Source organism: Euprymna scolopes, chromosome 25 (genome assembly GCF_053919585.1).
Source record: "Euprymna scolopes isolate OS-2025 chromosome 25, ASM5391958v1, whole genome shotgun sequence".
In the NCBI taxonomy this organism is placed as follows: Eukaryota; Metazoa; Mollusca; class Cephalopoda; order Sepiida; family Sepiolidae; genus Euprymna; species Euprymna scolopes.
The window spans coordinates 90,341,796-90,402,743 of record NC_136506.1 but is presented as its reverse complement, the minus strand read 5'-3'; the positions used below and the strand labels follow the sequence as shown (position 1 = coordinate 90,402,743).

Here is a 60,948-nt window from a genome sequence, read left to right as displayed (position 1 = left end):
GTGGTTCTCGGTTGATTAACTGTGTCTAACTGTGTCGGATATATACTCGAGAGTCAAACAATGATAAGAATATGCTGTTGTCATAACCCTAGTCATAAGTAACAGCTCCTAGATCAACGGACATTTGAGCCAGGATAATCATCACCAATATCATATGGTAACGACCTATCATCTTTCCAGTCGACTCACTTAATCATCAAACCCTTCTTAATGGTCACATGTTTATTTGTTACTAGCGAAGGGGGAGGGGAGGCGGCCGGTCTTGCTCGGTAGTAACATATGCTTAAATATACTACAAAATACGCTTTCCAAATGATCGCTACATAGGAACGTTGTTTTATGGCGTCGATAATGTAAACACAACTTTAATCTCACATTTCCATTATTTTTGTACGCTGAAAAAAAATTAAAAACATCTTACTAGATTGAATAAAATAAAATATGCATTAAGTTCGCTTGAAAGCCAAATCACAACGTAATATTAGGAAAATAAACAAATATTTTACTTGTTTGAAATTTATAATATAAATATATTTCAGAGCCAAACTCCATCGCCATTCTCCTACTTTACAACATGGAAAGAAAGAAAAAGAGAAAAAAAAGAAAGAAAACAAAATACTGAGGATGGAGTTTGGCTCTGAAATATATTTATGTTATAAATTTCAAACAATTAAAATATTTGTTTATTTTCCTAATATTACATTGTGATTTGGCTTTCAAGCGAACTTAATGCATATTTTATTTTATTCAAATTAAAACAACGTTTCTATAATGGAACTCGCACCTTTGATATTGCTATATTATTTGAAGCTTCTTCTTTTAAATGCCACAAATGTTATGATGATAATATTACAGGTCATCCTCGACCCAGGACTGTACCCTAACCAACCAACACTCTGACAGTATAGATAGTGGTCTCCCTTGATACTAGCGTGCAAGTACATATATTTGGTGACGGTAATGTCCACTACAATAATTGGCTTGGTTTCTCTACTTACATAGACACAGCTGGGAGCATAACACATAACTTCTATATATCTAATTTCCTGTCGCATTTCCGACCCGTCTTCCAGATCAATAGGATCAATAAGCCTTACTTATAGATCTATTTCTGACAACAATTCTCAGACAGACATATGCACGGACTTGGAGTCTAAATTTGTAACACTCTCCCCTTGACTAGAAAAATAAAACTAGAATCAGAAAACCAGGCCTTTATGTGTTTTAGCTACCTATATTTTCTCTACCACTCTCCCTCGACCCAAGACTGTACCCCAATCAACCAAGTCTCTGACAGCATATACAGCACTTTCCCTTGATACTAGCGCACATACATGTATTTGGTGACTTTAATGTCCACCACAGTAATTAGCTTGGATTTTCTACTTACGGTCCTGGATATGACCTTAAACTATATCCAATGGTGAGGCCCCAGCTTGTGGGCTTTGGGGAGTGTGGAGCCACCCTTTAATTGCCATTGCTCCCAGGTCCATTCTGACCCGGAGTGGTAGTACCTGTTAGGGTCTCAACTATGAGTTAAATAGAAACAGACTTGCGAAAAACAAATATATTCTATTTAAAAATTTTTCTTAAATCACCAGATTCGGCATTAAATAATCTGGAAAGGGTTGATATGGCGCCAAACAAAAACAACCAACCAACATTCTCTACTTACACAGACATAGCTGGTAGCATAAAACATAGTTACTCTACATCTCATTTCCTATCACAGACAGTTATATTTCTGACCCATCTTCCAGATCGCCAAGATCAACAAGCTTTACTTCTAGATCTATTTCTGACCACAATTCCCAAATGATTGTGTAACAAATGCCCATAGCCCACAAATACTGATCACACTGTGATAATGGTAGAAATCACCCTAAACTCTCGACCCAAAGTTGAAGAGCCATTACTCAAATCAACAATAGTACTATAAGAAGGCTGACTTGGAAGCCATTAGGGATCTCATCAGAGATGCCCCATGGGGAAATATCTTTTCTCTTCCTGTAGAACAGTGAGTAAATGAGATCACAGAATGGTTCAAAGCAGCAATGTGGTTCCCACACGTAAGTTCTATAGCAAACCCCACTCTCCCCTTCTACTTGCGCAGCTGCCATTGCTCAAAGGTGGCACGCATACCGAAGATTTATCCAACATAAGTTCAGTAAAACCAGGCAAAAGTTTATTGAAGCTAGAAGTAAGTAACTGCAAGAAAAAAATAGCGACAGTTAAGAGAGAATACACTGAAACCATCAGAAAACGCATTGAAGCACAGAAATTAGGAATTTATAAAAAAAATTTACAACAGTGTAGTAAATAATCGGCACACTAGATGATCTGAAAATCACCTCTTCTCAAATGCATGAAATCATAAAAAACCTAGACACCTCAAAAAACCTGATCTCATCCCGATTGTACTATTAAAAAAATGCTCCGTTGAGGTTTCTCCAGTTCTCTCAAAACTTTTCAAAAAATGCCTTAACGAATCATGCTTTCCTGATTGCTGGAAAATTACTTCAGTTTACAAGAATTCTGGCAAAAGAACCAACCCATTAAGTTATCGCCCCATTATTCTCCCTCTTTTCGCCAAAATATTTGAGTCCATAATTAATCAAGCTCTAGTCCACCACCTTATATTTTTCTAAACTTCTGTCCGACCAACAATATGGATTTAGGCAAGCCCGTTCTACTGCAGATATCCTAACTGTAATCTCTGAATGTATATACCATACACTGGATAACGCAAGGGAATGTAAGGCAGTAGCCTTACATATATCTAAGGCTTTTAATGGTGGTATGGCACCAGAGTCTCTTCATGAAAATCAGATTATATAGTATTACTGAACAAATACTTAACATAATTATATCTTCCTTAGATACAGAAGAATCCAGGTTGTCCTCGATGGTCGTATATCAAAACAATATAATATAAATGCAGGTGTACCTCAGGGATCGATCCTTGGACCTTTATTATTCCTGATATTCATAAATGACTGGTCTGATAAGATTGTCTTTGAGATGGGTATATTTGCTGATGACACCACGCTCTATGGCAGGCATGAGGGGAAAACAAATGAACACGTATCTAAGGCAGTAGCGGAAACCCTAGAGGAGCCCTCTAGTCTGTAGTGGAATTGGGACAAAAGTGGATGGTAACATTCAATGCTACTAAGACTAAGCTTGTTTCCTTTAATAATTACAAGAAATCTTCTCAACCACTAATAGCTATGGCTAATGATACATTACCTGAAAGTACTTCAAACACCTTGGCTTAACGTTCACAGGGAACATGAGTTGGAACAGATACATTGAGGGTATTACCAAGGCTGCTGCAAGGAAGGTGGGCTCTCTCTACTGTGCTAGAAAATTACTTATGTCCAAAAGTATCCTACCCCTCTACAAGGCCACCATTCGCCCATGTATGAAGTATTGTTGTCACATTTGGACTGGTGCATCTGCTGCTAGTCTCTCACTCCTGGACAGGGTTCAAAAGAGAGTCACCAACCTGATAGGTGAGCTAGGCTTCAGTCTCTTTCCTCTCGATAAAATGTTAATTCTCTCTGCCTGTTCTACAAGTATTTTAATGGTATGTGCTCTGACGAACTACAAGCCCTTGTATCCCCTCAACGTAAATACCTCCGACAAACCTGAAAAGCAGCAAAATTCCACCCCTATACCGTAGAGATTCCCAGATGCCAGAAAGCCTTCTACTTTAATAGTTTCTTCCCTAGAACTGTTAGATTTAGAATTCCCTTACAGGTTCATGCTTCCCCGACTGTACTGACATGCAGAAGTTCAAGTATAATGTAAACAGACATCTTGCTGCTCAACTCCCTACGTAGTTTCCCTGCAATTTATGTCCCAGAAAGTAGCCTCCTACATCAAAGTGGCAATGTGCCATGTAATTAAAAAAAAAAATTAAATTAAATTACAATTACATCATAACGAATTTAAGTCTGTCCTGTGCATTGACGGTACCTAAAAATCTGTATGTTGCATATACCCGTGACGGAAAGAAAATATTATGCACCAAAAATTGTATAAATTGATCAAGTAGTTTTATTTTCAAAAAAGAAAATCTAATTTTTTTTTTTTGCAAAACTACAAGAAATGATAGCGCGGCGTCATCTTGAAAACAATGAAAGAAGAAGGGAGATAACTCCAAATAATTCAAATTTCCGATATTTAAAGATAAAGCGATTCTGAACATGAGGAGGTGGGGTTAATTCAAGTAGATTTCGTATTTATTATTACAGAGACAATTTCTATTGTATATTACATTGAACCTTATATATAGTCGTGATTTTCCAAAGTTAAATAATTTCATTGATAAAATATATATGTGTGTGCATATATATAATTTCAGCCCGGCATTGCCCGAGTGTCTGGAGGTGTATGTTGACCAAAAAAGAAAAAAAAAAGTGGTCAACTTTTTTTTTAACTTTGACCCCTATTATGACCTCTTAAAATTTATTGTTTTGGGCTCAAATCAAGTTAAAAAGTTTGATCCATGTCCAAGGAACCTATATTCAAAATTTCAAGTGTTTAAACCCAAAATTGCCGGAGGAGTTTGGTAGAGTTCTCAAAGGTCAAATCGTTGAACTTTGACCCCTTAACAGCCAAATTTCTGGCCGAAAACCGATCGCAAAGATTTTACCAAATCTCAGTACCCTGCATATAAAATTTCGAGTCTGTAGTCTGAAAATTGACAGAGTTATTGCATAGGGAAATGTACACAGACAGACAGACACACACACAGAGGCACACAGACAGACATACAGACACGTTCACTTATATATATATATATATATATATATATATATATATATATATATATATATACACACACACACATATATATATATATTTTATTAATGAAAGGTGAATCTGCATAGTTTATTACACTGTTATATATGCTTAATTTGCTACAGTTTGTGTCTATCTGTTACACCTCTGCATTTTATTACCTTTTATAAACTTAAATTCCCTTTATACACACAAACAATGTTTCAAGCAAACTACATTAACTTCTTGAGTTGTTTGAATTTTTGATAAATCAAGAAGTTTGAATTTTTGATAAATCAAGAAGTCCAACTATCTTTCTAAACCTATAAGATGATTGAGAAGACATTGCCCAATGCATCTCAAATACTTTTGCTATTGTAACGTTTTCAATACAAAATAAATGTCTTAATAGTCCTTCTCATTTATGAATCAATGACCAGTGGTATTAGATCATCCACAAAAAAATACAGAGACGTTCGCTGGTAGTTTCTAAGGTTTTAGTACTGGAGAGAATTGACTCACACAGGAGAGAGAGAGAGAGAGATAGAGAGAGAGAGAGAGAGAGAGAGAGAGTAAAGTAAATAATTATTTAGTTAACTCATCTACTTAGATTATAACACGGTCAGCCGGTCACTGGCATATGACCGGCCACACGTGTTACACTAAATATCTTAGAAACGTGAGGCTGGGCCAGTCATTAGGGTCGGTGTATCGAGAAGAAAAGCATACCTGAGATGTCGGATTCTTTTCTTCTTATTTTTTCTTTCGCTTTTTTTTTTTTTTTGTTAAATGGAGAGTAGATAATACACTGTGGTTGTGTTATCGGCAGCTTCAGTAACTCTCGCTTCATTCTCTCAAGTTGACCTCTTCACCCTGGTGGTAATCTGGCTGGAATCTTCTTCCTTCATCCTCCAGACCGCTTCGTTGTTTAATGGAGACATTTATGGTAGACACAAGAAAACACACAACACAACACAATCATAACATATACGATACATAACTATTTAATTTTACATTATGTATACAATATTTATTACAAAAACTTTTACAATTTACATATCTTCAAAATTAAACTAACTAACCTAACTAATGATGAGAGGAGGGGGGGTCCCTCTCCTCTCATTTACAGATGGACAGAAAATATGTGCTCACCTCATGCTGCCCGGATGAAAAAAAGAGGCCGATAGAGGATAGGGGATTCTGCTAAAGTATATATATATATATATATATATATATATATATATATATATATATATATATATATATATATATAGTTCTTGAAACTACTAGATAAACATTTTCCAAAAAAGCACAAGCTACATAAAATATTCAATAGAAATACAATTAAAATAAGCTACTCAACAACACCGTCAATAAAATCCATCATCTCTAGAGAACCAATAGAGAGGAAAAATGCAACATGCTCTTGCAGAGCCAAAAATGAGTGCTCGCTTGAAGGGATTGTAAAGCAGAGTCACTTGTATATGAAGCAACTGTAACGAATACATCCACAAACGTAACTAATAAATACATTGGAATGACGAAGGGGCCGTTTAAACAGAGATATTACATGCACAGAGCAAAAGAGAGAAGTAATACGGCTTTAGCAAACAAGATCTGGTAGTTAAAAGAAGAAGGTGCACCTTTTATAGTGAAATGGGAAAAAATCGAGCAAAAACCTTCATACTCCCCAGAACTAAAACAATGCTCGCTCTGCAATGCTGAAAAATATTATATTTTAAAAGCAACCCAAGAAGATGGATGCTTAAATGTAAGGAACGAATGCTTGAAGGACTGTATACATAGAAGAGGATCGCTTCTTATAAATTGGGATAGAAAAAAAGATAAAACGTGAAGATAAAAAAAGGGGGGGGTTTAGTTATAGATACATGCCAAAATATTTTACTTTATATTGTAGATCTTATCACCCATTTTAAACGAGATATAGAGAGTATTTTTAAGTTTAAAATTTTAAATGTTTTCAAACGTATTTTTAAATAGAGCGAGATCATGTTATACTTAATATACTTAAATATAAAAACGCCAATTTTTGACACCGTTTAGACCTATTTCAATTTAAGATTTATTACCGTTTTTAAAACGAAATTACATATAATTTTAAAATAACGTTTTAAATAATTTTAAACGTGAAACGATACTTAAATATAAACATATGCCATATTCTTACACATTTTAAGTCTATTTTAACTAAATATTATTACCGTAATTAAAACGAAACTAGAGATTATTTTAAATAAATCTTAAACGTTTTTAAACGCAAAGCGATACTTAAATATTAGTACATACCATCCCCTGGGCACTTCCTAGGTCTAATTCAATCTAAATTTTATTACCCTATTTTTAAACGAGATTAGACATAACTTCAAAATGAACTTTTAAAACGCTTTTAAACGAGACTTAAACTGATTGATGGGGGGGGGGATGCTTAAAGAAAAATAATAATATAGAAGGCATCATCCCATACTTTTTAATTTATTGCTTCAAATTTATTACCTTATTAAAGTAGCATAAAAAAAAGATAAAATAAATAAATAAATAAAAATTATGGTGTGCATATATAGAGTTCCGGTTCCGGTTAAAGACAGATGAGAGTCGGCTGAAGAGAGCCTGAGGCGGACATTAAGAGCAGTCTTCAACTACCGGGCTTGAAACCACCGGTACCGACTACCGATGTAAATTCCTGTATAATAATATACAAAAAATATATTGCTCTTATTTCGAGAAAGGTTTTTTTTCCCTAATAATAGAGCACTGTATGGGATTTCTTTTTCTACAAAAAAATACAAGTATATATATATATATATATATATATATATATATATATATATATATATATGTGTGTGTGTGTGTGTGTGTGTGTGTGTATGTGTGTGTGTGTATGTGTGTGTGTGTGTGTGTATATATATGTATATAAGCATGTCATCTATGCTGCCCGATCGTAACATATGCTTAAATATTATATTTTGATTCATACAGATTTCGTATCTATTATCATAGAGCCAAATCTCTATCGATTATTATATTGTACCTAATATATAGTCGTGATTTAAAAAATAAATGACTTGTATGCTATCAGCTAGAATCGAAACCAAAACATGGTTTTCAAGCGTTAGCATACATACAACAAGGTCATTTATATATAGTCTGTGTGCTAGAATGATTTCATACTAAATTCTACACAATTATGCAGACTGTAAAAACCATACATAAATAGAATTTAGCATAATAGTTAAATAAGACCAATTATCTAACTAGACATGATAAAAATGAATAAGTAATTAACTAATTAATAAGTAGTTAAACTTCATGTTTCTGCTTGCATATCTACGACTGAGTATATTAAGTTCATTTTAATAATTTTTAATTAAAACAGTAGGCTTTTAATATCACTGCAAGAGCAAAAAAAAAAAAAAAAATATTCACGCATAATTATGTGAGGGAAGATTATTATTAAAGGTCTTATATAAGCTAAAATGCTTGAACATTCTCTATCGGGATAGTTAAAGTCAACAAAAACAAAATAGAACAAAAGCATGGTTGAATTAAAAAATAAATAAATAAATAAATAAAAATACAGAACCCAAGATGCCCCCCCCCAACACTTCCCCTTAAGTACCCGGCATAAACCAGTTAGGACGACTAGTTCTTCCGTCTTCCTCGATATGAACTCGAGATCGCACGGTCAGACTCTTCCAAACCTAAGTTATGCCATTTTCTATCTATAATTTTGAAACCAACCTGTCTTGATATCGCAAAAACTTATGTATTGCAGACATTATTTTCGATTCATTTTTTTTCCCCCAGGTTTGACTAAATTTCTGAGCATTTCAACTGCACATATCTTTCTTTTACTCTTTTTTTCTGTTTTTTTTTTACCAAATTGTATCTGCACTATTAACTAAACACTGAAAAATGCCTTTTCTCAGCAGTATGCATTATTTCTTAACCAGTCTAAACTTAGTACCTAAGCCAAATTGTTCTACTCTTAACCAGCTTTTAAACGAGTTCGTCCAAACTAAATTAATACACCCCCCCCCCCAAAAAAAAATAAAACCCGACCTATATATTGAAAGTTCCATTACGGTATCTGATGAAAGTAAAGCTTGAATGCTCAAATCATTCTCTATCGAGGTTAGATAAAGCCGAAAAAAAAATATCCACGCATAATTATGTGAGGGAAGATTATTTCCAAATATTCTCCTAAACTGGGAATGGAGTAACGGACTTATATTAAGTAGATATTAATAAGTCCTTACATTCTTTTCTTCTTTTTTTCTTTCGTTTTTTTTTTTGTTAAATGGAGAGTAGATAATACACTGTGGTTGTGTTATTGGCAGCTTCAGTAATTCTCGCTTCTCCTTTTTTGTCCCTCAGTCCTCATTTCCAATGAGTGATTTTTCTGACAAAGGGTGAAGAAAAAGCTGCTTTCCAGGTCGGTAATACTTCGTGAACAGTAGCCTGAGATGTCAGAAAATTTTCTGTTTCCATGTCTATCCTTGTAGCCACGTCACTAGTAAGGGTGCTGGAGGTAAACATTTCATCTGGGCTGATGTTACCCGCCTGATAGTCAGGGACCCGAACCTTGGTTAACCACTAAGGAGGCTGTCCTATCAGCAGGTGTAAAGTACTGGGGCTGCTGTATTGCCATTTGGTGAATGGATTCTGGACCATGCAGTAGTTTCTGGTGGGGCCTCTCGATGCCATATTAGTGGGCAATTGTTACGGCTTTATCTTATCATGTGCTACAAAAAAATTTTTTTTCCTCTCTTCTCTCTCTTACTTTCCCTCTCTGTCCTACCCTAACCATATCTGTCGACCTGTTCCACAAACCCCAAAACCTCAACATGAAATATCTAAAAAAAAAAAAAAACACGAATAAACCTAGAACCCCATCTTCCAAAGTAGACCCCTACTACCATGTCTCCTTCTCCAACATCAGGGGTCTACGTTCCAACCTTCCAGAGCTTGAAACTCAATTATAGGAGACGAAACCGGACTTACTCTTCCTAAGCGAAACTGGCATAGGGCCGACCACTTCCCTAGATGAGTTCATAATTAAAGGATACTTTAACTTAACATCTAAATCTGACCCCCAAGATCGTTATGGACATGGAATATGCACCTACATTAAAGATGGCTTCCCGTGTGGTAGAGATATCTCCAGAGAAGACCCTAATTTACCTTATATGTGCTTCAGGGTTGCACTTGCTTACACTACCACATTCATATTTGCCCTCTATCGCCCCCACGACAGCGGGGTTACTGTCCTTAAGAGTATATATGAGAAAATTGACCATATCCTGTCTGCTCATACCATTCACATTTGCGGTGACTTCAATGTCCATAATGTGGAATGGCTGACCCACTCAAATAAGACAGATGATGAGGGAAGGTTCTGTCATGATTTTGCCATTGCCTATGACCGCACTCAGATTGTTCATGAACCCACCCGTGTACCTGATACTACTGGTCAGTATGCAAGCTTTCTAGACCTTTTTCTCACAACTTCCCCTGAGCTATGTTCATGTTCCGTTCTACCTCCCCTGGGATCCTCCGATCACACAGTTGTATCAGTTAAGAAAGAAATGAAATACAATAAGTCTTCAGATGTACCTCTCCACCGTACTGTATATCGATACTCTATAGCTAACTGGGATAGCTTCCGTACATTCATATCTGATCTACCTCTGCATTCCATGTTTAAAAAGGATGTATCCTCTATAGTATCAGACCTGACCGAATGGTTAATTGTAGGCATAGACCGATTCATACCTTTCAAAAAATTCCAACAAAAACCTAACAGCCAGCCATGGTTCTCCCCAGAATGTGCTGCTGCCATTGTGCACAGAAATCACTTTTTCCATAGCTACCAACATAATAGATGTACTGAGACTAAAGCTGCCTTCAGGACTCCCAGCAACCACTGTAAAAGAGTAATAAAAATGCAAGAGAGCTATATGCCCAGTCCATCGAATCCAAAGTAGCTGATCAGCGGCTTGGTTCCCACCAGTTTTGGCAAATAGCAAACAGGATCCTGAATAGATGCGTGCGTTCTATCCCAACCATCATCAATAGACTTAAGGTCATCTCGTCAGCATCAGACAAGGCCAAACTATTTGCCAAGAACTTTGCAGCTAACTCTACTCTCTGCGACGAAGGTCATCAACTCCCTGTATTTCCTCCTACAACAGACAACACACTATCCAACATACAAATATCTGTGCACGAGGTCGCCAAACTAATCAAGAACCTTGATTCCAGTAAAGCAACTGGCCCAGACGGCATTCTAATTAGAGTTTTGAAAAAGCTTCGACCAGAACGTGCCCCCATACTTACAAAACTGTTTAAGCGTTTCCTTAAGGAGAAATGCTTTCTAACATCCTGGGAAATCTCGTCAGTTTGCCCTGAATTTAAGAACTCAGGTGATAAGTCATCTCTCTCTCAGTACAGACCAATAAGTCTCTTGTGTGTCATGAGTAAGTTACTGGAATCCATATTAAATAAAAAAGTAGTCAACCACCTCACCAGAAATAACCTCCTTAGTAACATGCAATATGGTTTCCGTTCTGCTAGATCTACAGCTGATGTGCTAACGGTTATATCTAATAGGATTAGTGAATCTCTTGACAAAGGCTTCCTTTCTAGGTCAATTGCTCTTGACATATCAAAGGCCTTCGATAAGGTTTGGCATAAGGGCCTACTTCACAAGATTTCTAGCTACTGGAAATGTTTTCTCAATAATTAAATCATTTCTCTCTGATAGGTTCATAAGAGTAGTGGTTGATAGGCAGCAATCAGAGGCCCACAGTGTTAATGCTGGAGTCCCCCAGGGGTCCATCCTGGGCCCAACTCTCTTCCTGATCTACATCAATGATATCCCAAAACACATATTTAAATCATTCGTTGACATCTATGCTGATGACACAACCATCTACGGCAACACATCAAAGGCCATAAATGACAAAGCTCTCTCTGATTCCCTCTCCTCTGATCTTGCGTGTGTGGTTCAGTGGGGGAAGAAATGGCTGGTTACTTTTAATGCATCTAAAACCAAGCTCCTAACTTTACATCATCAATGCTCTGTTCCTCATCTAGCATCAATTGAAATGGATGGCTCTCGTCTTGGGGAGGCTTCATGTTTTGACAAGCTCCTGGGTTTGACCTTTACTCCTGACCTGAAATGGAACTAGTATATCAAATCTGTTGCCCGGGCCGCTGGGAAAATGGTGGGATACTTCTACCGCTCCAGAAGATATCTCACTACTGATGCAATTTTCTATCTCTATAAAAGCAAAGTACGCCCAAAGATGGAGTACTGCTGCCACATCTGGGCTGGAGCTTCAAAAAACAGCCTATCCTACCTTGACAAAGTACAAAATAGATTTTGTGGCTTAGTGGGGGATGCTCTCTTCTCTTCCCTACAACCTCTCTCCCACAAAAGAGACGTTGCGAGCCTGTCTTTGTTTTATCGTTATTTCCATGGCAAATGCTCGTCCGAGCGCCAATCTCTTGTCCCCCCTCGCCAATCCTTCATGATAAACACCCGTCTAGCTAAAACCACTGTCAGTAATTTCCCCCACTCTTTATCTGTGCCTAAATCAAAATGTAGATTCTATGAACATAGCTTTTTTCTGAGAAGTGTACGACTGTGGAATTCTCTTCCGTTTGCCTGTTTCCCACCTGACTACAACTTGGACGTCTTCAAGTCCAACATAAACAAATTCTTGATTAATCGCCCCCTTAAGTAAGACACTTTATCAAATCTCCAATACCAACTATTACTACAATATTATCCCATTGATTATTGTACACAAAATAACCCTTATCCCCGAATGGCTTCAAGGCCTTGATAAGTGGTGATCCCCATGCAAAAAAAAAAGAAAAACTCAACTTATGCATACATGATTATTGCAACGTCTTGTCAGACGAGTGCCACTCCCTCAGACACTGAAAGTTCATGAGCCCGAAAATGACATTTAGTCCTGCCGGCGAATTCACATGCTCAAGCAGACATGACACTGAAGACGGTCATTGGTATACATACATATATATACACGCACGCACACCTACATATGTACACATACATACACATACACACATACATATCACATACACATACACACATACATACATACATATATACACAATACATAATACGCACACATACTTATACATACATACATACGTGCAAACATACACAAGACAGTCATTGGCATACATACATACATACATATCTATAGACATACACTCATATATACCTATATACATACACATACATACATATACATACCCACATGCATACATACACATATACATACATATACATCCACATATACACACACATATACAAATACATACATACTTACACATACACATACATATACGTACACATATGCACATATATATACATACACTTACCTACATATACATACACATACACATATACATACACATATACACATACATATACATACATACACATATACACATGCATACATACACATACACACATATGTGCATACATACACATAAACACATATATGCATATAAACACATACATGCATACAAACATATATAAATGTTTATATATACACACACAAACATATATACACATATACATACATATACACACATGTACATATATAAATATACATACACATATACATACATATATACATATAATGATGGCAGATCAATTGTTACATGCATCCAGCATTTCAGGCCTACACACGTCACAGCTTTTTTATCGCCACAGGACTTTTTTTTTATAGACAAATGCCTGAGGGAGTATCTATACAAAGATGATGTTACAGAGTTTTAGCTTTGTACGACAGCTAAATCTCTCTCTTGGTTCAAAATGTTGACATCCAGCAACAAGCAAGAGCAAGATAGCCAGCAACAGGTCAAATTGCAAACCAGATTAATGCGGGTACTGGTATCCCGCTTTGTGTTTTTTTTTTTGAATCAGAGACTTGCTTCTCCTAGAGGGGCCTTCACCACGGCTTACGGGAGCCCTCTCCACCCCACACACACATGAAAATAAACACATGCATACATACAGATGTATGCCAACATACATATGCATGTGCACAGACATGCAAATATGCACACGTATATGTATACATACACATGCATATACATACATACACATAATACACACGAAGGAACATTCCAAAAGTCTTAAATACTCAATGATCAGGACGACGATGATGGTGATGGGCACGATTAAATGAGATTGACAAAAAAAAAAAAAAGGCACGGATTTACACCTTGTTCTTATTTTTACAAAAAAGTTTGTCTATAAGACTAACACTTCTGCAGTAGAAAATGATGATGATGTGGACAATTTAACACATTATTTCACACATAAAATCGACAACCGAATCAAACGTAAACACAATCCAACCGTCATGTATTAAAGACGCTTACACTTAAAAAAAAAAATAAATAAATAAAAAGTTTGGTTGAGACTAACACTTTTGCAGTAGAAAATGATGATGTGGACAATTTCACACGTTATTTCTCAAATAAAATACATACATACATACATACATACATACATACATACATACATACATACATACATACATACATACATACATAATTATTTACTATAATAATTATTAAATACCTACAGACACTAGTGTTTAATCCTTTCGGGAATCATCAGTGCAGGGTGTCACGATTAACACCAGTCGATAGATTCAAACCTGGTAAATGAAACCATCTCTGGCTTCATTTAATCCATTCGGCTACTGTTAACCGTGAGGGATACTCTGAATAACTTGACTTGTTAAGGGGTCATAATAGGGTTCAAAGTTTAAAAAATTGACCGCTTTTTTTTCTTTTTTTTTTTTTTTTTTTTTTTCTGACATACACCTCCAAACACCAGGGCAACGCCGGGCTGAAATGCTTGTTTATGATATATTTGTTTTTGGACAACTTTTTCGAACTTTTGTCGATTGGAATACAAACCCAAAACTTGGATAAAGCTGTTTTACTTCGTGAGAAATTTTTATACCTTGTAGCATAACTTATCTTTGCCTGTTTGCCATTAAAAATAAAAATAAAATACGACAAGTACATATCATAAAATATATTGACTTTATTAACGTTAAGAGACGACGAATCTATTAGGATCATGATGAGCTTAAACAAGTACAATATATTGGTATTTCAAACTGGTCGAATTCCAGTGGAAGAAATTCGTTTTTGCCATTCTTAAATTTAACGACTAGAATAGACATTGTCCGGTTTACCAATTCACAGGCTCGACATTTTCCCCTAAAAAGAAAGAAAGAAAAAATTAGACATCTCTCGTATTTTGAGAGTGAGGTAATCGATATGTGCTAAATATCGGTTATTACCGTGATGGGACAACCAGATGGGTTTTATTTAAAAAGGAACAGAGAAATGATCAAACGTTTCGTTTGATAAGATTTTCTGAGCTAATAGCCCTGATGTCCTGGTGGTGGTGGTGGTGGGGGGGGGGTAACTCTTGCAACGCCCACGGTTATCCCCCTTTTATTGTTTCAAAATATTACAATATCCTAACATAATTAATCCTAATGAACGATGGGTCTGATACCGGAAGTAATACAACAGATCTAAACAGAATTTTAATTACCAAAATACGGTACTTGTACAGTTAATCAAGACATTAAAAAATTGAAAATATCGAAAAAAGGTTATATTGTACGTATCCCTTATGGAATGAATTCTCCGAAAAAAAAAATCACTTAATTTCATCAAGTAGTTTGTTTTTACAGTGAAAAAACAATTTGTTATGATATCGAGCAAAAGGTTCGATTTTTAGGAAGAAAAGCTCGTATTAAAGATGGGAAGGGAGTGTCGGCGCTTTATATGGAGTTATCTCCCCGTGGCGTGTTAAAAATTTCTATAATGGCTGATTTCAACACGCTCTCATAAAAACGTGTTTTTCTGCTGTAAAAAAAAAAAAAAAAAAAATACTCGATCAAATTAAATGAAAATTTTTTTCAGAGATCTTCAGTCCAAAAGGATACGTACAATATAACCTTTTTTCGATATTTTTATTTTTTAATGTCTTGATTAAACTGTACAAGTACCCAAAATATTTTAATTATCAACACGACAAAAATGCATGAAAAGTAAATATGTATTAACTTTTATTAAAATACACAGTACTTGAATTTAATTATTATAAACAATTGACGGGTTTAAGTGTTTACATGGAATAGGGAAAACTTTTTCGCCATACTGCTATTCACTGTCGAATAGCAATAATAAACCGGAAGTTTATAATTAAAAAAAAAATATACACGGTGTTCCAAAAGTCTTGGCCACATTTCAACTGCTCATATCTGCTTAACTATGAATAGTAGTAAGATGAAATGGGTACCATTTTAAAGCATTTTAAAACTAATTTAAAGTTAAGTTTTTTGGTAAAGCTATTGATTTTTAAAAAAATTGCTTTTCAGATCCAGTAATGGCGTTCACTCAACCAGAAAACGCATTTTGTGTGCGTGAATTTAAAAAAACTGAATCATGGACACTTGTTCAACGTGCATTTTGCAAAAAATTCAGAAAACAGCCACCAGAAAGGAAGTCCATAGTGAAATGACATGGTAAATTCATGACAGATGGGTGCTTATGCTCAGCTAACAGAACGGGACGCTCCTCAACTAGAAAAGGTCATGGATATGACCTTAAACTATATCCAATGGTGAAGCCCCAACTTGTGGACTTTGGGGAGTGTGGAGCTACCCTTTAATTGCCATTGCTCGCAGATTCATTCTGACCCACAGTGGTAGTACCTGTTAGGGTCCAAACTATGGGTTGAATAGAAACCGACTTGAAAACAAAAATATATTCTATTAAAAATTTTTTCTTAAAAATAACAGGATTTGGCATTAAATAACCTGAAAAGGGTTGATATACCGTAAAACAAAAACAACCAACCAATCAACTTGAAAAGATGTGGTTGAACAAGTTCGAACTGCCTTGCAGCTGGGACACATTTAGCAAGAATTTGACTATCGGTTTGATGTGTGGTGTGTGACTAATGGTGCTCATGTTGAACATCTTTGAATATCCATGAAAAATTTGAGATTAAAAACTTTCTGAATATACCAGATGCGTTTTTATCTCCTTAATAGTTCTTGAGATATTCAATGCCAAAATGTGGCCAAGGCTTTTGGAGCACCCTGTACTATGTGGACGAACAACAGAAAACCCCAAAATAATTTTATACCTGTATAAAGGAAGAAATTTGCCAGAAATATGATCAGCTAATGTTATTGCATTTATTAAAATAATTGTACTTGAAAACTTATAAAACCATTTATATATGATTCTAGATTATATATGTAAGTACATAATGCAAGGCTGTAAAGGAAAAAAATTGTGAATATATTGGACTCTTAGCAAAGAGAAGTATTTGTAGCTCGATGTTATTTGTTTTTATGTATATTTTTAGCGCTAGCGAGTGCCCTACTGATATAAGAATAAAAAACATATGCAGAGAATTATGAGAGGCGTTCCGAAAGTAATGCCTCCTATTTTTTTTTACCTCTCTGAATGGATCAGAGGGAATCGCAAATTGTATTGTTATGATAACTCAACCTATGCATTATTACCTGAAAGTTTCATCTCTATTGCAGATATTGACGGTGTGAGACTAAGAAAGCAACCCCCATCATAGACGTGCACCAGAAGCAGAAGTACATCATTGAATTCCTGGCAAAAGTGCATTCTGAATGGTGGTAACCATATATAAAAATAAATTCTGGAACACTAAAGGTCGCCCGTTTTAAGTGTACCACTTCCATCTTCGTAGCTCTTCAACTTTTTGAGTTAAAAGAAATAGTAGGCTTTACTTCTTGAACGACCCTTGTATACATAAAAATATTTCCTTTTTTTTTTTTTAAATTTTCTTCCTTTGAAGATTGTAACGCTGGGTATGGGGCAGCCAAACCAGCTGCCAACATTGCCTTGCTTTTTATTGAAACCAGCCGAGAGCTCTTTTTATTATCCTCGTTGTTCCCTTAAGTGCAATTGTTCTTTTACACTTGATTCATCAGGAATATTAGTTAGGTAGGACTTCAGGTTCTTCTTCATAAGCCCTGTAGCACCTATAATAACTGGTATGATTGATATCTCTCTAAGATTCCAGTTTCTTTTCATAGCATACATGAGACCTTGATATTTAGTCTGTTTCTCCCTTTTGAGCTCTGTTCAGACCCCCATCATTAGGGACACTCACTTCAACCAAGGTTACTACTCTCTCTGACTTAAAACATATCAGTATGGGCTGAAACAATTATAGGCTTGATTAATAAATAAACTGAACCTTTTTGTTTTTTTTAGATAGGCATAAAAATAAATGCCTGTTCCCAATGAAACGGTACAATATGAACAGTATACACATGGTATATATTTTGATGATAGACTTGTTCAAGAGTTTTAAACGATTCTTTGGTTCTAACATGTGTTTATTTGAACTACTTGTAGTTGTTATATTTACCGGGCTTCGGACGATGTCACCTCCGTACAGGGTGGAGCGATAAATATGTCGCCCTAAAGAAAACAACACTACAGCTTTATTTTAAAACTTTTAGTGAAAAAATCAATTCAGGAAACTTGATTATATAGTAGAGCTGACATCTATTCAATGTAGCAGCCTTCAGCCTCAATCACTGCCTTGATACAGGTTTGGAACATGGAGCATGTCTTTTCTACAAGCGCCGGCTGGAGTTCGGCGAATACTCGACATATATCAGTGATCAGGCTGGCTTTGGTGTTGTTGGAGGTCATGTTGGTGATGTTTTCGACGTACGACCAAAGCGAAGTAGCTCAGTGGGTTCAGGTCGAGGGAAGAGGGAAACCAGTCACAGAAAGGTACAAAGTCGTAGCACTCCTTCTGAATCCAAGCCTGGATCTTTTTGGACTTGTGAACCATCTTTTCTAGAGTGAACATTTTACCGTTCCATCCTATAATTTCAGAGAATTATAAGTCTTTCCAACAAAAAAGTCTCATTTCGTGTCTAGCAAATTAGAGTTTTATTCAAAATACAAAGGTCCTTCAATAAGTTTCCAGACTTTTTATACAGACATTTAAAATTGTCATATACTGTTGAAAATTCAGTATGTTATTGCTATACATCTTATGAGATGACTGACCAATTTTTATGATTCAAATGAACAGCTACAGCAGGATTTGAAATACACCCTAATAAAGCCTGATTGTCACAACTGGTGAATTTCAAAAATGCAATCTGCACGTAAAGACGTTCTAGAAGAAGGATACATGGAAAAAATGCCACAGAAACGTATGGAATGCTTCAGCCTGCTTTTCGACCATCTTGCATTAGCTGAGCATCAGTTTTTGAGTGGCATAAGAGATTCAAGGAAAGCAGGAAGTCTGTGAAGGATGATGAGGTGAGGGAGGAGTAAAGAAGTCAGAATACCAGAATTGATTGGCCAAATAAAGAATTTCATGGATAAAGACCGTCGTGCATGAATAGAGATAATAAGTGCACAGTTTGATGTCAGTGTGGGAATTGTACACATAATTATTCATGAGGAACTGACGATGCAGAGGATTTGCGCAAAGTTTGTCCCAAACATGCTCAGAAAACTCCATCCTTGTCACAGACTATTTAACCAAGATGAGAATCAAGACAGTTCCTCATCCTCCCTAAAGTCCAAACCTTGCTCTGTGAATTTTGGTTATTCCCTAAGCTCGAGGAAAACATTAGAGACTGTCGTTGTGAGACAACTGAGGATATGAAAGAGGCTGTGGCAAAGGTGATTGACACACTCACACAAGAGGTGTTCCATGGGGCCTTTTAGAAATTGCTGGAACGGTACAACAAGTGCATTGCAGCCGGAGGAGATTACTTTGAAGGGAACTAGAGTTTCATATGTGTACTATCAATAAAAGTGCCGGTATAAAAAAAGTCTGGAGACTTATTGAAGTTACCTCGCGACTGAATATGATCCCTGGTGTGATGCAACATTGATATACCCTTATAATTGAGGAAGTAACTGGGGTGAACCAATCGTTTCACCTGTCTTTGTGACAATAGATGTGTATATGAATATGTCTGTACCTGTAGCGGCATTTACCTGGGATGGGTTGAACCAGCCCCAGTGGTGTAAACGCATCTCATGTCAAAGCCATCTATCCCTGTTGGTCGGTAGCAGAGTCGACGGCATCATTCAGCCATTCATGGTTCCAGTGATGGACACCAAAAACGCAACGACCCGACATGATCTCCATATCTGCTTTTACTGTCACAAACTAAGTCTTGGTGTGACTTTACTTTCTTCGTTCTTTAGTGAAATGTTGTACATTTTCTCAGAAAATATTGGAAAATTATCATTTACATCATTCACTGAAATGTGAACATTTAATGAGTTTTAGACACAACTTGTATAATATAAGAATTTTTTGCTTTCTCTGTCTAATTTTTCCTCTAGTTTTATGGCTATAATTGATCTTCCTTCAACACCAGGATGGCGCCATTAATTAACGGACAAACTCATTCCCTGGCCTGCGCAACACGTAACCGAACCACCAGAGTTTCCTTGTCAGCAGAGTTTCCCCCAGGCCAAGAATGTTACATCTAACACATATGGCCGAGTTAGAGATTCGAGGCAGTTTGCAAAGAGAGGCGAATGTGCAGGATACAGCGAAGGCAGTAGTGATCGAATACTTCAAGTTTATAAAGATCCTCTCTGCGCACTGACCAGGTCTCACATCCATAGAGAAGAATTTTTCTAACAATGGCCTCATAAATCCGCAGCTTCGTGGTATGTTTTATCTCCTGACGAGACCACAATCGTTTTTGAAGATGGACGTAGGCTGCTCTGATACACATGATGATTTTATCTTTCATTTGTCTAGTGGCTGTAAAATTGGCACCAAGGTATTTGATGTTTTCGACCTCCTCCACAGCTTGACCATCAAGGGTTACAGTCACTCGGTCAGGTTGGGGGATGTTACCAGAGAGGATTTTCTGTCTTAGAAGCATTGATTCTCATTCCAACCATTTTGACCATGCGACTCCTCTCGTCGAGTGTGTGCTAGCCCTCTATGTAAGACTTCCCAAGAATTGCAAAGTTGTCAGCAAAGTCGAGATCGGTGATGGAACAGTCGTGACCTACTCTGACACCGGTGAAGCCCATAAAGCCCTTCTTCTCTAGGATCCAGTCGATGATGTAGTTGAACAGGCTATGAATATATCAAGAACCCAGCATAGTTTGATTACTTGCGACTCTACAGATGTTGAAACAATTTCAATTATGATCAAACAATCAAAATCGACAAGGGGAATAACTCAAATATTTTAATTGAAGAATGTGAAAACAGTAGTTCCCCTTACAATTAACTTACAATTAATTATGAATTTGCAACCAATACTTACGGTAGACATCTTCCGGTAGGAATCAACTGCCGGAATAATGAACATCTAACAATCACACGTTCCTGTCCATGGATGTTTGTCCGAACTGGTAAATTATCGAACTGGAATTCCCTGAAATTAGTGAACAACAATAAATAATCAATATCAAATATATCTTTCTATATATAAAGTTAGATATTTTTTGTATATTTGTATGTAGAGCATTCAATTAATTAATCGATGATTTTGAATATTTTTAAGAGGCTGTTGAGCGTAAGGGGCTGTTAGGTGTAATGTGAGCTATATTTAATTTAATTTTATGCAATGGGGGACAAAACAGTTTTTTTTTTTAAATTGAGATAACTCAGATTTTTGTGATGTTTTAATAGATATTTTTTGTATATTTGTATGTACAGCATTCAATTAATTAATCGATGATTTTGAATATTTTTAAGAGGCTGTTGAGCGTAAGGGGCTGTTAGGTGTAATGTGAGCTATATTTAATTAGGCATCAATTATTAAATATTCTCCAGATTTTAATTACTTTAAATTATTTTAAAATTATTTAATAATTTCTTGAAATTAGTAAGAATGAATAAGCAATATCAAATATATTTCTCTATATATAAAGTAACATATGTTTATATATTTGCATGTTCAGCTGCTATATATTGGGAGCCTATGTCCGTAAGTAGAAATTATGTAAACTCGTATGAATTCCAGTGAGGATTATACAAGTACGTACCAAGATACCCTGACAGCAAATGAAAATAGACCCAACAGCGGCTGGTGAGATTTAAACAGAGGGTAAAGGGTTGGTTACCTAGACAAAACATGCTAGAAATGAAGGTGTCGAATAATCTATCTATATGTCTATAAAAGTGAGTATGTGTGTGTGCATGTGTGCATGTGTGCGTGAGGACACTTCTGAACCTATATACTCAACGAATTTTTGAATTACTGACTTGAAATTTAGTATATAGGATATTCAGACGCATGAAAAACTTTTTAATCCATTTTCATCCAGAAAAAAAGGGCTGATAAGGGATTAAAATTGAAAATTGTTACGTGCGAGTCATTGGAATTTTATGTTTGCGGTTTCATGAATACGCATGCGTGAATAATTCACATTACAGATTACTTATGTTAAGAATAAGTAGTTTGAAAACATTTTTTAAAAGAACGTGTCAAGCTGGTCTAATGGCTAGCGTACTTGACTCATTACCTTTACGTTTTGCACATGTCTCAGTTTCTTTACCATTTTTTTTTACTTCATTTTTTAATCTATAAAAGTGAGAATGTATGTGTGTGTTTGATGCCACTTCTCAACCCATATACTCAATAAATCTTGATCTACAGACATAAAATTTGGCATATATATCTATATAGAGTATTCAGACACGTGGAAAACTTTATAATCGGTTTTCATCCGGAAAAAGGGCTGCTAATTGAAAAATTGGTACTTGGGTTCATCGGATTTTTTTGTAAACTGTTTCACGAGGTTTGAGAACAAATGATTACTTGACTACTCTTTAGGTTTTGGTTTCAATCTCAGCTCAAGTATCTTTTTATTTACTCACAAGAAGTGAACTATTTAGAAAAAAAAAACATAATACTTGCAATACTCAGTTTCTTTCCGTTTTTTTTTTAATATTTATTTTTTTAAGGAATTTGACATTATGTTTAATACTGGGCAACGCCGGGTACAACTTCTAGTATTACATTGAAATGCCATCACGTGTTTGAGGGATAGAACCATGTGTCTAGTCAGTGGGATTCAGGAAGCGAGAGAGATGACATGCATTTGACAATGTAGAAAAAATCTAAGAAGATGTTGCCTTGAGACTTTGCCTGTATGTTAACCCATCTAGATAAGAAAGAAAGAAACAGGCATTGTCTCCATATGTTAACTACACATGCATCAATATATATATATATATATAAATATATATATATATATATATATATATATATATATATATATATATATATATATATATATACTAGCAAAAGTACCCGTCGTTGACTGGGTTCAAAAACAGCGTACAGAAAATGAACTCTGATTTATGAAAGTATGACAGGTTATGAAAAGGAAGGGTTGTAATGAGGTAGCTTCGAATTTGGGGGTATCAAAACCAAAGCAAAATATCGTGAAAGTAAAAATAAAATAGATAAACCCCATAATTTATTATACCATACCTGTTCACACTGAAACATTTATCACAATATTCTGTGGATCTATATTAAAAAACCTTGTTAAACTTTGTGACATATTTCCATTCTATGGAGGTCAGGCGCGAACGAACACCCCATAATTTTATTATACCATATTTCTTCAAACAGAAACATGATTATCAAAGTATACTTATGCAGATAGATATGAAAAAGTCTTTATTAAAGTTTGTGCCTATTTCCATTCTATGGAGGCCAGGCGCGAACGCAGACCCCACAATTTTATTACACCATCCCTATTTAAGTTAAAGCATACTTATCAAAGTATTCTTATGTACATCTATATCAAAAACACTTGTAAACGTTTTTTTTTAATTTTTAAATTTTTTATTTCCATACTTTGTGGACCAGGCGTGAATGCAGACCCCACAATTTTAATGAACCACTGTTCTGCCAGATCAAACATACCCATTCCTGTGTCTCGATACATCTTCTATCATTATATGTGATCAGTGCCACACACACACACACACACACACACACACACACACACACACACATTCAGCTTTATATTATATATATATATATAAAGAGAGAGAGAGAGAGAGAGAGAGAGAGAGAGAGAGAGAGAGAGAGAGAGAGTGGATAGAGATTGTACTATATGAATATTGGTGAGGGTTACATAGTACATGTCAGGATAACCTGGCATCAACAGAGATAGTTCTGGCTACAGGTTACGTCATTGAAGTGGGGGTTGGTATAAGGTTGGCCCCCCTTGATGAAATGCACTAGAAATACAGATGTCAAGATGTAGGAGGTGATCACTACATGCCTTCCAGGAGAAAAAAAACAAAAGGATTTTTAAAAGTCAGTTCGATTCATGAAGCAGGACAGACAAGATGTGTCAGACAATGTAGAAAAATAAGTGAATTTTTGTCGTCACCTTAAGACTAAGAAAAACAAGTTCAGAAGTAATTAAAATTAGATGTTGGTCTCTCCTACAATCAATCTTTCTCTAAATAAAACCTTTGAAATCCAGTGTGTTTTCTGTTTCCATGCTGGAGTAGATCCGTTTTTAGTTAAACATAAACTGAACAACCACACATGGAAAAGCAACGATCAAAGTAATTAGAAGTAGATGTTGGCCTCTCCTCCCATAAAAATCTTTCTCTAAATAAAACCTTACATACTAGAAATGCTGGTTTCAAAATGACATCACGTGTTCTGATGACAGAACAAAATTTCTACGGTTAGAATCGGAAAGATTGATTGTAGGAGGAGAGACTAACATCTGATTTTAATTATTTCTGAACTTGTTTTTCTAACCTAGCTGTGAGATGAGCAGAGTCTCAAGGCAACATCCACATAGATTCTTTCTACACTGTCAGAGTCTACCACAGCATTTTGAGTTGTTTCAAACGCACTTTGTACATATTAGTTCAGTGCCTAGGAAGATGGTATGCACCTCCAGATTGAAACTGTTCATTGCTTACATTGAGTATGCCAACATCTCAGAGAGGGGAGGATTTCATTTAAAAAATTTTTTTTATTACATTTTAACCCCAAACAAGGCACGTTGCCACTTTGATGTAAGGGGATACTATCAGGGACATAGGCTACAGGGGTACTATGTAGGGAGTTGGGTAGCAAGATGTCTGTTCACGTTACACTTGAACTTCTACATGTCAGTACAGTTGGGGAATCAGTAACCCGGAAGGGAATTCCAAAGTCTAGCGGTTCTGGGGAAGAAACTGGGGAATTCCAAAGTCTAGCGGTTCTGGGAAAGAAGACTCTCTTACATCTAGGAATCTCTACTGTGAAGGGGTGGGATTTAGCTGCTTGTCAGGTTTGTTGGAGGTATTTACGTCGAGGGGGTACAAGTGTCTACAGTTCGTCAGAGCATTCACCATTAAAATACTTGTAGAACAGGCAGAGGGATGCAACGTTTCGTCGATGGGACAGAGACTGAAGCTTAGATGCCAGTTCAGGGCCTATCAGATTGGCGACTCTCTTTTGAACCTTGTCTAGGAGCGAGAGACTAGTAGCAGATTCACCGGCCCAAATGTGACAACAATACTCCATACATGGGTGAATGGTGGCCTTATACAGGTACAGGATACTTTCAGGTGTCAGCAGTTTTCTAGCACGGTAGAGAGAGCCTACCTTTTTCGCAGTGGCCTTGGCAATGTTTTCAATATAATTGTTCGAACTCATGTTTCCTGTGAACGTTAGGCCAAGCAGTTTGAAAGATGTACTCTCAGACAGGGAGTCATTGGCTATTGCTATTGGTGGCAGAGAAGGTTTCTTGTAATTATTGAAGGAAACGAGTTTAGTCTTGGCAGCACTGAATGTGACCATCCATTTATGTCCCCATTCCAGTACAGATTGGAGGTCATCCTCTGGTGTTTTTGCCATTTCTTTAGATATGTGTTCGTTTGTTTTCCTGCCATGCCTGTTATAGAGTGTAGTGTCATCAGCATATATACCCATCTCAGAGGCAGTTTTGTCGGGGAGGTCATTAATAAATATTAGGAACAATAGAGGTCCAAGGATAGACTCCTCAGGCACTCCCGCATTTATATCACACTGTTTAGACGTACGACCATCGAGGACAACCTGGATTTTTCTCTTATCTAAGAAGGATTTAATTATGTTAAGTATTCTTCCAGTGATACCGTATGATTTGATTTCCCTGAGAAGACCTTCATGCCATACCCTGTCAAAAGCCTTAGATATATCTAGAGCTACCGCTCTACCCTCCCCTACTTTGTCCACTTTTTCCCAAACACTACGGATAATAATCAAAGTAAGTTTATGAAATGCAAAAAATCTCAATGGTAGTTTAACTATTGAACTTCATAATTTTTCTAGTTTGAAGACAATCATAGTATCATTACCCTTTTAAACTAACTAAAATTAACAATAAGTAGTTTTTAATCATCTACATCATAATTCAGGTTCTAAAGGGTTAATTTGTGATAGGTGTGCCACGAAAATAAAATAAAAACTCAATAGTGTGCCGCCATGTAGAAAAGGTTGGGAACCACTGGTTTAATGTTTTAAAACAGCATTCACGCCTAAAGAAAATTAATAGATAGTTTTAACTTTTTTGCTGCAACTACACTATAGTGGTAAAATTCGAAGTTTTTTAATATTGAATTTCAAGGGAAACCCATGGTTCATACTTAATTGTCATGTTACAGTAATAAGAACATCCAAAAATTACGAAAAACGATAAGGTAGAAAAAAATTATTAAAGAAAAAACATTTTTGACGAAAATTAGTGAAAATAATGTTTGGCTAAAAAAAAAAAAAACACACTGGAGAATTCCAAGGGGAGATAAATAGGGTGCAAGTATTGCCAATCTTAAAAAAATAAATCATAAATATGAGTTACTTCCCTTGTTATTATGTCACGTGCTCCCCAAAATATGGTGACGGTTTAAAGATCGAAAACTCATGTTTTTTTGTTTTTTGTTTTTAAATAATGCGGTAATATTTAAGTAGTTCTGACATGCCAATTAAGTAGGTGTCATTGGTTTTAGATGTAATTGACACAAAAAGTAAGTACTATTGCCTTTTCTTTAAATCGACTTTTTCGTTTTTCTAAATTTCGCTGTAGTTGTATCAATTTTTTTTTTTTGAGAGTTGTTAGGCGTACAGGATTGTAATGCGAGCCATATTTAGTTTAATTTAATGATGCAAAAGAAGTAATAGTGTGTGGAACCCATTTCATTAAAATTGAGAGAGAGAGAGAGAGAGAGAGAGTAAGAGTTGAAGGAAGGAGGAAAGAAAGAGAGAGAGAGAGAGAGTAAGAGTGTGAGGAAGGAGGAAAGAAAGAGAGAGAGAGTAAGAGTGTGAGGAAGGAGGAAAGAAAGAGAGAGAGAGAGAAAGAGTGGGAGGAAGGAGGAAAGAAAGAGAGAAAGAGATTAAGAGTGGGAGGAAGGAGGAAAGAAAGAGAGAGAGAGTAAGAGTGTGAGGAAGGAGGAAAGAAAGAGAGAGAGAGAGCGAGAGCAGGAGGAGGAGAGAGAGAGCAGCAACAAGAGGAAGGAGGAGAGAGAGAGAAAACTGTAAGGAAAAACAAATACTGAGAAGTACTTACGTTGGGCAACAGGTATCACTATCGGTATTATATGTAGTCCGCGTGGCGTGAATACGTTTATGAGGATAATTCAAGGTAAATTTTTGTTCCAACTGATGTGGCTTTTTAGTCACTGGTACGAACAGGTTTGGGTAAAACCTCAGCACTTTCCTCATGTTCACTTTAACACACGTTTTATTTTGACAAAATGTGGTAAACAATGAAGATTCTCGATACTTTTTAGTCGCTGAATTAGGCGTGCTTATGTCGTGGATGATTGCCAATGCAAGTGTTGCAAGTAATGCGCAGCCAATAACCTGTGTTGGATTATAAAAAAAAAATACATAGCAAATAATATTACTGGATAAGAGACACATGTTATAACATAAATCCATAGTAAATATTAGATTTGTTGCCTGAGGTGCCTTTACTGGGGAATGCTGATGGGGATGCTCAGGCAATTTATGTTAGGCCAGAGTGCCCCTCCTTTTTTTTTTTTTTGCTAGGCCAGAGTGCCCCGTCCTTTATGGGTGCTGTCTGGACATCCTCAGTTTCTGACCTTGTGTCACATCTTGCTGAGGTGGGCAGCAGATAAATATCTACAATGCGAGATTATAGGCATCAGTTGAATTGAAAGAAATTCTGGTTAAGAGACGAGATAGCAGACACAGTGACAATATGTAATTTAATAATTTTCTTTTATTTTCTACTTAAATCCATCAATCGGGTGTTATACAATGTCCAAGTTTTTTTTTTTTTTTAATATTTCGAACTAATACCTCCCTTTCAAAGTAATATTATTCAAAAATTAATAAGAGGCGCATTCAATAAGTTTCTAGACTCTTTGTACGGGCATTTAAAATTATTATAAACTCTTGAAAATTTAGTATGTTATTGCTATACATCTTATAAAATGACTGACCAATTTGTATGATTTCAGGTTCAAATGAACAGCTACAGCAGGAATTGGAATACATCCTACTAAACCCTGATTGTCACAACTGGTGAATTTCAAAAATGCAATCTGCACGTGAGGACACCTTAGAAGAATAATATGCAATAAAATTATGTTTAAAATTTGAAAAAAATGCCACAGAAACGTATGGAATGCTTCAGACTGCTTTTGGATCATCTCACATTAATCGAGTATCAGGTTTTGAGTGATATAAGATATTCAAGGAAGGGAGTGAATCTGTGAGAGATAATGAGAGGTGTGGGAGGAGTAAGGAAGTCAGAACACGAGAGTTGATTAGACAAATAAGGAGTTTCATGGATAAGGACCGTCGTGTGTCTATAGGGACAATAAGTGCACAATCTGATGTCAGTGTGGGAACTGTACACACAATTATTCGCGAGGAACAAAAGATGCAGAAGATTTGCACAAAGTTTTTCGTGAGGGTGTTCAGAGAAGATAACAGACTATTTGACCAAGATGGCCATCAAGACAGTTTCTTTCCCTCCCTATAGTCCAGACCTTGCTCCCTGTAACTTTTGGTTATTCCCTAAGCTCAAGGAAAATCTTAGAAGCTGCAGTTATAAGACAATTGAGGAGATGAAAGAGGCTGTGACGAGGGTCATTGACATGTTCACACCAGAGGACTTCCATGGGACCTTCCAGAAGTTATTGGAACGGTACAACAAGTGCATTGCAGCCGGAGGAGATTACTTCGAAGGGTGACTAAAGTTCCATGTGTTTACTATCAATAAAAGTGTCCATACGAAAAAAGTCTGAAATGTTATTGAAGGCACCTTGTACCACTTTTATGCTGCTACTTTTCGTCAATATCCCTCAGAGCAGTTGATTTGGAAGTTAACATGGGTTCGGTTGTGAATTGGAGTGTGAAATGGCTGGTTACGTTTAGTCATGTTTAGACTCAGCTCGTGTCTTTCAATCGTAGGTGTGTCTCTTCTTTTACCCGAGATTCGCATTGATGGTCATGCTCTTAAGAAATCGACTTAACCTTTTTTTTTTCTAATCCAAAATTCTTTTTTTATCGAAGTTCATATATATTTGATCCACTTCTTTTTTTGTACCGCTTGTAAAGTCTGTTTTCTTCATCGCTCCAAACAAATTCTCACACATGAAGCTATTTTCTATCTCTACAACTTGGCCTTTTTGGTCAAGATCAAAGTGTAATATCTGTTTCGGCAGATACTGCAAGCAAAGACCATATGTGGGGGCAACCCCACATATAAGACCTTGGTCAATGTAGGGGAAACCGTTCATACCAATTGTCACTATCCAGCTCCCCTACTCCCCGGGGAGTTGGTCCCCATTTCCCCTTCACTCCTCACTTTAAAAATCGGCCTTGTGCCTAATTTTCTCAGTGGGGGAGCAAATAAATACCTCAAAGTGTAGTATCTGTTCTTCAGATGCTGCACTTCCATTTCTTGTTCTCTTTCGGTGGAGGACCAGTCCTTCACGACTGAGACAATTTTTTATTTTTGTACCTTTTCTCCACGTTAAAAAACGACCCTGGTGTCTAACTCTGTCCCGTGGGGAGGCATAGTAAATAGGTACAACGCTGTTATCGAACATCGGATGAAGTACTGCTGTCATAATTTGGGCTTATTTGAGGGTTCTTGGTAAGGTTCAGAAACCTATCTGTAATTTGATTGGCGGCAACCTTTCTTCTTATACACCTATCATACGTGATATTGCGATTCTTGAGCTTTTTTTAAAAATAAATTCTCTTATGGCATGTGTTTTCAGAATTGTCCGATCTATTCTCAGCTTCCGTTGTTCCAGTTCATGCTACTTGTTGGTCTAGTGGTTTCTATTGATTCATTGTTTTGGTATATCACTGTAACATAGCTTCCTATCCCATTTACACACACACACACACACACACACACACACACACACACACACACACACACACACACACACACACACACACACACACACATGCATATATATACATACATATATATATATACACACATATATATATACGCATATATACACATATATATACATATATATACACATATATATCGATACACATATGTATATATATACGCATATATATTGGCATGTATATATGCATACATATACGCATATATTTACACACACATATATAAACATATATATATACACACACACATATATACACACATATATACACACATATATGCATACACATATCCATACATGTACACACATATACATATATACATACACACATATACACACATATGTACATATATACATATACATAATTATCAAAACATGTTCAATTACAAGCAGAGCATAATCGTAGTGTATTTATTTATGAAAATATTAGCTACATATGTGCATACACATTTCTGCTGTAATTCCTTTAGAAAAATAGCGTCTTTAGGCCAGATTTTATTCCTATGAAATTAGCTTTTTCAAATTTAAAATCTTGTTACATAAGAAAAATCTGTCCTGAGCATTCTTCTTTTCTAAAGCAGTTGCAACAGAAACATGTATGCACATATGTAGCCAATAATGTTTTCACAAATAGATAAACTATATATGTAGTTTTCGGGTTTGTATTACTGTACACATAGATTCGAAAAAGTTGTCAAAAAACAAATATATAACAAATAAATGTTATCAAAGGTAAGATAAGTTACTTTTCTACCTAACTGGATATATTTTTTGTGTTTTTATTCAATGTAACATGTTTATTCAGCTCGAAAAACATGCAGTGTTTACTGATGTATTGGAAAATTCAAAATGGCGCCCGACTGTCTCTTTAACACGGTAAGTTTGGGAAAAGATGTTATAAATAATAAACTAGACAAAATACTATTAAAAAACAACCGAATATATGTCAACTTATGTCACGGTAACATATATTGAGCGAATTTCTAACAGTATTTTGTCTAGTTTATTATTTATAATACCTTTTCCCAAACTTTCCCTCTCCGAGAGAGAGTCGGCCGCCATTTTGAATTTTCCAATATATCGGTAAACACTGCATGTTTTTCGAGCTGAATAAACATGTTACACTGAATAAAAACACAAAAAATATATCCAGTTAGGTAGAAAAGTAACTTATCTTGCCTTTGATAACATTTATTTGTCATATATTTGTTTTTTGACAACTTTTTCGAATCTGTGTGTACAGTAATACAAACCCGTAGTTTTCATATCCGATTTGGAAATGTGATGCATAATCACTTACTGTTGACTTGACGCACATATTTGACCGTACGGTTTCTTGGTGTAGCGAACTTGTTTCCACTGCGAGCTATTCACCAGTTGTATTCTGTACAATATACGATAGTCGCCCTGAAAGAGGAGGATAAAAGAAACAGTAATGAGGAATAAAAAAACAAAGCAAAAAAATAAATTTTTACTGGTGAATGACAAAAAACAAAACAACAAAAAACAACAAAAACAAAAAAATCAACCATTATTATGTTCTGTAGCAGGTGTGCGTATCAGGTTAACACAGTTCTTGCGGTTTTTATCTTTTAAATTCAGATGAAAATATCTCGGCTCAAACAAAAATTTATTCATCGAAATAAGCACCATCAGATCTAACACACTTTTGCCAACGCAAAACGAGTGTATTTATGACAGTCACTAAAAATCTTACGTTCTGGTGGCGATGGAGTCGCTGAAAACGTTTTAATATCGCTTACGTTTTTAAAACATTTCTCATGTAGAAAGTTGTCGAGATGCTTGAAAAAGTGGTAGTTGGTATGTGAGAGGCTTGGAGAGTACGGCAGATAAGGCAGAGGTTCATAGTCCAATTCGTTTAACTTCTGCAGGGTCGGGTTAGCAACATGCGTCGGGCGTTATCGTCAAGGAGAATTAGGTATTTTCTGTTAATTAATGGTGGGTGTTCTTGGCGAAGTTTCAGATGCATTTCATCCAATTGTTGATAATATTTGGTTTCGCCTGCATTAAGAAAAAAACTGTAATGGACGAGATCGGTCGCACAAACAGTCAGCATTACATTCTTTTGATGCATCTCTGGCTTCACAAAGTGTTGTGGAACTTCATTGATCTTTAGCCACTGACCTGAGTGTTGCCGGTTGTCGTAAAAAACCCACTTTTTATCGCAAGTCACAACCCGGTCGAGAAATGGGTCGTTCTTGTTGCATTTTTTTTTAAAAAGGGAAGATGACACTTTTGGTTGTTACTCAATCCGTGAGGCACCCATTTATTAAGTTTCTTTTTGTCTTTCCAATCTCTCAAATGGTTGGAAATCGTCGTATACATTATGTCTAATTCAGAAACAAGTTCTCGAACAGTTGTGTGTAGATTGGCTTCGACTAAATCTCTTAATTGATCGTCGTGAACATTCGAAGGCCGACCACTACATTCATCATCTTCAAGGTGGGTGGAGAACATAGAAGGTTATGGCTTTCTCTTTCTTTTCCATCGCTTTAAGAGCCATCTCTTTTTTATTTATAGTAAGGTAGTAGTAGTAGTAGTAGTAGTAGTAGAAAACAACAACAACAACAACAACAACAACAACAACAACAACAACAACAACAACAACTAGCGGGACCTGTGGAAATTCCACAGCGGACTCTTTCATGAATAAAATATTGATTTTGGCATCCTGTAAATATTCAGCGTAAAATGCAGACGTTCTGATATTATTGTTTGTTAAAACTGCAAAAGTATTGTCTAAGCTAGCAGGATCGCCTGGAGTAGCCCGGAGTAGACCGGTCATAAAATACGCTAAAATATGGTATTTTAATTCTTGCAGGTTTCGTATATATTATTATAGAGTCAATTTTCGATCGATTCTTATATATTATAAAGTTTTGATTTAAAAAAAAAAATAAATATCCATATGACTTGGGTGCATCAGCTTGAATTGAAACCGAAACTAAAACTTATAAAGAATATATATATATATAAAGCTGAACGTCTGTGTGTGTGTCTGGTCACGAATATTGGTTGACTATTATAGAAAACTAATCACATATAATGATAGAAGATGTATCGAGACACAGGAATGGGTATGTTTGATCTGGCATAATGATGATTCATTAAAATTGTGGGGTCTGCGTTCGCGCCTGGTCCACAAAGTATGGAAATAAAAAATTTATAAAAAAAAAACCGCTTACAAGTGTTTTTGATATAGATGTACATAAGAATACTTTGATAAGTATGTTTTAACTTAAATAGGGATGATATAATAAAATTGTGGGGTCTGCGTTCGCGCCTGGCCTCCATAGAATGGAAATAGGCACAAACTTTAATAAAGACTTTTCATATCTATCTGCGTAAGTATACTTTGATAATTATGTTTCAGTTTGAAGAAATATGGTATAATATAATTATGAGGTGTTCGTTCGCGCCTGACCTCCATAGAATGAAAATATGTCACAAAGTTTAACAAGTTTTTTTTTTAATATAGATCCACAGAATATTGTGATAAGTGTTTCAGTGTGAACAGGTATGGCATAATAAATTATGGGGTTCATCTATTTTATTTTTACTTTCATGATATTTTGCTTTGGTTTTGATACCCCCAAATTCGAAGCTATCTCTTTACAACCCTTCCTTTTCATAACCTTTCATACTTTCATAACTCAGAGTTCAATTTCTGTAGGCTGTTTTTGAATCCAGTCAACGACGGGTACTTTATATATATATATATATATATATATATATATATATATATGCATAATTTGAGTTCCTTTAAGTATAATCGAAACCGAAACCAAAACTTATGAAGAATTCTTGTTAAGATTATTACAAGAAATGGAAATTCGTGACAATTAAACGACAGTCACTCGGAAGAAAAAAGATGTAAGCGTGAGACACAAAGTAAGACACGCTATCGTATTAATAATAGATTTATAATAATAATAATAATAATAATAATAATAATAATAATAATAATAAAAACCTATTACAATGACGTCATGTTTTGTTGCTTTATTTATTTATTTTTATTTTTGTTTAAAACACGGTAAAGTTGCATATAGCGTAAACCCTAACTCATCGCCCGCTACATGAGTTGGCGGTTGTATTAAGACAGAGGTTCGAAGAAAAAAAAAATCACAAATACGAGGCGCCTTCAATAAAGTATCAGACATTTTTTTGTATAGGCATTTAAAATTGTCATAGACGTTTGAAAATTCAGTAAGTTATTGCTATACATATTATGAGATGACTGACCAATTTTTATGATTTCAGGTCCAAATGAACAGCTACAGCAGGAATTAGAATATACTCTAGTAAAGCCTGATTGTCACAGTTGGTGAATTTAAAAAATGCAATTTGCGCGTGAAGACAATATAGAAGGACGATATGCAATAAAATTTTGTTTTAAACTTGAAAAAAAAAAAAAAAAAGATACCACAGAAACGTATGGAATGCTTCAAACTGCTTTTGAACCATCTTGCATGAATCGAGCATCAGTTTTTTGAGTGGTATAAGAGATTCAAGGAAGGCAGGGAGTCTGTGAAGGATGATGAAAGGTGTGGGAGGAGTAAGGAAGTCAAAATGCGAGACTTGATTGGCCAAATAAAGAATTTCATAGATAAGGATTGTCGTGTGTCTATAGAGACAATAAGTGTTCAGTTTGATGTCAGTGTGGGAACTGTGAACAATTGCTCGTGAGGAATTGAAGATGCAGAAGATTTGTACGATGTTTTTTTCCAAGGATGCTCAGTGAAGATCAAACAGAAAAACGTTATCATAGGCATCAAGACAGTCTCTCTACCTCCTTACAGGCCAGACCGACAATAAACGCGATGTCATCCTACATCTCGCGGCTAATCTCATCACATTATCCCTTTATAAACATGGTCCCCAACGCAGTAGCATCTTAAGATTAAACAAAAATTGCGAAGTTACTTCTGTAGTCAACTAAACGTAGGCCACTCAGACTTAGGGTTAATAGTAGGATAAGTACATTTTTGACTATTTGTTTGGCATGGTTTTAATAAAAGTCACGCGACCATTTTAGTCGCTATCTTAGTTTTGACATGGTTTTTAATCATGTCAAAACGTACTTTATCTCCTTTTGATGGACTGAGTGTTGCTATTTGTTCTGATGAGTTAAGGGCAAAATAGATTCACTGAGTGATATAATAATTAAGTGATTAATCTTGCGCTACGAAACAGATACTGTCAAGAATTGTAAGTGTCAACTGAATTAAAGGAATAAATTGTAAGATGGTTAACATCATGAACATTGGAATATAGACTTTAGCCATTCGTTTATTATATTGCTCTGTAATCACATTGAGCTTCTTAAATAAGAATTGGTATATATTATAAGGAAAAAAATTATTTATATATTATAAGGAAATATATTTCCACTGTATATACACACACACACACACACACACACACACACATATATATATATATATATATATATATATATATATATATATATATATATATATATCTCAAGCATCCCGGCATTGCCGGGTCGTAAAATACACACACACACACACACACACACACACACACACACACACACACACACACACACACGCACGCACGCACGCACGCGCTCGCGCGCGGCGCGTGTGTGTATCAGGGCGCCCAGCATTGCCCGGCCGTAAAATACGCTTAAATATGATACTTTGATTAAAGCACGTTTCGTATTTATTACCATATTATATTGGGACCCAATATATAATAATTAAAAAAAAAAAAAACTCATGCGCCACCACCGAGAATCGAAACCAAAACGTTTAGCTTACGATTTACTTTTTCCGTTTACGTTAATGCCTGAGCTAAGGAAATATATTTGCTGCAAGGCTAAAAATTAAAACATGAACCAATACCTATTACGTTACGCATGCATATTCGTAATGATTTAACAATAATGGTTCTGTTGCCGGGTTCGAATCTATCGAGACACCCTGCACTGATGATTCCCTGATTCCCGAAAGGATGAAACACTAATGTCTGTAGGTATTTAATAATTATTGCAGTAAATAATATATATATATATATATATATATATATATATATATATATATATATATATATATATATATATATATATATATATATATCGTTTTGCTTTTATTCACCTCAGACAAAACATGAACTCCTGAGGCATAAGTGGCCATTGTGATTAGGGGCAATCTAAGTAGGGAATTGGGCAGCAACATGTTTGTACACATTAAATGCAAATTCCTGCATGTTAATACAGTCGAGTAAAAAGTAAACATTCCAAATTACTCGGCCCGAAGAAAGAAGCTGTCCGAGAAGGAAGTTTTACGATATCTAGGAACCTCTAGATTGAAGGGGTGGGATTTTGTTGCGAGTCGGAGGTATTTTCGTTGAGGATGTACAAGTGCAGCAAGTCAGTTTGAGAAACGGAGAAACAAGAGGAATACAAAACTGAGGCGATGTGGCAGGCGCTGGGGAGTGGCAAGCAGTGCGACTGGTATATATATATATATATATATATATATATATATATATATATATATATATATATATATATATATGGGAGTGGGTGGTTAAACGTGAAATTTGTACTTTTATAATATTTTCAGGTCGGTGAACACGGCAGTACTTGTTTATATATGTATTTTTTCTTTCCTGTTTCAGAAAATATTTCATATTTGGAAATTGAAATGCGTCCTTCACGTTGGGGCGTCCTTGACGCCTGAGAAATTCGGTAATTAATTCTTTCAAGTAAACTGCTGGCATCTAGCTCTGTTCTCGAGAAGCTGAAGGATTGGCCACAACGAAAATAGAGAAACACAAAAGGATAAAAGAAGAGGAGGTCGTAAGACAAAAAGAAACTATGACTGGAACGTGTATCACACGAAAAAAAAAAAAATCTCTGCCTTTTCAAAAGTGTTCTATTTGTTCTCATAAATACCGTATATTTTCCGACGTAGTGGACGCCGTTTAAGTTTACGTCATCTCTTTTTTTTTGGCGAGGGTGTGCGTGTGTGTGGGGGGGCAGGGGAGATTATTTGTTGTTGTAAGTCTTGTTTTACGACATACCAACCTTTTTTTTTTTTAACAACTTTATTATTCCTGATATTCATAAATGACTTTCATCGGGACAAGATCAAAGTGTAGTATCTGTTCTTCAGATGCTGCACTTCAATTTCTTGTTCTCTGTCAGTGGAGGAGAAACCCTTCACGACTGAGGCAATTTTTATTTTTGTTTCTTTTCTCCACGTTAAAAAACGACCCTGGTGTCTAACTCTGTCCTGTGGGGAGGCATTGTAAATAGGGACTTCCCTGATAAATTTTTTTCGGAGATGGGTATATTTGCCGATGACACCATTCTCTATAACAGGCATGAGGGGAAAACAAATGAACACATATCTAAGGAAATAGCAGAAACATAGAGGATGACCTCCAATCTGTAGTGGAATGGGGACAAAAATGGATGGTCACATTTAATGCTGCCAAAACTAAGCTTGTTTCCTTCAATAACTACAAGAAACCTTCTCTACCAACAATAGCAATGGCCAAGAACACATTGCCTGAAAGTACTTCTTTTAAACTCCTCGGCCTAACATTTACAGGGAACATGAACTGGAATATATACATTGAGAGCACTGCCAAGGCTGCTGCAAAGAAGGTGGGCTCTCTCTACCGTGCTAGAAAATTACTTACGCCTGAAAGCATCCTGTACCTCTATAAGGCCACCATTCGCCCATGTATGGAGTACTGTTATCACATTTGTGCTGGTGCATCTGCCGCTTCTCCCACTCCTGGACAGGGTTCAAAAGAGAGTCACCAACCTGATAGGTCCTGAACTGTCATCTAGGGTTCAGCTTCTGTCCCATCGATGAAATGTTCATCCCTCTGCTTGTTCTACAAATACTTTAATGGTGAATGCTCTGACGAACTGCAAGCACTTGTACCTCCTCGACGTGACTACCCCCGACAAACCCGACAAGCAACTAAGTCCCACCCCTTTACAGTAGAGATCCATAGGTGTAAGAACGCCTTTTACTCCAATAGTTTCTTCCCCAGAACTGCAAGTCTTTGGAACTCCCTTCCGGGATTCTGCTTTCCCAACTGTACTGATATGCAGAAGTTCAAGTGTAATATGAACAAATATCTTTCTACTCATCCCTTTTCATAATGCCCCCGCAAATTATGTCCCCGATAGTAGCCCCCTACTAAAAAGTGGCACTGTGCCTTGTTTGGGGTGAAAATTGAATAATAATAAAAAAAACAAACTAAAAAAACAAACAAACAAACAAACAAACAAAAACAACAGCACTAAATATAAGTCCAAGGGCAGATGAGTTTCATTAAAATTTAAGACAAAAAGTTATGTTATAAACCGACACACACACACACACACACACACACACACACACACACACACACACACACACACACACACACACACACACACACATTTATTTCTTTATTATTTAAAAAAAAAAAAAACAGTAATCTACGTACACGCGTGTTTCGGAATCCTACCCCTCTTCAGCGTAAATAAATAAATGAATACGTCTAAATAAAAAGAGGGCGACTTTCTAAGAAAACACCGGATCTCCAAGGTGGAGACGATAACCTTAATATCGTTAAAAAAAAAAATCAACAACAAAACTACGTATGTATATATATATATATATGTGTGTGTGTGTGTGTGTGTGTGTGTGTGTTTCCAATACAAGAGCAACATACTTATTTTAAAATTATGCAAAAGTTCAGAAAAATGCTGCCTAAATGCACACACAGTATGTATATATATATATATATATATATATATATATATATATATAGATAGATAGATAGATAGAGAGAGAGAGACAGATAGATAGATAGATAGATAGATAGATACACTAGCAGAAGTACCCGTCGTTGACTGGGTTCAAAAACAGCCTACAGAAAATGGACTGTGATTGATGAAAGTATGATAGGTTATGAAAAGGAGGGGGGTTGTAAAGAGATAGGTTTTGATACTCAAAAATTTTACCCCAAGCAAAATATGATGAAAGTAAAGATAATTTTCGCGAAAATATATTTTTTATATCAACTTCGTTTCCATTCGTAGGCAAGAGTGAGCAACAAAATGATGTTTCCTTACAAAGAGAAAATGTTATATATATAATAATATAAATATACAAGAAATAAATGTTATATATATAATAATATAAATATACAACAAATAAATGTTATATATATAATAATATAAATATACAAGAAAAAAATGTTATATATATAATAATATAAATATACAAGAAATAAATGTTATATATATAATAATATAAATATACAAGAAATAAATGTTATATATATAATAATATAAATATACAACAAATAAATGTTATATATATAATAATATAAATATACAACAAATAAATGTTATATATATAATAATATAAATATACAACAAATAAATGTTATATATATAATAATATAAATATACAACAAATAAATGTTATATATATAATAATATAAATATACAACAAATAAATGTTATATATATAATAATATAAATATACAACAAATAAATGTTATATATATATATATATAATATAAATATACAAGAAATAACTGTTATCATAGTCAATAAAAGTTACTTTTATGGTAGAAAAGTTCATTGGTTTGTATTTTTAAGTAGTTTGTAAAAAAATCTTTTTTTTCATTCACGAACCGGTATATAAAAAAAAATCAAAATGGCAGCGACTTTGGAATGGAGAGCCCCGTTTTCAATTTGAAAGAAATGCACCTGAGCATTCTGTGTTAACAATTTAAGAGAGTTACGTCAACGTAAGGAATATTTATAAACAAATTTAATGTTTTCCATTATTTTGTGCTTGAGGAATATTCGATTATGGCATGTGTAGTTTATATAAAAATTCATTTAAGTAGTTATCGCCTCAAATTTCGTTTAATTTCGGTTCGCTGAAATTATTTCAAGTAAAGAGCATTAAAAACTATTTCAAAACAAAAAAAAAAACATGAACTGAACTTTTATTGACCATGGTAACATTTATTTCTTGTATATTTATTTTTTCGGGTAGGCGTTTGTTGGCTTTTCTGCTAAACATTCTTACTAAATAATATCGACGAAATATCGAAAAACAAAGAAACAAAAACAGTTTTGAAAAATAATGAAGCTTTATTTACTTTAGTAAAATAATCCGAAACAGCAAAATGGGATATTAAAAAATAAACACGTAATTACTTTAGTTTTTAAAGCAAAGAATCGATATAAATATGAATAAGAAGAAAATGGCGTCCTTTTCAAGCAGAACAGCTACGTTTCAGTTTTACAGCATTGAACGTTGTAGTATTGCGCCGTCGGATTCAGGGTTGTACTATTGTAATGTAAAGAACACGCAGAAAGGGTTCTAATCAACTGAATTCGTTCTAGTACACGGACAAAAAAGCTTAAACAGATATATATAAAAAATAAAAAGGCTATGTAAATGTTTTTAAAAAGACACGTAATCACGCGAGCAGGATTTTTTCCTTCTTTTGACACGATAACAAGTAACGTTCTTATTTTTTATTATTTATCTATTTTCGAAAGAGTGCCATGTGCAAGTGGAGAAGAAAAAAAAAACAGAGTTATGCAAAATTTGTGTCGAGAATTGTCTAAAATTCCGACTTTTTTTTGGCTTTCACTTTAATAAGAACGTGAATTTATGAGGTGAATTTATACGACACAATATGATTCAACTAAAAAATAAATAAATAAAAGTTAACGTGAAATAAGAGTAAAGTTAAGGTGTTATTGTGGATCCTCATCCCTTTTAAAAAACTTTGTTAAACTTTGTGACATATTTACATTCTATGGAGGTCAGGCGCGAACGAACACCCAATAATTTTATTATACCATATTTCTTCAAACTGGAACATAATTATCAAAGTGTACTTACGCAGATAGATATGAAAAGTCTTTGTTAAAGTTTGTGCCATATTTCCATGGAGTACAGGCGCGAACGCAGACCCCACAATTTTATTATACCATCCCTATTTAAGTTAAAACATACTTATCAAAGTATTCTTATGTACATCTATATCAAAAACCCTTGTAAATTTTTTTTTCATTTTTTATTTCCATACTTTGGGGGCCAGACGCGAACGCTGACCCCACATTTTTTATGAACCACCGTTCTGCCAGATCGAACATACCCATTCCTGATCCTCGATACATCTTCTATAATAACATTATATGTAATCAGTTTTTTAAAATAGTCAACCATATAGGAGCCTATTCGTGACCACACACACACACACACACACACACACACACACACACACACACACACACACACACACACAGACGTTCGGCTTTATATTATATATATATATATATAGGGTGGAACGCTAAAATTGTCGCCCCAGAAAAGATGACATAATTCCATTTCCGTTTGATGAAAACCGGTTTTCTTTTTTTTTTTTTTGGCTGCAGACCATCTACTAGTTCGCCAGTTGTGTACAAAACCCAAAAGCGATAGGAGCCTTCTATCATTTCTGAAAGTGACCCAATGTTCACCGAGCTAGATCAGAGATGCGCCGCTGTAAAACTAATGCTCTCTATCGATCCAAATTATGACATTACCATTGCCAGCAGTCTCAAAATGCATCGTTGGATTGCCATTAAAATATCATATTTAAGCGTATTTTATGACCGGGCAAAGCCACCCCCTCCTTCTGCTAGGTATATATATATATATATATATATATGTGTGTGTGTGTGTGTATCTGCAACGCGCGCCACAGTTTTACCCCCACTATACGTACTACGATGTAACTGCAATTTAATATTATCATCCTAACTTTTTTACCATTTAAAAGATAAAACTTCAAATAAACTGCTAATATAAAAAAAAATTACAGCATACAAAAAAAAAAAAATGAAACTGCAAGACAAAGATCGTGTTTACATTATCGACGCTTTAAAAACTGCTCCACTATATTGCCAGAAAAGAAAGTTTGTTCAGTAGATTAATAACGATAAAAAAATTCCATTACGCAAATTACGCGCTAGAAGAAAGTACGTTAAATGGAGCTCAATCGACCGTCATGTGAAGCGTTTAACCAAACAAATTAGCGAATTCTATCATCGTTCACTTGTATTTTTCTTGAACTTGTTCTATGAGAGAGAGAAAGGGAGGGAGAGAGAGAGAGAGAGAGAGAGAGAGAGAGGGAGAGAGGGATTAACGCAAATTGAGTTTTGCTAACACAGGAAAGTTCGAATCTTAACGAAGAGGTAATTATTTTCTGAAGACCGAAAACATTAGACCAAATTAGCAAAACTTAAATTTAGCTAATTGTCTTCGAAAACTTTCAATTAATAATTAACTAGCGTGACCTGTTGAAATTCCACAGTGGACTCCTTCTGTAGATGTTCAGTGTAAATAGAGATGCTCTGATATTGTAGCCTTTTTTGTTAAAACTGCAAGTATTTATCTAAGCTAGCACGAACGCCCGGCAAAGCCGGTCATAAAATACGCTTAAATATGATATTTTAATTCTTGCAGATTTCGTATATATTATTATAGAGTTAATGCTCTATCGATTTTTATATATTATAAAGTTACAATTTTACAAATAAAAAAAATATCCATATGACTTGGGTGCATTAGCTTGAATCGAAACCGAAATAAAAACTTATGAAATATATATATATATATATATATATATATATATATATATATATATATATATATATATATATATATATATTGAGTTCCTTCAGTCATAATCAAAACCGAAACCAAAACTTATGAAGATTTCTTGAAGTTATTTATAAAAAAAATAGACTACTGGAGTGCCATCAGTTATAATCGAAACCGAAACCAAAACTTATGAAGAATTCTTGATAAAAAATGTATTAAAAAAATAGATGACTTAAGTGCTATCAGCTACAATCGAAACTGACACCAAAACCTATGAAGAATTCTTGATAAAATTATTTATGACAATACACAAACCCAAGATTGCATTGCTTTGTATCTAGCTATGTTTATATGTATATTTACTTAGTTAAAAAAAGAATGCAAAATACTGTTAAAACCTATGTCACGGTAAAATATATTAAGCGAGTTTCTCACAGAATTTTGTATAGTTTTTTATTTTTAACTAATTTTCCCAAACTCACCGTGTTCAGCAGACAGACCGGCATTATTTTAAATTTTCCAATACATCGGTAAAGACTAGGGTTTTCGAGCTGAATAAACATGTTAAATTAAAAAAAAACACTAAAAAATTATCCAGTTAGGTAGAAAAGTAACTTAGCTTGCCTTTGATAACATTTATTTGTACCATATTTGTTTTTTGACAACTTTTTCGAATCTATTTTCCAACACATCAGAGTGGCTGAATGATGAGTCGTAGACGACGAAACACGTGTCAAGGGATAATTAGATTTAAAAAATAATACACATGCCGCTCCCCATTTGGGGGTACTAAAATTGATTAAAGGAAAAAATATTCCCAACTCGTATTTAGGTAAAAATGCATTTTCATATAAATAATTGAATTCGTTCAAAAAGTATCGCAAAACAAAAACGAATAGCATCTGTCTGTCTGTCTGTCTGTCTGCCTGTCTGCTCTCTCTCTCTCTCTCTCTCTCTCTCTCTCTCTCTCTCTCTATATATATATATATATATATATGTATATATGTATGCATATATACATATATATGTATATATATGTATATATAAATGTGTATATATATATATACGTATATATAAATGTATATGTATATATATGTATGTATATATATGTATATACATATATGTATGTTTATATATATATATATATATATATATATATATATATATATATATATATCTAGCCGTACTGATGAGCTGTGATACAGCGAAGCAGTACTGTATTTGGATGACTATAATGCATCTTATTTTGAGTAGAACATGTTGGGAACCGAGACACTTATATACGGCACAATCACGTTGCCACGCCGGTTCGGAAGTTAAGTCTGGTCAGTACCAGAAGCGCGACTATTTTGGAAATCTAGGCGCTGTATGAACCGCGCCGGGTCGTAGAAATTTCCAGGTTGGTATATGGGGGCGTATTAATTCAAATCGTTAAGACATACATCTAGGAGAAGGAAACTCTGATGTAAAAACCTGCGGTCTTCTGTATTCTCTGTCCTGTGGCAGTCATTTGCACCGACAAAGGTAAGCAGTAATACCAACAAGCGTGGTTGGTTTTACACAAGGCCTTCACCACTATAAACAAATCATCTCTGTGGATTTCCGAACAATTTAATTGTGGCAGAAGCTCATCCGTCGAAATCGACGGAAGAATCCATTATCATTTTGTGTATATATATATATATATATATATATATATATATATATATATATATATATATATATATATATATATATATATATATATATATATATATATATAATTTAAAGGAGATTAGAACAATAGTCTAAAGAGCTAAGTGTATTTTAATGTAACAGTGAAATTACTAGTTTAATTAAAATACAGGAAATAGAAAGTGCTCGTTGTAATTTAGATATATAATAAGCTCGATAGTTAAATGTCCTAGAGCTAATTCAATATTAAGTAATGTGATTTTATTTTTTTTTAATTTTTAAATTATAAATCACATTACTTAATATATATATATATATATATATATATATATATATATATATATATATATATATATATATATATATATATATATATATATATATATATATACTAGCAGGCCACCTGGCATAATATTCTTAAATATAATATTTTGATCAATGCAGATTTCGTATTTATTATTATATTATATTAGACCTCATATATAGTACTGATTTAAAATGTTAAAAAAAAAAAAAAAAATGAACTCGTGCGCCACCACCGAGAATTACAGCCAAAACGTTTAGCTTACAATTTACTTTTCCGTTTGACGTCATCCCTGAGCCATGAAGAATGTTTACTGCAAGGCTAAAAATTAAAACATGAACCTTACGTCACGCACGTATATTTGTAATGCCGTCGTTCCACTTTCACCTGTCAAATCCATTCTTATAAATTTTCACAGTTTTGCATTCAAATATAAAGTTTCGTATAGGTTCGAATACCCTATATAATAAGTTTCATGCCTGTAGGCCAAAAACTGACAGAAGAGTTTGGTAGGCAGCATTTTTTTAAACAAATATATATACACATACATAAAATATATCGAAAAAGGTTTGTGTTTACTATAAAACGTTTACGCAAATATTACGCAAGTATAAATCATGTAGAATATCTGCATGAATATAATTACACATAATAGTTAACTAAAGATGATCATCCCATAAGAAAACTGAAAACTCTAATAGGGAATGAATTAAAATGAATGTTTTTTTTTTTTTTTTTTTACATAGACGTCACCTCTTATCAAGGCCGATAGGCCACTCAAGGATAAGGGTTAAAGAGTGTAGAGTAGTCAAAAGGACAATATAGTAATCAATAGTAATGGAAGTTCGGTAAATTTGTTAACCTAAGTGGAACGGCTCATCAGAAACTTGTTCACGTTGGACTTGAAGACAACCATATTATAGACAGCTGGAAAGCAGGAAAACGGAAGACAATTCCACAGGCGTGCAGTTCTAAGAAAGAAGCTTTGATCATGAAATCTATGTTTAGGTTTAGGTACAGATAAAGAGTGGGGAAAATTATTGATAATGTTTTCAGCTAGTCTAGTGTTTCTTGTGAAAGTTTGGCGAGGGGGGACCATAGATTGAAGCTCAGTCGAACACTTTCCATGAAAATGTTTAAAAGAATATGCAAATTAGCTCGATCTTTTGCAGATGAATGCAATTCCACGACTCATATATAACAAAGTTGTGTTTTCTTTTTAAATAAATAGAAAACATTTTTTACTATGAATATCGACTTCAAGTCCAATGTAAACAAGTTCTTAATGAGCCGTTCCCCTTAAGTAATTACATTTACTAAATTTATACTGCTAGTGATTACTATGATATTGTCCCTAACCTAAACTACTGTACACTGTTTAACCCTTATTCTCGAGTGGCATCTGAGCCTTGATAAGAGGCGATTCTTTTGTTAAAAAATATCAATACAAAAAACAAAAACAAAATTATATATGTAGTTTTTAAAATATGATTGTTTTTAAAATATAATTATCCACTGACACGTGTTTCGTCGTCCACGACTCATCAGAGTGGCTGAATCTAGCGAGTCAGTGGATAATTATATTTTAAAAACTATATGCCGCTCCCCATATGGGGGTACCAAATAGGTTAAAGGGACAATTATTCCCAACTCGCATTTAGGTAAAAATGCTCTTTCGTAAATAATTGAATTCATTCAAAGCATATCGCAAAAACAAAAAACAAATAACACACCCACACACCCACCCACACATATGTATATACATAAGATACGTATTAGATACGTTTGAAGCCAAAACAACGCATTGTTATAAAATAAAGAGACATTTATTTTGTTTGAAATTTATATTAACATAAATTTCAACCGTACGTATCTTATTTAATTCAAATTCAACCAGCGCTTTTAAGGAACAAAATCTTAACACACACACATGCATATATAGACATACATATATATACACACACATATATATACGCATATATATACATACACACACATATAATGTATATATGTATATTTATATATATATATACATATATACATTATGAATATATATATATTCATAATGTATATATATATATATATATATATATATATATATATATATATATATATATATATATATATATATATATATATATATATATATATATATATAGACAGCTCATTTGTCATTCTCTATTTTTGATATTGGCTTTTAAGATTTCTTTTTACAAGGGAGTCGCCACTTATCCTTCCTCACGTAATATATATATATATATATATATCAATGACGTAAGGAAGGATAAAAGAAATTAAAAATTCTTTCTCTGCCGCGTTTCAAATTTCTAACCACTTGTCCACACAAACACACCTTCCAATCTTAGGCCGCACGTCTCCTCTCTTGACGCACTATAAGCGAGAAACACGAGTTAGTTAAATAGCAAAAATGTAGCGCTTCTTACCTCAACAGAAAGGTGTAGGAACTTCTCTTTTCCTCCCGATTTTCCTGAGTGTGCATACATATACGTGTTTTTTGTTTTGTTTTTTGTTTTTTAACCCATAACCTTGTTAGTCATTTCCCCCAGGTTAGGCCGATGTTTTTTTTTATTCACTTTTATTTCTTTTTTTTTTCTTTTTTTTTTTTTTATGAATATTTTGTTAAAAGTCAAAGTTGGACATGCTTTGTGTGTATGTGTGTGTGCGTGTTTTTTTGTGTGTGTGTATGCGTGTGTGTATGTGTGTGTTTTCTTCCGTTGTTAGCTACGATCGTGCGCAGAGGGGGTAGACTAACAGAGTGTGGGAGACGAAGTCAGCAAACACATTTTATATTAAACACACACACACACACACACACATACACACACACACACACACACACACACACACACACACACACGCACGCAGGTACAAACACACACACACACACACACACAACCGTCTCACGTCGCACCCATCCTCAACAAAGAAGGAGGGGGGTGGAAGTTTGCAGGCAAATATCTAAATTAAGATCAAAATAAAAATTACAATAATAAAAACAACAACAGCAACAACAACAAAAAACAAAACAAAAACAAAAAGCAACAACAACAAAAAACAAAACAAAAACAAACGCATAACTTTATTTACCCTCTTTATCCGGTGTTTCCCGGTATGGAGGCGTATTGTTGGGTGGAGAGGAAGGGAACGGGTTAAAATATATATTAAAAATCCCACCCTTTTATATGACACACAGCTTTCCTTCTTCTAAATCCTGTTAACAGCTTCCAGGACGTGGACCACTGGACCAGAGGTTGGATTTTCGGAAACGTAAACAGATCCGGTTCGATCGTTAAACAGACGGAACCGCGTTTCGCAGATGCGCAGAGCAAATCATCAATCAATCTCCGTCACAAAGTAAATAAAGAGAATCACTGCTTTGGATTTAATGTGTTTGATGTAAAAAAACGTAGACAGCTCATTTATCATTCTCTATTTTTGATATTGGATTTTAAGATTTCTTTTTACAAGGGAGTCGCCATTTTATTAAGGCCCGAATGCGACTCGAAGATAAAAGTTAATAAATGTAAGTTACAACACTGTAATTGATACAGAAGAGGACCGAATAACGTAAGGATAGACAAAAGGAAGACAATAGATTGAATAAAATCTACATGGGGTATTTATAACCGAGAGTGCCCGTCTATCCGCACGGTGACTTTGCAAATATGATCAAAGGGGCGCAACTTCAAACCAGACAGCAAGACGAAGGGACTGGAGAGTTCTACTACTAATTCACCACTCTTTATCTGTGCTTAAACCTAAACGTAAGAAACCATCTATGGCAACACTTCAAAGGCAGTAAACGAACAAGTTCTCTCTGATTCTCTTTCCTCTGATCTTGGTCACGCAGTGCGATGAGGAAATGAGGCGGCTGGTTAATTTTAATGCACCTAAGACCGAGCTTATATCTTTCCATCATCAACGCTCTGATTCCCGTCTGGCATCAATTGAAATGAATGTACCTCGTCTTGAGAGGCTTCATGTTTTGTCAAACTTCTAAGTCTGACATTTATTCCTGATCTGTTATAGAACCCGTACAACAAATCCGTTGCCAGATCCGCCGAGAAAATGGCCGGATCGTTCTACCGCTCTATGCAGTTCTATACCTGTATAAGAGCCAAGTACGTCCAAAGATGGAGTACTGTTGCCATATCTGGGCAAGAGCTGCTGTAAGCAGCTTATCCTACCTTGACAGGATTCAAAATAGACTTCATAGCTTAGTGAGGGATGCTCCTTTCTCTTCCCTGCAACCTCTTTCCCACAAAAGAGAAGTTGTGATCCTGTCCCTACTTTATCGTTATTTTCATGGCAAGTGCTTGTCTGAACTCAAGTCTATGCCCCCCCCCCAACCTGACTTTCACGAAAAACACTCGTCTAGCTGAAACCACTATCAATAATATTCCTCTCACTTTTTATATGTGCCTAAATCTAAACGTAGATTCCATGAACAAAGCTTCTTTCTTAGAACTGTAAGCCTCTGGAACTCTGTTCCGCTTTCCTGCTTTCTGACTGACTACAATATGGTTGTCTTAAAGTCCAACGTGAACAAGTTCTTGATGAGCTATCCCCTTAAGTAATCCAATTGACTAAATTTCCACTGCTGACGATTACTATGATATTGTCCCATTGACTATTGTACACTCATTAACTCTTATCCTCGAGTGGCATCTGGGCCTTTATAATGGTGACTCCTTTGTACAAAAAAAAAAAAAAAAAATCTGCACCGCTCAGGTAATCCAGGCCTGTTAGCTTCTAAGAGACAAGGTTGCTTCAGGTTAGTCTGCTTAAACTGGAAATAAAGAAATGAGAAGTTAAAGGTTCGAAGCTGGTAATGTTCGCCGAAGTTTAAAGAAGCGTCGAAGATTTTCAGTAGCAAAATTTTTGAGGACCCTTGCCGAGAAAGAGGAAAGTTAGAGCAAGAGCAAGTGGAGAGATCGTTCAGATAATGGCATCTGTAGAATCTAGTTCTAGATGTAGCTGTGAACTGTCTGCTTCCTCGCATAGGGGTGATGTATGGTGAAGAGACAGAGTCGTTTTCCTTCCATTATTTAGCCGCACGTAAGCATAGTTCGGATTCACATCGAGATCTCAACTTAGGGCTCATATTTGCTACTACGTACATGCTGCTTCAGAAGAGCGGATTTAGATTTTGTTAACACCGTCGGTATGTATTCTCCAGAAGAGGATTTTTTGGAAATTAGACATACGTCCATAAAGGCTACAGTTGGAGGCAGTGGAAAGCAATGAGCGTATACAGTAAATTGCTACGTGTAGAACCATTTCCCAGCTAGCAATAGGGAGATTGCTCGACCGTTGCCTGATAATATCACTGTATCTCTCTGCTTGTCTGTTGGCTCGTGGATTGAAGGCGGTAGTTCGGCTAGTGACGATGCGTCGAAAATGTAGGAATTCCTTAAGTTCATCTGACATGAAAGCGGTTCCCCGGTCGGTGTGCACGACAAAAGGTTTTCCAGAATGGACAATAGGTTTGTTAGATGTTTCTTTACCGTAGCTTCTGAGTCATCAGCACAAGGGTAGGCGAAAGGGAAACGGGAGTAGTCGTCAAACACATTTAGTACGTACTTTACACGAGTGTTTGGTGTAGAGGTCTTTTGAAGTCTATACTTAATCTCTCAAACTGTTTGGCTGGCTTTTATGAGTGGGTGAGGAGACATTTGAATAAATCGCTACATTCTCGACGCATCGCCACTAGCCGAACTACCGCCAATCCATGAGGCAATAGACAAGCAGAGAGATTGCTTACTGGCGAAAGCGCCTCGACCGAGGAATGCAGGAATTTTTTGATAGGACAGAAAGCTCCTCTTTTAGGGGCTTTGACTTAATTCTCCTCTCCTTCCGACCTTGTGTTATATTCACTTGCGGAGGGAAGGAAGTAAATGTTAGTTTGTAAATAAGATAGACTGTACCTAGAAGGTAGAGGATAAACCTCCAATTTCTACTTTTCATCCTGAACTCACCGTTACACTTGGAATTACGTTAAAGCCATGTGGTAGAAAATGTTCACGGTTTGGTGAATGTAAAGATCAGCGGCCTAAACAGAAAGCGATAAAAATATTTTTTGTTTTACATATTATTATACAAGGAACAATTTCGAGTGAAAATCTAGTTAACATTACGCATGTAAACTGAAGAAAAATACGCTTGAAATGTGCACATCAATCTATCTATACTCCTATAAATTTGTTTTTGTTCCCCGACAAAAAAGAGGGAAGACCTGTAAATTCACCATTGTCCGTTCGTCTGTCCGCAGTTTTCTTAATAACTATGCCTTGATATTTTTTGGAAAATTTGCACAAACATTAAACAAGATATCAGCAAAAAAGTAACAGAACGGAGTTTTCCCTAGAGGTGCCTTTCGGGTCAAAATAGCTAAAATTGACACTTTTGTTCTTATTAAAAAAAAAAAATTGATGCCTTGGACTTTTATAAAACTTTCTGAAAAGTTGTAACTAACTGATTTTTATATAATTTTGTTTGTCTTTTTTAGAACTAATAAAAACACTCCAGTTTTGTGACTATTTTACCATATTTGTCCAAACATTTCTGTGTCTATTTAGCAGTATTGTATGGTGATGAACTCAAATTTAAATATCTTAAGGCCTTGGAGACGTTTGGGGCTAAATGATGGGGATGGGACAAATGATGGATTTGGTCATTTCCTTTTTTGCATGGTGCTGAACTCAAATTTACATATGTTAAGGTCTAGCTGCACGATTTGTTCATTTTCACCAGGATTTGACGTCCTCTGGGAGCTTTTAGGGCTAAATGGGGGGGGGGGAAATGCTGAACTTAGTCATCTTTTATACCTCGTTCACTGTGGACTCACGAGGGACCATGCATGCTTCACTTGCTTATTTTGGTTGATATTCATATTAAAAACCCTTTTTCTATTTATTTAAAGAGACAATACAACATCCTTATATATGAGTCATGGAATTGCATTAATCTGCAGAAGATCTAGCTATATATATATATTATTCCTTAATTGGATTTTTTTTTGTGTACCAATAAAAAAAATTAAAAAAACCAAAAAAAAAAACCCCAAAAAACAACAACTAATAAAGATGAGACTAATAGTCCGAAATAAAATAAAATTAAGATCTAGCTAATTTGCATATTCTTTTAAACATTCATTTTAATTAATTCCCTATTAGTTTTTTGGGTTTTCTTATGAGATGATCATCTTTAGTTAACTATTACGTGTAATTATATTCATGCAGATATTCTACATGATTTATACTTGTGTAATATTTGCATAAAACGGTTATAGTAAACACAAACCTCTTTCTCTCTCTATATATATTTATGTATGCGAATTTATATATATTTGTTTTAAAAAATGTTGCCTACCAAACTACTCTGTCAGTTATTGGTCTACAGATATGAAACTTAATAAATGCGAAACTTTATATTTGGGATTAGCCGGGGAAAATTGGTGCAAAAATGTGAAAATTAGAAAAAAAAAAAGAAGGAATTTGCCGGGTGAAGGTCGAATGATGCCATTACGAATTTACATGCATAACGTAATAGTTATTGCTTTATTGTTTCAATTTTTAGCCTTGCAATGAGCATGTCTTCATAGCTCAGGCATTAACGTCAAAGGAAAAAGTAAATCGTAAGCTAAACGTTTTGATTTCGATTCTCGACAGTGGCGCGCGGGTCATTTTTTAAAAAACTTATTAATATTGGGTCCGATATAATATAATAATAAACACGAAATTTGCATCAATCAAAATATCAAATTATCATATTTAAGCGTATTTTTCGATCAGGCAATGCCGGGCGGCCTGCTAGTATATCTATAAAAGTGCGAATGTATGTGTGAATACACTTCTCAACCTATATACTCAACGAATGTTTGATCTCCAGGCTTGAAATTTGGTATATAGGATATTCATACACGTGGAAAATTTGTCAAAAGAGAAAATTTGTTACGTGGCAGTCGTTGGACGTTTATCTGTTTGTTAACTGTTTCACGAATGCGCATGCGTTAATTGTTCTCATAACAGCTTCTTTATGTTAAAAATAAGAACGTTTAAAAACACTTATCAAGATTATATCGATGGCTTAATGGTTATCGTACTCGACAGAGTTTTAGTTTCTATCTCAGCTCGAGTATATTTTTTTTACTTACAAGTTTTAGAAAAAACATAATACTCGCATGCACAGGTCCCAATTTCTGTATGAATTAAAATATACTATTTATGCGTATTTTACGACCGGGCAACGCCGGGCGACATGTTAGTATATCTATAAAAGTGAGAATGTGTGTGTGTTTGTGTGTGTGTGAGGAGACTTCTCAACCTACATACTCAACGAATTTTGGACCTACATACTTGAAATTTGGTTAATAGGGTATTCAGACAGGTGAAAAACTTTAATCGGTTTTCATCCAGCAAAAAGGGCCACTAGGAGGTCAAAAGTAAAAAAAAAAAAAAAAAAAATAGTACGTGAGGGTCGTCGGATTTTTATTTGTTTTCGACTGTTTCACGACTGCGCATGTGCAAATCGTTCATATTATGCTAAGAATAAGTAGGTTTGAAAACACATTTTAAATTACGTGTCAAGCTGGCCTAATGGGTATCGTACTTGACAAACTGTCTTTAGGTTTTGGTTTCGATCCCAGCTTGAGTTTTTTTTTTTTCACTTACAAAAGGTGAACTGTTTAGAAAAGTCATAATACTCGCATGCATATGTCTCAGTTTCTTTCTGTTTTTTTTTTACTTCATTTTTTTTTAAAAGTCGTTTAATACCGGGCAACGCCGGGTGCATCTTCTAGTATGCAATAAAATCGAGAATTCAACAAAATACTGGAACTGAAGTTTTGTAGCATTGCCTATGGAGCTATGTTTTTTTTTGTATCATCTGAAACAAAACTGGTTTTAAAATATCTTTTTTCCATATTAGTACATAATACTACATTGTTTTAACCTCCAAATCTTTTTGATATCACCCCCTCCCTCCCTCCATCTCTCACTCCCCATATATATATATATATATATATATATATATATATATATATATATATATATATATATATATATATATATGGATAGATCTGTATATATATATATATATATATAGTTAATAAAAGTTTTATATATATATATATATATATATATATATATACATATACATAACTTTTTGTCATTAATTCCCTATATTGCTCTGTAATTACATTGAGCTTCTTAAATAAGGATGTATATATATTATAAGAAAATATATTTCTGCATATATATATATATATATAACACTTTGTGTGTGTGTGCCTGTGTTTGTGGGTGATTTCGTTCCCTACGGATTCTATTAATGTACTTAGTCGAATTAATTCGATCTTGCAAGCGAACTATACGCCCTGGACAATGGGCACTAATAAAGTGTCACACCAAAACTGAACTTCCACTATATTGCAGCATTGAAACTGTGTACCTAGGAGAAAATGCTTCGTCCTTCCTTCGACGAACGTACTGCCTACCATCACTACCTAGCCTAATGAATTTGGTTTCGTCGCTAAAAATCACTTTCAACCAATATGAAGAGTCACGATCGTCATTGCATCTGACGAAGTCCAGACGGCGCTTTCTGTTCTTTACATAAATCATTGGCTTGCGTCTTTCAGCACAGCCTCGCAAATTAAATTCGTCCAAACCGTTCTTAACTGAAGAAAGATATAACTTTTCAACAAGATTACATTGTTGTTGGATTTGAGGAGCCGTTTAAAAGCTGTTTCTGAGGCTGCGGATCTTGATAGCATTGTCTTCTCTGTAAGAAGTAACTGTGATACGACCAGATTTAGGGACATCACGAACACTGCCGGTGTTTTAGTGCTTTTGCACAGTCATTCGTACCGTTTTCTCATCGCATTTTAATCTGCGGCCGATTTCTTGATTAGATAAACCAAGAAGGTGGGGATCAATGAGCGCCTGACAATCACTAAGAGAAAGAAAGTCGTGGCATATGGACTAAATGTTACGTTAACTCGGAACAACAACAATTACGATTAGATATGCTTTGTTGCCTAAAAAGTGAATATTTAAGCTGGTTTTAAACTCATTTGTTGCTGCGGAGTTTCCTTTTGCTTTCTCGGTTTGAAGTTAACTTTTTAAATCGACGTCAGATATGAACAGGTAAAGTTATAGAGGAATAAAAGGCGAATCAAATGAGGTATTGATTGTTAAAACAGTTGCATTAAAATAAAATAAAATCTATTTGGAATATAGACGTTTGTCATTTGTTTGTTATATGCTCTGTAATTATATTGAGCTAAAAATTAAGGATTAATATAAAAAATAAATAAATGCGAAATATAATTGAAAAACCATTTTCTACAGTAACTATATATATATATATATATATATATATATATATATATATATATATATATATATATATATATTTAAATCAATAAAGAAAGAAAATGACGATATAAAACTATATACTAATATGTATGGTTTTATTCATTTATTCAATGAATGGCGTTCGGTAAGTGAGACCTCTTTAAAACATGTTATTTCGAAGCCTAATGCTTCCCATCAGAAAAGGAGAGAAGATGCTAAATAACATAATAGAGATAGTTATATTAGGAATGAAATATTTAGGCTGTTTGGGGGAACTAAATTGACCTCTGTGTTATATATATATATATATATATATATATATATATATATATATATATATATATATATATATATATATATATATAGGGAGTTAAAAGAATGGACTCGATTCTTTGAAAGGAGACTGATCGGGATAATACAATGTTCAACAATTTGCTTCGGAGCTTATATAGAACATGAACAAATAAAAAAAAATATATAAAAATATATACTAATGCATATAGATTTATTCGTTTATTTAATATGAATATTAAATCTATTAGGAGTGTAGGATAAGGAAAATCATATCATAATATTTCGAAGCCTAAGTCTTCTCATCAGAAGGCGAGAGAAGATGCTAGGAAACATATTATGTATGCGACATCTAGCGATTGCTATATTAGGAGTGAAATAATTGGGCATGAGACGTAAAGAGTAATACACTGACACAGTTTCATTTTTTCTCTCTCTATATATATGTATGTATGTATGTATGTATGTACGTATGTATGTATGTATGTATGAGTTTTAAGTAACTTAGTGGTCTAGATTACACTATCCGTGTCATAATCTAGTAAGTCGCATGACAGAACGAGTATTAGTGATCAGAGCAGTTATATCCTTAAGCGTGAGGTATATCCTTAAGCGTGAGGCATATGGCGTATCTTCCGACTTTCTCTTCAAGTTGGTCTACCAGTCGTATTTATGGCTTAACCAGCCAATAATATCTTTGCGAGGAGGAACCCGGATGTACTCATATGTATTGCACTACTTAAATAGCTGTAATTTGTAAACTAATTCGATTGGACTCACATTTGAAGGCTCATACTTGATAAAGAAAAGTAATATGGATATTTTAGTGGCGCCATTTGTGTATAAGGTTACGGGAACTAAAAATATAATGTACAAACGTGGACTTAACGAGTCGTCTAACAACTAGAATTGAAAGCTATATAAAGGTTTTAATGTTTAGTTACATCTTAAGGTAAGTATTGCCATAGTATTTAAAACATATTCACATTTTCCCTTTTCTTTTTAAACAATAAATGACCTCAATAAACCACAAACAAAACAGATTTGTATACATATATATTACTGTTTTATTTGCAAATCAACGCACTATTAGCAAATAAAACAATAATATATGTCACTATTTTATACACGAATATATATATATATATATATATATATATATATATATATATATATATATATATATAGGTGTGTGTGTGTATGTTGCCTGTCAATATATAAAATAAATAGTCTCAAAGCAATACACGATTAACGATATATATATATATATATATATATATATATATATATGTATATTTAGTAGAAATGGTAATTAATAAAAACTGAAAAAAGTGCCCAATACTGTTGTAGAGCAAATATGCGTTTTATTTTTTATTACCGTATCTTTCTGTTAAGTTACATTATTGTTTCAGCCACACCGCCATTTTTTTTGGCCGTCTGTAGCTTCCTCAGACTTTTATAGAAATGTTCGTTATGATGGGATGAAAGAGTGAATGATGTCAGGGGAGGGGTGCGAGAAGAGCGGAAAAAAGAGGAAGAGAACAAGGGGGAAAGGTGGGAGGGGGTGCTTGGTATGTCGGTAATGTTTTAGTTTTGGAGTTTAAGGACCTTGTGGGGGAAGGTCTGCGATGTTCATTTCTGGTATGGCTGAGGGCATAGGGATACATGGAGGGGGAAGGGTGACATGTGGGGTAGGTGGAGGGGGTTACTTTAAAATTCGAGTCTTAATGTTAAAGTTTTTGGCGTCTCGTTGGTGAGATGATTTCTTGATAACTATGTCTTGACCTGTTGGGTGTTCGCTTAGGTTCGGAGGCGGGGGGGGGGGCTCTGATTCGGTTTATTCATTTGGTTTTTATTTGTTGTTAATTGTTTGGAGAGGGTTAGCTAGCGGCCGCGCGCACGAGCACACACATGCGCACGTACACACATATATACTTGAAGAAACGTTCACATGTACGCATACATCTTCGCCCTGGAGTGCAAATATATGCACATATGCGCGCATATATATATATATATATATATATATGTATAAGAGCAAATAGTTAATAAAACATGTTAAAAAAATTTGAAAAAGAGTTAAAAACATTTAATCTGAAAAGGAAACACTTAATAAGTGGATAGTCCTTAATCGTCGGAGTTTTGAAGAAATACTTTCCTTCTCATCAGAGGGTAGGAATTAGTAAAATGCGGGATCGGATTTTGCATACAAAAGTATTTGATGAAACTGCAAGCAAGTCAAAGATCTTGATAACAAAAAAATGTGAAGCAGAGGGAGTATGGTGAAGAAAAACGTGATTTCACGTGAATGGACAGCCAGGTGAAATGAAAAGCATCCAATGACGATAAAATCCAAAAATGTAAAATCCATATATATATATATATATATATATATATATATATATATATATATATATATATATATATATATATATATATAAGATTGTTGAATTTTTATTTATTTTTTATTAACGATTAATTTCTTTCTTTTTTTTTTTTCGCTCCCTGAGCGTTTTTTATAAGAAAGGAGTTATTTGCCCTTTGTTTACATTTTTTTACTCCACCCACATTTTTAGGACGTATTACTTTTTTTTATTTTATTTAAATATTATTTATTGATTATTAATTAATAATTACTACGTGCATAAAAGTAAGTCATTTATTTATGCACGTAGTAATTATTAATTAATAATTAATAAATAATATTTAAATAATATTTAAAAATATATATATATGTGTGTGTGTGTGTGTGTGTGTGTGCGTGCGTGCGTGTGTGTGTGTGATTTATTATTACAGAAAATAATTTTTGATGCTTTCTTGATTCCTGATTAATTTTCGAGTTTAAGGCTGAAATTCTCGTAATTATATATTATCTCATCTTATTCTTCGTTGTTCGTTTTTTACGAAACATTTGTCAAGAGTTACATTTTTTTAAATTGGGCATGTAGAAATATGGATAAAGACTTGTTTAGTAGCATTTGAAATGCCCTTGTTTGTTCTCGTCTGTAAAATATTCACATGCATCGAGCTTTTACACTTGTTATATTATAAAATGGTCTTTAATTTGCGTATTTAACTCTTTTATTTGACTGTTTCTTTAGCGGTCATTTTTTTTTACGGACCGTGATCGTCTAGTGTCCTTAATGTCTGTGTTTAGAGCTGTGCTCATCTAGTGGCCGTGAACTTGAGTGTGGGTGAGTGTGTGTCAGAACATAGAATAATACACGTGATGACATACCTGTCTTCTGCTGGGCCTCTGGAATATATATATATTCTTTATATATATATATATATATATATATATATATATATATATATATATATCTTTTCTTCATATATATATATTCTTTATTCATATATATATATATCTCTTTTCTTCATATATATATATATTCTTTATTCATATATAAATATATATATATATATATCTTTTCTTCATATATATATATATATATATATATATATATATATATATATATATATATATATATATATATATATATATTGTAAGAAACCCATCTCAATTTCCTCCCTGCAGAAGCAAATGAATTCCATAAACAAAAGCCATACCTTTAAACTCAAAATGTATTCACAAATAACAGCAATGAAAATTCTTTGGTTCTGGTATAGTCCTTTTGCAAAACGGTGGCCCGATTTGCTTCCATACGCATGGAGCCTTTAGTTCAGATTCCTATTGTCGGAATGTTAGTTCGTTATTCATTTGGAAGGATCCATGAATGTTCATGGTGAACTCGGCGGGAAAGATGACGCCTATAATTAGGCATAATGTGAGCCCCTTGGGACTCAAAATGGAATGAGATAAGATTCAATATTTGGAAAATGAACATGCAGAACAGTTCTTGAATGTCATCCTCAATTAGAATAAATACAGAAATATAAGTTGTCTCTGCTTATAGAGATGTGTTCTTCGTTCACCAACATCTTGGTGTTCATGAAGGAATTGTCGTAGCTCCCTCGAGAGAGAGAGAGAGAGAGAGAGAGAGAGAGAGAGAGAGAGAGAGAGAGAGAGAGAGAGAGAGCCGCTGAGTTGAGTCTATCCCGATGCCGAGTTTCTGTTAGACTAAAAAATAAAAGCACGATACAAAAAAAGGGTGCCAAAAAATTTACTTGACGCATTCAAAATTAACCAATCACGGAACGGCTACTACTTTCAAAAGCGTTAAAATCTAATACTGATATTTATATGTGTAAACCAGACAAAGGTGCAGGAGTGCTGATTTTGGATAAATCGGACTACGCTGAGAAAATGGCAGTTATTCTCAATGATGGTTCGAAATTTCGTAAACTCGGCTCTGTCGAGTTGACGGATAATACTTGCAAGAACGAGGTTAAAATGCAAAGACGTCTACTTGCATTATTTAAAAAGAAGGTTTTTTTGCGAGGATGTCTATGACAGGATCAGGCCCTCTGGGTCACAACGTCCCAGAATGTATGGTCTCCCCAAAATCCATAAGCAAGGTGTTCCACTGAGACCTATTTTATCAATGGTTGGTTCAGCACAACATTCTTTAGCTCAGTGGCTTGTGGAAATTCTGCAACCTGTGCGTGAGTTATATACCACGCATTGTATCCCAGATTCTTTTCGGTTCGTTGAATGTGTACGTGGGTTGGATTCAAATGCAGAGACGTCTTTTATGTGCTCATTTGATGTCTCTAGTCTTTTTACCAACATACCGTTGGATGAGACTATATGCATATGTACCGACGTTTATATGATGGTCGCCTGACTGCTCCACGGTTTTCTAAAGAGATTCTTATTGAACTAATTTTAATGTGTACTAAATCCGTGGAATTTAGTTTTTGTGATATTATGTACTGTCAGGTTGACGGGTTTCAATGGGGAGTCCGTTAGCACCAACTTTAGCGGATATTTTCGTTGGGTACTATGAATCCGTTATGTTTAATTCTACAACTAAACCCACTGCATATTTCAGATATGTTGACGACACTTTTGCTATTTTTCCATCGCAAGGTGAAGCGTCGATATTTTTTAATAGGTTGAATTCTTTACATGGGGCTCTTAAATTCACTATGGAAAGTGAGAAGGACAATTCGCTTCCTTTCTTGGATGTTCTTGTCGAACGCTCAAGGGGGGGGCTTTCTCACTACAATTTATAGAAAGCCGACATTTACTGGCCTATATGTGAACTGATTGTCTTTTGTACCTAAATCACGTAAGGTCGGCTTAATTAATACTTTGGTACATAGAGCCCTCATGATTTGTTCGCCTAACAGATTAGATGTTGAACTCGATAAGATCAGGGAAATATTCATCAATAATGGTTATACTGT

General features: G+C 34.8%; 1 protein-coding gene across 1 annotated transcript; it reads right to left on the bottom strand.

Moving 5' to 3' along the window:
• Positions 1 to 14,894: 14,894 nt before the first annotated feature.
• Positions 14,895 to 47,745, bottom strand: LOC145247500 (uncharacterized). The gene is made up of 5 exons (XM_080109312.1): positions 47,410 to 47,745; positions 31,608 to 31,714; positions 27,472 to 27,767; positions 21,219 to 21,329; positions 14,895 to 15,093 (listed from the first exon to the last, which is right to left on the bottom strand). Exons 2-5 carry the CDS (start codon positions 31,623 to 31,625, stop codon positions 14,949 to 14,951), a joined length of 570 nt encoding a protein of 189 aa, XP_079965438.1. The 5' UTR covers positions 31,626 to 31,714; positions 47,410 to 47,745; the 3' UTR covers positions 14,895 to 14,948.
• Between the last annotated feature and the right edge of the window lie 13,203 nt (positions 47,746 to 60,948).

Coding starts and splice junctions, on each gene's coding strand:
- LOC145247500 (XM_080109312.1), bottom strand. Junction 21,330..27,471: donor AGTGATACCTGTTGCCCAAC/GTAAGTACTTCT, acceptor CACTAATTTCAG/GGAATTCCAGTTCGATAATT. Junction 15,094..21,218: donor CCTACCGGAAGATGTCTACC/GTAAGTATTGGT, acceptor CTTTCTTTTTAG/GGGAAAATGTCGAGCCTGTG.